Below are 59,688 nucleotides of genomic sequence, written 5' to 3'. Positions count from 1 at the left end.
GAAAATCTTTACTCATCTGCAGCTAAATTGAGCTCAGTATACATATTTGCTTAAATGAGTCATTGCACACATTACCTGGATTATCACAACCTCTTTCCCAGTCCATCACTGAGCATCATAAATTTGTAATCAAACTCCTACTTTTTTGCCTGAACGTTGAAGGTCACCAAATTTCTATTCTCTATCCCTCCTTCTCACCAAATTTGCTGGGAAGCAACATTATTCACCTCGGCAGACTCAAAATCTTACCTGTTCCTTCTAACCCTCTAAAGGACACTTCCACTTCCTTTGCTCAGGGTTGCTGTTTGATTTTCCAGTCCTACCCCAATGTTGATTCTCTTTTCTACCAGTCCTATAAATTCACTCCTATTTTCCACATTACCCCAATTTGGGGTTCTGAAAATATGGTCCGTCCTTCCTTCTATTCCCATTCCAAAAGAAGCCAGAGAAATTTTCCCATCTCCCACATAGGAAAAAAGGGGGAATGTCTGGGGATGGATTTCCAGAACCTCATCACAGACCTCTAGTGTTCCCCAGGACGGATGTTGAAAAGCCCACTTTGTGAACCCAGCTGGTCAGAAAATCAAACCAAGAAACTAGAGTATTTAATGTACTGAACTGTAAACTGGAGCAGAATGAGTGACTTGGTCCTTTTCAGTGACCCACGGACAGAGCTGGACTCAGCAGACAAGGCGTCATCCCTCGCTGGTGGCTCCTCTGTAAGCAGTAGAATCTGGCACCACCTCACTTTTCTTCTCTATCAAATGGAGCCAACAAGGGTGTTATGAGACATAATTGCTGTTTATAGAGAACCTCAGCATCTTAGATGAAAGGTCCTGGAGCTGGGGAAAGCTTGGCCAAGACAAGCTAACACTTTCATTAGCGGAGCCCAAGGAAGAAAAATACACCTGACATCATGTGAGAATTACCCTGCCTGCCCGGGAAGCAAGGTTTCGCTTTTCAGAGCACTTGTGTGGACTTTTTGTCCTCATTTGAATAGTGTTTACAATCATAGAATGTCTCTCCAGGTCTGAGGTTAGAGGAAGTCCTCAAACACAAAGGGAAATTCAGCTCATTAGAACCATAAGGCATTCAAATCATCCCTTCCACACAGCCGAGCCCAGAGTAAGTGCTCAGTAAATATTTACTACGTGGCCCACTAAATTACTTTATTTACTCAAATCTGTCCTAACATCCATGAAACAGGCCCCGAGAACTAGGCTGATCTAACAATTTCAAATCCCATGAAATTCTGAGTTATAGAAACTGTTCATGCTCCATGAAAAAAAAGAGTCATATATGTAATCCTTCATGTTGAAGACTCAACATGCAAACAGTAGGTACACAGTTCAGATTATTTGAGTCTAGAGAGAGAGAAAAAGACTTGAAATAATGTGACAGCTGTTTAAACAAGTGCATCAAAAGAAGACATCCTCATGAGTGCACACTTGAGGAGTCTACCCTCTTATTCCAGTGATGACACCCATGCTCAAAGCATTTAAAAATTCCTGTTTATAAACCAGAAATAGACTCACAGATACAGAAAACGAACTGTGGTTACCAGAGGGCCAGGAGGGTAGGGATAGATTAGGAGTTTGGGATTAATAGATATACATTACTATATATATAAAATAGATAAACAACAGGGACCTACTGTAGAGCACAGGGAACTATACTCAGTTTCTTGTAAAGAGCCGTAATGAAAAAGAACCTGAATATATATATATATATATATATATATATACAGTTATGTACTTAGTAATGAAAATATATCAATAGTCCTCAATTTCAAGTCTCTCTAGTAGTTAAGTGAGTCTCTCCAAATCCACAAGGGCCTCAAGGTAAAGAATGTGATTTAGAGGTAAAGGTACCAAGTCAGTATCAGGAGCAGGGATGTGATCTTTCAACTTGGTGACATTGGCATGAATGAAACGTTCTCATACTACAGAAAGGCTAAGCCAGCAGAGCAGAAGGGGAGAACAGGAAGTTAAAAGACCACAAGAAATGAAAAATCCTGCTTCCAAATTAAGTATCTTTGTTATTATTCTTAGAGTCATCATCTCTTAACATCCTTAACTCCAGTCCCTTTCACCCAGACATAATTCTTGCATCAGAATATCTACAACCTACAAGCAACCAGGAGAAGCCAATTTTGGAAACTATGAGAGCTGAGGATTTAAATGGTGTTTTCTGGTGGTATCAGGTGAAGTGGTGCACGTAGGAAAGTCTATGATGCTGGGTTAGTATTGCCTTGTAGAGATAGGCCATTCCCCAGTGGTTGTCAAAATACATACCAAAGCTCTCTTTTTGTCTATAGCTGTTTGCACATGGAATTTAAATGGTGCCCATTCTTCTTCCACAAGTGATAGGACCTAAATATCTCCCAGTGTGACTACCTATCCCAGTTTGCCTGGAACTGCCCTGGTTTTAGCCCTGGAAGTCTCACATCCCAGGAAATCCCTCAATTCCAGGCAACCTAGAGCAAGTCTTGATCATAGAATTAGGTACTCATCTGAGGCCAAAGATATATTACAGCTGCCCATGGGGAGTGGAAGACGGCTCTCCTGATATCATCCGTTAGGTCATATTGTCTGTTTGGCTGGTGCTCACCTCCAAGAACTAATCCTCCCAAGCTTTTGACTAAGAAGGTTAAGAGAAAGAAATGAAGGCAAACTCTGACCCCCAACTTCAATGTGATGCCTGGGCCATACCACACGGCCTCCCTGGGCCTCAGAGCTGTCATGTATAACTAAGGAGCTCAGTGTTCTCAAACTCCAGACGATAGTTTGATTTTCACGGGTCATGAATTCATTTGCCAGATTACAAACAGCGTTTTAATTATACAATAGAAGGAAACAAGTAGAAAATATTAGAGGGCATTGCACATGGTAAGGAAGTGCTGTTTGTAAATCATGTTACAATTACTTCTATAGGTCCATGTGTTCCAGGGGCTCGATGTCAAATTTCTTGCTTGGTGTGGGTTGCAGCAAACATTTAAAGCCAACAGATTAGGTAATCTCCAAGTTTCCTGCTGGCTCTAAAATTTTGCAGTCCTGCACAAGTCATTTTTGTAAATGGTTTTTCTCTCTTATTATTATAAGAGATCCTAGAATAAAAGTTACTGCTGCCCTATTTACAGCACGCAGCACAGGGCCTTACAGTTATTTTACCCTCAATAAATGTTTCTTAAATTCCAATACACCCACAAGAATACACTCCAACATGTTCGTTGGTGCCACCTTTTGGCTTCAAAAAAGCAGAAGTCCCAGGGCTAGGTGATTGTCCCAGCCAGCGGGAAAACAGCCTCTTGCCTCTTGACTATCGCTGCCTTTCATCTTGAGAGAATTCAGAGAGCTCAGTGGTTGCCACAACCATGTGGGCAGCAGCCTCTGCAAATGCAAACTTTGACACTGAGATCCAGTCCTGGTTTGAGGAATAATTTGGTTCAGTTTCTGGAGAAATGAGCACTCTAGCAAGAGAAAAGAGGAGGAGGGAAAAAAGAGAACAGAGACATTTAGAATTAAAAGCAGGTACACACGAACTACACATCAGCAATGACTTCTAGGAGCATGAAACATGGTGGGTACTGCCAGCAAACTGCTAAGGAAGAGAACGGGTGTAATTTTACGGATTGTCGCTTTGCAATAGCAGGACATAGAAAGCATGAAAGTTAGCAATTTTTACGTCAGACATCACAATTAGGGAACCCTTTCGTTTTCTATACCCCCATCCCCAAAAAAGCTGTGCTGGAATTTTTATTTAATCGGGGCTTCAAGCAAAAACTTCAGCATCCTGAAAGAAACATGTCATTTCCTTTAAAATCACATTTCCTTCCTCAGATAATTCTGATGTTAGTTTAAAAGATGAAAGGGGAGAAAGGCCCAGTCTTTAAAAAGTTAGGAGGTGATATTTCTTTCCCAAATTATAAGAATGGATCATTAATTAAAATTTAACATTTTACACTGAAGTCTAAACATAGGCTACGTCAGAAGCACGACTGCTCCTGCAATAGGTTCATCCCCACGTGAGGCGCCTGAGACCGGGGCGCCACATCCCACACAGATGAGGGCAGTCTGTCCAGTAAGAGCAGTAAAGTAATATGGAGTGTGCTGACCAGGGTTAGGGGCTGTCCAGGCAGGTGGGGAGGGATGAGGAGTGTAGACACAGATGAGATGCACGGGCTTGGGGAGGAGGCAGATGGGCTGCGCTAGTCAGGACTCGTGGTCCTGCCCACCGCGAGGTGTGCAGAAAGGTGTGCGCACGCCCAGAATCCCAGGACAGGCCAGGCAGCTAGATCTCAGCCGCAGCTGAGAGCTGGCCACTCCTGTTTCCTACTATCTATCCTTTTTACTGAGTTCCTCAAATCTAGGGATAAATTAAACAACTTCAAAATTAATCCAACACATCTACAAAACTGGCACCTGAGTTCCTCATGGTCTGTGATGAACACATTCCCAAGAAAAGAGCCAGCTCGGCTCTCCCAGCAACACACACCTACCTCCAGCCAGACCAGCATGGTTGTCACTGAGTCATTTATCCAATCGGCTGTGTCTGCCGAGGGGACGGAGCCCTTTGGGACTGGCGTGGCTCCTTGGCCAGCAGGAGCTCAGGGCAGGCAAGTTCCCCAAAACTGAGTGAGCCCTACAGCTTCAGGAGTTCCATCCCAGAGGAACAAAGAGACAAATACCAGCACGGATTCTGGCGCCAGGGGCAATACAGGTAGCCAGTGAACAAAACTGGGGCACGAGAGGGAGGCTTAATTACAGGAAAAAGGTAGCAGTGTGGGGCGCACAGTGAGGGGAGGGCTGGAGACGTGGGAGAACAGTCACCTCTTGCAGAGACCCAACCCCAGAGCAAGGGGTAAGAAATCAATAAAGATCGTCTGGCTGTTTAATTAACTCAGCAGTGTGTTTAACTAAACCAGGTCTGCCGTGCCTTCAAGGAAACCGTAGATCAGCCTATAAGTCAGGGTGGCAGCCCTCCCACATCCGGTTGTATAGACAGGGTGTTTAAAATGCTTCAAAAGAGCCAGAAGGAGTCCTGAACTCTGGGGTTGGGCCCCTGACTCTGTACCACCCTGTGGGCTGCACTGCTGTCGACATGGGCCATCTTGAGCTACACAAGAAACTGTTGCACCCTCGATTCTGATCACCAGGAACTTCAGGTTAAAGTGAATTCTTCTCCCGTTGAATAACATGAAGGCACTGACGGTCTTCATACAGAGGTATCTGGTGCAACTGGTCCACCATTCAGTGAGATATGGTCCTTGGGTGGAGGTTATCTTGCTCCCTTGCCTGCACCCTGGACCAGTTTTCCCAGACTCAGTCTCACACAGCTGCCCCAGCTGCAGGGCCGGCAGTCCCAGTTTCTGCCGTAATCCCAATGGCAGGAGCTCAGCCCCACCCTCCACCCTCTGTGGCTGATAATTAGGTCATCCTTTCCAGACCTGACATCCGGGGCCCAACCAGCCCTGCTCCAGATCCCTGAAGGTGCCCCGAGCAAGTGCCTGAAGTGAGCCCTGTGAGTCCACAGATCTCTAAGTCCCAGCATCCTACCTGCCCTCACCGTGTGGACCCAGACCACAGGAACGGCCTCATTTCCCTTCCAGTCTCTTTTCCTCATTCAGATGCAAATATGTATTAGGCACCCACTGTATACCAGGCACTGAGTAACCAAAATGAGAGTCCTTGGAATCTCAGGGGTCTTCAGTTCTCCAAAAGAGTATTGTTTGTGGTTGTTTTTTTCAGTTTTCTGTTTTCATTTTGATGACCATCTTTTTCTAAAGAATATTCTGCCAAATAATTTAGAGTTTGTATTTATATGTGTATATATTCTCATCAAGTGAAAACTAAACGATACCATGTTATGATGAACAGTGAAGGAGCTAAAATAATTTGAATAATCTAAGAGGTTAGAATGCCAAGTGCTTTGGTATCCAAACCAAAAGAAACCTTGCAGTAGTCAGAACCATGTTCTCATTCCGTTCATAGATTCTATTTTGCACCTACCAGCTTGTAGAAGTTCATTTAACATGAATGTAGAAGTAAATGACAATGAAGAACTTGGCTGTTTCTCATCGCAGCAATAATGCAATTAGACACTCACCTGATGCAGATTTCCAGGATATGGCAGTGCTAACCTTACTTATGAACAGACAAGATAGTTTCACAGAGTTATGAAGTGGCAGTTCGTTAGAACTGGCATTTCAGGAACACTCAAGGGTAGAATTTTAATTAACTATGAGGTCTAATTATTCTGCACTAGCAAATAAGGTCAGGCTAACAGGCATTTTTTTGCCTTAGCGTTGGACCCAAGGGCCAAAGTAAATACAGAACTGGGCCTGAGACCACATCTTCTACTGTTAAACCCAACACAACCGATGAGTTTCAGAACAGCAGCATCATCTGTTACGTTAAATGACTGTGGCTTACTTGAGCACTGTTGGTTTTGCAGATGGGTTTGTGCTACATTCATGCATGGGCTCTCTTTTTATGATAACATAATGACGAGGACTTAAGGAGAGCTTCCTGCAGGCCAAGCATTGTGCTGAGGACTTTACATGGATTAGTGCATTTCATCCTCACAACAACTCTGAGATACGTACTGTTACCTGCAATTTAATAGTAAGTTAACTGAGGCACAGAGAGATTAACTTGTCTAAGTTGACACACCAAGTCAGTGACGGCTCTAGCATTTCAGCTCAAGTGAGTCTGTCTCCAGAAGCCTGTGTTCTTAACCATAGCAGTGTACTACTCTATAATTATATCATTTTCTGCGTGTGTGTGTGTGTGTGTGTGTGTGTGTGTGTGAGTGGGACTGGCGTGGCATAGAATATACAGTTGGCCCTTGAACAATGCAGGAGTTAAAGGCGCCAACCCCCTGCAGAGTCAAAAATCTACTTGTAATTTTACAGTCAGCCCTCTGCAGAGTCAACCCACCTCTGATCATGTACTGAACAGTAATAAATACTGAAGTAGGTATTTCTTGAAAAAATCCACTTAGTGGACCCATGTAGTTCAAACCTATGTTGTTCAAGGATCACCCATATATATTCCATATGTAAACAGAAATGTGGAATTACGTAAACACTGTGTGCAATAGCTCTATGTTTTTACATACTTAAGTAGTTACAATAAAACTACTATGAGTTAATCCAATACTCAATTTGTGAGAATTTCTCTTTTTTAACTGAGGTATAGTTGACATATAATGTATTTTTTAATTGAAGTTTAGTTGATTTACAATGTGTTAGTTTCTGGTGTACAGCATAGTGATTCAGTTATACATATATATATTCTTTTTCATTATAGGTTATTATAAGATATTGAATGTAGTTCCCTGTTATATAGTAGGACCTTGTTGTTTATCTGTTTTCTATATAGTAGTCTGTATCTGCTAATCATACAATGGAATACAACTCAGCCATAGAAAAAGAATAAAATAATGCCATTTGCAGCAACATGGATGGACCCAGAGAGTATCATACTAAGTGAAGTGAGTCAGACAGAGAAAGACAAATATCATATGACATATAACATGATGTTGCTTTCAGGTATACAACAGAATGATTCATTATTTGTATATATTGCAAAATGATCAACGCAATGTCTAGTTAACACAGAATTTCTTTCCTGATTTAAAACAAAAAAAAGGTCTGTAGTCTATTCAAGTGAAATTTCAGTTTAGTGGTTTCTGCTCGTGGTAACCAGCACCCAGCCTAAATCCCAGTGGTGACTTTACAAGAGGAATGGGCTCTGTGGCCCTGCTCAGCTCTGCAAGCCCTCCCGTTCTTCATTCTCCCTCTCCTCACACTGCAGCCCACACTCCTCCTGGGGAGGTTCTGCTGTGCGCAGGGCCCTGAACTCATCTCCTTCGCCCAGCTCCCAGATATTCCCAGTGCCTGTCCTCCTGGGAAGGATTCTGCCATTAGGTCTGTTTTCTGCCAGAGGTTGATTATGTGACTTAGAGTTGGTTGCAAAAGTATGTCCTTGAATATCACATTTTCTCAAAGCTCTGCCCTTTTCCCAGTTCAAAGTTCATGCCTGTACTTTGTCCTACAATATAAGGAATATCCCAGCTGCAAATTCATAAATCCTCAGTGGTGGACACTTTTTTTTCCCGATCTGGCCATTCACTGCACTGGCCAAAGCAGGAAAGTCTCATGTATCATTTTATGCAGATCACCTTTCCCAGTGATCCAGACCAAAGGACACAGGTGGGAAGGGGAAGAGGACTGATCCCAGCTGAGTCTCCTGCAGAAGTCAACAAAGCATGAGCCGAAAGGATGCCAGAGCTTTATCTACTTGTGTAGATAAAATCATACCCAAGAAAGAAGCAGAAATATGTGAACCAGGGGGGAGGGTATAGATCAAGCAGTAGAGCACGTGCTTAGCTTGAACAAGGTCCTGGGCTCAACCCCCAGTTCCTCCTCCAAATATAAATAAATAAACCCAATTATCTCCCCTTCATAAAAAAAGGAAAAAAAATTTAAAACATACCAAAAAGTAAAGAAATATATGAACCTTTGGGCGTTTCCTCCTTTTAGAATGTGGAGAAAGGATTTCAGGAAGGTTGGGTCTTGCCTGATACACCTAGTAATTAATGAGCAGAAATCAGTGCTGTTTACCATATTAACTGAGAGAGCAAATGTGTAGGGTAATGAAAGGAGGCAAATACGGTCTCTGACAGTGGTGACCAATTAGATTTCGAAGAGTCAAAGCTCTCTGGACATTCAGGGGGAATTTTCTAAAGCTTTCCCTAAGTTTCTAAACAATTATCGCCCCACAGCAAATAATTTTCCATCTGCCAAGAGAACAGAATGGAGGTGGGAATTCTGTTTGCAGAATATTTACAGTAAAAGCTCTACATGACTCCTCAAGATGTAAGAGTGAGGCCTACTGAGCCAGAATAAGCACCTACCATGGAGGGCTTAGGGGTCTGAGGAAAATTCAAGAAGCTGGAGCCCCATCATAGAACTGGGACTAGAGTGAGAGGGGAGAGGTGCCCACCTCACACGAAAAACACAAAACAAAACAAAAAAACACAAAAGTGAAAACATCTACCTGACGAATGTGACCCACAATGAGTTATGTTTCATATTATCTTTCACCTCTTAGTGACTAGCATTTAAATCTTTAACAGGAACAAAAATTTTTTTCTTTTAAAATAACTTTAATCATTACTTTTTGTTACTTTTTTTTATTGAAAAAGGAGTAAATGCATTTTTTTAAATTCTTTTGCATTTTTTTAATTAAAACACAAAGCAGATTATCTCCAGACATATATTGTCAAGAAGCAGACATTTCTAATAGTTCCTTCCATGTCCTTCCAGAATTTTCCTTTGTATATACATGCATATTTATATGTGCATGTCCCTTTTTCTTGTTTACAAAAGTGAGGACACACACTATATTGTGCTTGCTGTTTTTACTTGACTTCAGATCACAGATTTATCCATCTTGGCATATATAATCCACTTCATTATTTTTTAAAGAGCTGAATCGTCTTGCACTATATGAAAGTGTTATCATTTATTTAACCATTTCCTTATTGAGAGACATTTTCATAGTTTCTAGATTTTTGGTTTTGTTTTGGATTATGAGTCATGTTGTCAACCGTAACAGTTTTTGATAGATTCAGGGCACTCAGAAGTCTTCGATTTCCTGAGCAATCTGAATTTAATATAAAATTTATTTTTAATAAAATAATTTATACAGATTCCAGAAAGGCATTTGATAAAAACCTAACATTTCATTTCTGATTTTTTTTAATTCTCAGTAAAGCAAAAAAGTTTTTCAGTTTTCCTATTTAATAAGGAAATATTGGAATCATTCCCATTAGAGTCGGGAAGAAGACGAAGATGTCGACTCTCCCCACTATGGTTTAGCACTGGGCTAGAATTACCAGTCACTGCAAAGCAAGGAAGTAGGGACGTTAAAACTGGAAATAAGGAGGTAGAATTATCCTTATCTGTGATGATGTATTATACAACTGGAAAAACACAGAAGCAAAAAATCAACAGAAAAGCTATTAGAGACAAGAGCATTCAGTAAGATGACTCTCATATGCTCTCGGTGACTGGTAAACTGGCACAACCCCTTGGGACCATTTCTAATAGATACATTTATTTTCATGAAATCTTTGATCAAATAGATGGATGGCCTTTGTACAGTAAAGAAAACCTGTTGAATAGTTTTTGTTGTCATTGTTGTTGTTGCTCTTGTTGTGTTTTAATTATTTGTTTAATTGAGATATAATTGAGTATTTTCGTCTCCAGAGTTTTGAACCCATCTGACCGTGTCTCTACTCACCAGTGACTATACAGGTCAGTATCCTTCAAGTCCTGTGTCCAGGTACCAATTCACGTCACTGAACATGGTGACTCCCCCTGGCACAAAAGCCAGGACCTACCTAGCTTTCCCGAGGGTCTTCAGAGATCCAGTCAAATGGAGAGATGCTGACCAGAAAGAGCTTAGTCCAGCAGGAGGGAGGGAGAGAGCCCATCAGGTTCTGCTTGTTCAGGCTGCCTGCTCCACCCACAGTACTACCGCCAGCAACAGCACGGTTCCACTCTAAACCTCCTTCACCTCTGAGGTTCACTTCTAATATAGCGAGGGGTGCTTGGGTTATTCTAGTGGGTGGATCAATGCAAAGAAATTAGGACCTGTGGTGTTACCAACAGAAAATTCTACATTAATGTCAGTAACATTTTAACCTTAAAACGACCCAGGAATAAACTATATTGCTCAGTTCCCAAATCCTAATCCATCAAGAGGGGCTGCTGCACCTGAATCACTGGGGAGCATTTTTAAATGAAAGACTGCCCTAGCCACACCCCTAGAGATTCTGCTCCACTGGTTCTGGGGTGAGACCTGGGATTCTGTATTTTTAAGATATCCCCCAAGGTAATTCTGATGAGCAGCCTTGGCAAACACAGGCATAAATTATTCAGTTACCCAAATTATTGTGAACCATATAACAGTCTAATAAATTTGGATGTGACTCTTTGGAGGAAAAAAAAGTCCCAGGAAAAATTGCTATCATAAAAGAATTAAATTAATCCTCAGGAGTGAGTTAATTAATCCCAGTAAACACATCATAGTCACTGCATTAAGTAAAAGTTTTGTCTGCCTAATCAATAATGAAATAAGCAAAGAGAGGACATGTTAAAGCCTGCAAGAGACACTATAATTCAAACACTAGCCTAGAGCTGATAAATATTTTATAGACTCTATTTTATTTCATCCTGCTTGAGAAGTGAGTAAGGGCCTATGTTCCTATTTGGCAACACCAGGTTTTTTTAATTGAATTGGAAGCATGCAGGGTTGGTTAAACTAATGTGAGCTTCCTCCTCAATGTGTGTATTAGCAGCCTCTTAACTACAAACACCAGGTCACTTTTCTCCCCAGGGAAGGCCCTATCACGTGATCTTCTGGCTCTGGCTCTGGAGTCAGTTCTTTGAGTCTCGTTTGCAGAGTAAGGGTCCTGTGAAACGTCCCTGCCCTCCAGGAAAGGCCCCGTCTGTGGATCTCGGGTGCAGGTAGGACGCGGTCCTGGTCCTTCTCAATTTCCTCCTGCAGAGAACCTTGCAAAACCTAGGGTTCTTCTCATTCATCAGCTTAACAAGAGCACAACAAAAACTGTGTACCGAAGTAGGTGACTTTAAGAGGACACATCCAATGCAGAGTGGCTGTTTTTCATGGGGTTTTTTTCCCCATCCTAAATTGAATAAGGTGTTTAGTAAAGGATAAAATCAAGCCAGCTTAGAAAGCCTGGGTTTAACAAACTTCTGGAGAGATTCTCTCATACAAACAAGGAATCTAGACTGAAAATTGGGTGTTTTTAGATCTCAAAAAGTTTCAGGACAGGTCAGTTCAACCTTACGTGAAAATGTACCGAAGAATCTGGAGTTGTCTAGAGAAACTGGAGAGTAAAGCCGAGATTTGTCTTCTAAGAGAAACGGCATCTTTAGAGCGTTTCCCCCGTTTCCCTGACCCACTTCACTGGGGGCTGCTTACACTGGGTATCTCATTTCGTGTCAAGATGTAGTGAGAAGGTCCGCAGGATTTAGCGGGCAGGCCACAGCCGGCCTCTAGAGGTCGCACTGCAGGAAAGACCTTGGGCTTCCTGGGAGGAAACGGGAAGGGAGTTGGGGTTCGAAGATCAAGCCCCAGGACCTCGAGGTTAAGCCGCTGAAAGCCGCTCGTTTGGAGCGACTGTCCCCAGAAAGGAGAAGACTAAAGTACAGGATATTTAAAAGCTGTGTGCTTTGAAATCTGTGTGCTTTATTTCAAGACAAAAGAGAAAGATAAGGCACTCGTGCGGGGTATGTCCTGCCACTGCCCCCAGCCCCGCCCCTCGGAAAAGGTGATCACGCTCGGTGCAGACCGTCCACTAATGGCTGAGAGCCCTGCTGCTTAAAAAGAATGTCCTTCCATTTTGGAGTGGGAAGACAAAGGGCTCTAAGCAGCCTCTGTCTCGGAGTGGAGCCACAGGGGGGCAGTGGCACCGATAGCCACAAGCAGCCCGGGGATCCACCCATCCACAGCCAACCAGGAAGTGGTTGGAACTGAGGGTTGCAACTCCTAGTCAGCACGTTTGCACATAAGAGGAGAGAGGAAACCAGCCACCAGTGGGAACTACTGAGATGAGAGTTTCTCTACCAATCTTTATTCCTATAATCTTGGCCCCAAATTGCCCCTCCTTCCGAGTGTGTGTGTGTGTGTTGAGAAAGGGATAGATATAGGTTGAATTTCTCATATTTCTGTGTTTATAATACACAGGAATACATGATTGAATAAATTGGACATAATATATGATTCTCTGAGAATTACAAGAGAACTCACATGTGAGAATTATATTAAAATTGTGTGAAAGTTCACGGTCTTGGCTCTTTATTACGCAAGAAAAATTACTTCAAGTTGGTCAAGGCAAACTTTTAACTTCCTTTCATATATGTAGGTTTTCCTGCAGTTGTTGGAAGCAAAATATTTACCCTGACCTCCAAGAGTTTAATTTTAGATGAGATGACAAAACACACCCGTGTAATAATGAAAGAGTAATGCTGTGTAAGGCAGAACGTAATCAGAGCATCGGTGATGCAGACGTGGGTGAAAGTCACAACGGTAGTCTGGAGAAAGAAAACTCCAGCGGGAGCTGAAGTTCTGCTACAGTGAAAGGTCTCGTGGAAGAAGCGGGACTTCAGTTGAGCTCTGAAAATAATGTGGTTAATGTATGTGGGAGTGGAGCCCTGGAAGTTTATCTGAGAAATCACTGCAAAAGTACAGAGGGCAGAACGAAAGGAGCTAAGTGCAGGTCAACAAAATAAATGTCTGCCTGTCACTCTGCACAGCTGGTGACAATGCATAAGAATAGCTCTCAAGTTACCAGCTCTCTACTTCACCGTTTAACTTCACCGCACTCACTAATCTTAATCCTCCAAATTGCCAGCCCCTGTATGAGTCACTTTCTTGTACTACCCTTTTAGATCCTCCCAAAAGCCCGAGGAGTCAAGGGCAGTTTTACAAACAGAAGAGAAGAGTTTGGAGAGGTTCCATCCACGGTTACGTGTTAGTAAGTGGCAGAGCTGGGACTCCAACTGAGTCCGGTGGCCAGCCTACAGGACCAAGCTGTATAAAGCCCTCAGATATGTGTTCTTGGCCTGCACAATGTTTAGAAAAACAGAGTGACTAGAAAGACAAGCTGGCTGCCCAACCAGCAGAATTCCTTTTCTCCTACCCTCCCTGTCTCACACATTCATGCCACCTGACCTGCCCAGGGAATTGTGCTTGGGACCCGCAGCTGACACTGAGAAGGGGAAGCGGGTGGCAAAGAAAGAGCAGTTCCTGAGACTCTTGTAAAAGAAGAATTTGCAAACAAAGACAAAGAAAGGGAAGAATTAAAGATGTTAAATATACAAGATTTTTTAAAGGGTGTCTTCCAGTGTCAGAGTCTTCTCCAGAGCTTGTTAAAAATATAGAGCCGTGGGTGCAGGGAACATCTACTGAGTCTTGGGGATGGCCAGGGAGTCTAAATTTTTTTTTTTTTTTACAGCCTGAGAAGTTTATTAGAAGTGTTTTTTATTCCATTATTTAGTGTTTATAGATTGTGTCACAGATAGAGCTACCACCTGCTGATTCTATTCCCTCTTTTTTTAAATTGAAGTATAGTTGATTTACAATATTGGGGTAGTTTCAGGTGGACAGCATAGCGATTCAGGTTTTTTTCTGATTATATTCCATTATAGGTTATTACAGGTAATTGAATATGGTTTCCTGTGCTATACAGTAAACTTTATTGCTTACCTATTTTATGTATAGTAGTTTGTATCTGGTAACCCCTTACCAGATTTGTCCCTCCCACCGACCCCATTGGTGACCATAAATTTGTTTTTTATGTCTGAGTCTGTTTCTGTTTTGTATATAGATTGATTCATTTGTATTATTTTTTTAGATTTCACATATAAGTGATATCATATAGTATTTGTCTTTCTCTGTCTGACTTACTTGCATAATAATATAATATAATATTACTAAGCATAATATTCTCTAGGCCCATCCATATTACTGCAAGTGGCCATATTTCATTCTTTTTTATAGCTGAGCAATATTCCATTGTATGTGTATATATATATATATATATATATATATATATCTTTTATTGAAGTATAGTTGATTTACAATATTAGGGTAGTTCCAGGTATACAGCAAAGTGATTTATATGTATTTTTTCAGATTATTTTCCATTATAGGTTATTATAAGATATTGGGTATAGTTCCATGTGTTACATAGTAAATCCTTTACGTATAACAGTGTGTATCTGTTAATCCCATACTCCTAATTATTCCTTCCCCCAGCCTTTCCCCTCTGGTGACCATAAGTTTATTTTCTATGTCTGTAAGTCTGTTTTTGTTTTGTATATAGATTCAATTGTATTATTTTTTTAGATTCCACATATAAGTGATAACAGATAATGTCTGTCTTTCTCTGACTCACTTCACTTAGTATAATATTCTCTAGGTCCATCCATGTTGTTGCAAATGCCAATATTTCATTCTTTTTTATGACTGAGTGATATTCCATTATATATATATATATATATATATATATATATATATATATATATGCCATATTCTTCTTAAGCCAATTGTCTGTTGATGGGCATTTGGGTCATTTCTCTGTCTTGGCTATTGTAAACAGTGCTGCTATGACCATTGGGGTGCATGTATGGTCTTTTCAAATTAGAGTTTTCATCTTCTTTGGTTATACACCCTGGAGTGAGATTGCTGGTTCATATGATAGCTCAACTTTTAGTTTTTCAAGAAACCTCCAAACTGTTTTCCATAGTGGCTGTACCAATTTACATTCCCACCAACAGCATAGGAGGGTTTTCTTTTGTCTACACTCTCTCTAACATTTACTGTTTGCAGACTTTTTGATGGTAGCCATTCTGACTGGTGGGAGGTGATACCACGTGTGGTAGCAGAGGAATTGCTGAAGTGATATGAGAAAAAAGCAATGAAGGAAATAACCAGTTCTGCTGTAATTTCCCCTTACAGCACTCATCAAAGTCTGTGATGATATACTTGTGTGAATATTTTATAAGCATCTGTATGTGCCACTTGACCAAAAGCTACATGAAGGCAAAGACCATTTGCTTTGCTCACACTTGTATTTATAGCCTCTTACCATGTCTGGCACACAGTAGGCACTCAATTAATATTACTGGATGAATGAAATAATAGGTTTACATTCTTTGAGTACTTTTGCTGGGTCAGGCTAAGGCTCCTGAGTCATGGTTTGTTTTAATCTTCCCGCCAACCTTCTGAGGTAGGTGTTCTTGTTAGCCCTGTTAAATAGATAGGGAAGTTGAGGCTCAACTGTGTCTTGAGAATTTATCAGGGTCACACAGCTAGTAAGTGGGGACACTGGGATTCAAATTTAAGTTTGTCCACCTCTAGACCTCAACTCTCAACCATGATACCATACACTCACTTGTGAAATCGTCAACCCCCTGTTACCCTCTTGGACACCTTCATAGTAGAATCAGTCGTTTCCTTCATTGCTTTTTTCTCATATCACTTCAGCTATTCCTCTGTGACCACATGTGTCACATTGCATCATCAGGATTTAAATATGTGTCTGTGAGCTCCATGAGTGCATGGTCTTTATTCAACCAGCCAGCCAATTCTAACCCAAGTGCAGTTATAATACTGGACAATAAATGCCCAGTTAACACAGCCTCAGTCTCTCTCAATGCGTCATTGCCACCTCCTGGTAAAGAAAACAGATACTATTAACGTAGGTGGACAAATTAACCAAGTAAACAAATAGAGCTCAGAAGCAGACCGACCATATGTGGAAACTTGACATATGAGATAGTGGGAGAAGGATGGAGCCAGGACACCTGATTATCCACGTGAAAATGAAGGAAATTAGATCCCTATCATACACCATACACAAAAATTCATTCTTTTTTATTGAAGTATAGTTAACTTACAATGTTGTGTTAATTGCTGGTGTACAGCATAGTGATTCACTTATATATATATATATTATATATGTAATATATATATATAACTTTTCCATTATAGGCCATTACAAGATAATGAATATAGTTCCCTGTGCTACACAGTAGGACTTTATTGTTTTATCTATTTTATATATAGTAGTTAGTATCTGAAAATCCCAAACTGTCAATTTATCCCTCCCCACCCTCTCTTCCCCCGGTAACCATAAGTTTGTTTTCTATGTCTGTAAGTCTGTCTCTGTTTTATAAACAAGTTCATTTGTATCTTTTTTTTAGATTCCACATATAAGTGATACCATATGGTATTTTTCTTTCTCTTTCTGGCTGGCTTCACTTAGTATGACAATCTCTAGTCCCATCCATGTGGCTGCAAATGGCATTATTTTATTCCTTTTCATGAGTGAGTAGTATTCTGTTGTATAAATACACCACAGCTTCTTTTCCACTCATCTATCGATGAACATTTAGGTTGCTTTCATGTCTTGGCTTTTGTAAATAGTGCTGCTGTGAACATTGGGGTGCATGTATCTTTTCGAATTAGAGCTTCCTCTGGATATATGCCCAGGAGAGGGATTGCTGGATCATAGGGTAAGTCTATTTTCAGTTCAAAAACTAATTCTTAATGGAACGTTCTGAGAGTAGGCCTGGTGGTGAGAGGCCACAGGGAAACTATATACGTTTAGATCTGGGCAAACACCCACAACGTAGGCTGCCTGTGAGGTCCTGGCTAGGTTCAACCATCTAGATTGTCCCAGATTCCAGGAATGGAGGCTGGGGAAGCTAGAGAAAATGACAGCTAAGGTCCTGTCCCACTCTGTGACGATAATTGAAACGCACCCAAATGGTAGACACCCCACCTGCCAGTAACAGCACTCAGTTCTAGAACCACTCAGTCCACATTCATTTTGAGTTGGGTTTTCTCTCTAATTATTCCATAACCCATTCTGATCTTACAATGAACCACATTAGTCTTTTGAACGTAAGCTGTGTTCCCTGGAGAATTAAAACTGCTGCCAAGGCTTAGGTTTTACTATTTATAAAGTAAGCCATGCATTCCACTAATAAAAAGCCGCTTAAGGTGGGTCCATATATTTTTTTTCTATGTTCCAGAAAGGTCACAGTTTGCTACCTCTCCTATAAAGGAGTCTGTGATCTTTTCAAGATTTTCTCCCATACACGTTTTAAAGCACTTCTATATTCTGCAAACAAAAGTTCTTCAATCACTGTTTCTGGAAGCCCACAAGACACTGAACTTAAAGATTTATAGAAACAGTTGCAGTCAGATCTCTTTTGATTCTGTCCAAGGCGCAGTCATGAAGAAGGGACCACAAATAAGCCAGCTAATTACACGCCACTTAAAAACCACTGGATGTAGACTAAAGGCCACTGAAAGATTTTGATCAATGCTGACTCCAACGTGAACACCAGGAGAAATGTGAGGCATGACACTGATGTCTTTTCCGTCTGGCAACTTCTTTTCTAAGTGGTAATTAAATATGTGAAAACTGAATATAGTCTTGCGAGGTGCTCACATTTTTTTGTCAGCAGTAATTGTGAAACCAAGAGGCCTTGATATACTATAAAAATCTACAATTGGCATATTTTTAAATGTCAGGCCCATGCTAATTTATTTTGCAAGCTAGTCGAGGGCAGCCAGGCATCAGCCCAAGTCTTCCCTGCGGGCAGGAGGACGGCTTCTCCTCCACAGCTGCAGGCAGAGCCCACTCAGCTCTGTGTCCCTCCTCTGGCATCATCTGGGTGGTGTCACTGTGAAATTTTCTGCTTCTGCTGCCAGCACTGGCATCACATTAAATCCTGGTTCAACACTTCAAGTGTGTGCTGAGTCAGAACAGGTGTGGGGATTGAGTAACTGGTTTGTACTTATTTAAATATTTCAGCTCGTGAGCAGGTTGGCTCAGGTGTGCTTCCTCCTTTCTTTGGCCACTGGCTTCCCCAGCCCGGGCGGGTCAGCTGCCTGGCCACAACTTGAAGGGTTGCTTCATCTCTGTCATTTGATGAGTTACTGACAGTGTGTTTGAAGCTGCCCCTTTCGTTCTTGTAACACAACTTTCTGTTGTGGAATCACTTCTCCCTTAGAACATGCCAACGGTTTGGGGCACCACCTACACATGCCCCCGAGCCCACGTCTGGAGACCCTCAGGAAAAGGGGGCAGTCGTGAGTCTGGCTTTAGGAGCATCTCACTGCCTTTCCCCTCACCCAGAGAGTGAAGCCTGGAGAAGAAGCACAGGCCACCTTGAAAGACAGAGCCGGGAAAACCAGACGCTGACTAAGACTCACAAAGAACTTAGCAGTGAATAGTGAGGACCTTAGCATCCCACGCTCTCTGAGTGGGCAGTACCAAATACGGAACTGCTTTTTAAGGTTAATAGTGATTCTGAGTTAGGGGCCAGCTTGCGATCTGACACAAGGACTGAGGCTGCCGCCTGTGAGGGAACATCAAAGCTGTGTGTCAGAAACAATCAAGGCTTATCTGGATGCCAGTGAGGTTTGCCTTTAACACACGAAGATGCTGTGTGACCTCACAACAGAAAGGACCGCAAGGGCTGGGGTCCGCTGAACTGGTCTGGAGGTGGCACTGAGGGAAGACAGAGGGATGCAATCGGAGGTGAGAGGCAGGAAGAACTAGACGCCCAATACCCAGGATGCTTTCATACGCAAGCACAGGGCTGAGGACACCGCCTAGAGAGGACGTGGCACAGGTGAGAAACAAGAGGCCAGACGGCACTGGCAGGGTTAGAGAGGAAGGCGGTTGCATTGACATTCTCAAAAAACAATTTTTTAGCAAAGACCAAATATGTATTTCTGGAGCCCAATGTGGAAAGGACTAGATTCTTCCAAAACAAAAATGGGAGTGGCTACCCATCAGGAGGCAAAAGGGCTGTTAAAAGCAGTGGCTTGGTCTAGTTTTGGCTTATCATATACTGAGATGAAGTGGATCCCAAGTCGCCACGGGGGTGGAGCTGGGGCACCCCGCCAGGCTGGCACATGAGGGGCCCATTCTGAAGAGCCGGCTTCCTCCCAGGGAAGCTGGGCCAGTGAACACGCAGAGCCCCCGGTGCTGGCGCCGACAGGCCAGGCAGTGGGGGACACGGAAGCCTCTGGACACTGTGATGTGCAGACACTCAGCTCTACTCACCTGGCAGTTTCCGGGCACTCCCTCCGCCCTACCTTCCCCAGGCTACTCTATTATCAAGAGGAAGGAAAGCTGGGATTAATGATTCTAGGAAAGGTTTTCCCTTTTCTCATGCAGAAAATAAAGAGGAAAAACAAGCTGAGTCATCAGGGAAAACATTATAACCCGATACCAAGTTTAGCTGAAACTTTTGTGACTGTTCTAAAGAGAACAGGATGAGAGACACATGGGAACCCTTGGAGGAGGGGGCCTCAAAGGGAACGCAGGTAACCTAGGAACACGGATGCCATGACCCCCTTTTCCCAGGGGGACAGGTGCAGACTGTGATCTGGGTCTATTGGCATGGAAGTGGGGCCTGCAACCCCCCAGTTCCGAAATGATGGGGTGTCTGGTGAGTTCAAGATCCAGCTCTCCCCTCACCATCTGGCGCACATGCAAAGTCCCTGCCCAGTCATGAAGCCCCTTCCCCCACCATCCCTGCAGCTCTCAGAGGCCCCCAGCCTGGTATCACTGATCTGTCCTCACAGCCCACAATGTAATCAAAACAGGTAGCTCTCAGCACTATACTGTATACCAGGCTCTTGTTCTAAGTGCTTCTGCATAGCTTAGCTCCTTTGATCCTCACAACAACCCTGTGAGGTAGGTGTGACTTTTAGTCCCTCCGTGGGGAGACTGGGGCACAGGGAGGTGGAGTGATTTGCCCAAATTCACACCTACTGAGCAGCAGAGCTAGGATTTGAACCCTGGAATTCTAGCACCGACATCCATGCTGTCAACCACTCCGTTATCCTGTCTCTCAACGCCAGGCTGTCCTAGGATGCTGGGTATTAGGTTGTGTAAGTTCATTTTTAGGCCCTACTGGTTTAGCCAATAAGGGCTCTCATAAGCATACTTGGCCCTGCCTAACTCCTGAGCCCATCAGAACCAAGGCAGATGACAGCCGGGGTCCTGGCACCCTGACCAGCTCTGGCCAGGCCCCTTCCCTGGTTTCCCCAGCTACTGGCTGGGGCCCTGCTTAAAGCAAACGTCTGACCTGGAACCACTGCTATACCCTGACTAACCTTGATCACCACCTCTACCTGGAAACCCCAGATATAGCACACCCATCCCAGGGCAGGGCCCTCTTCACAGTGAGACGGCCCAGGGTCTCCACTCTTCCCTGCACTGGATTGCTCACTACCCTTCCTTCCACCAGCTTCCTCCCACCCCCACAAGCCCTGCTTCCATGCTGAGCCCACCTAAATGATGGGGACAGGCACCATCTTCTGCTTCTGCCCTCACAGGTGCAGATCACACCTTGGTCAGAGCTCTGCACAGCTGGTTGACTGGTAAAAACTTTTTAAAAGCAAACTAGTAAGTGAAATGCATTAAAGTGGACACGTCTTCCCAAAGGCCACGTGAAAGGAGCACTGTCAAATCCCTGACCTCAGAAGGTCAGTCCAGGAATCCACTAGACGCTCTCTACACGTGCCCTCCATGCTCAGCATCATCCAACTACTCTGACGCGTGGCTGGTGAGACAGGGCCCGCCGCAGTGTGACCCAGGGAGGCATAAAGGGGGACCTAGACGTGTTCTGGGGGCTGTGTGGAGCAGAGGGATGAAGAGCAGAGAGGGGAACTATAAGCAGCGCTGGCTTACATATCAATACAGTGTTTCTCTAAGATTAATCACAGGCGCCCCTCAAACACCCTTAAGATGGAATGGGTGAAACTGACATTTGCTCCTTTGGCTCAAGTGTTCACTCCCAGGGATCTAATCTCAATTCTGAGTTTCCAGGTGAAGCTTTGCCAGAAATATTGCCAATTCTGCTGTCTAGGGATTTTTGCAAGAATATGGTCAACTTACAGCTACTAAGTTATAACATGAGCTTCGGGAGACTGTCAGGTTGGTTCTGAACGGCTAAGAAACACATACATATACTAAATTGATTAATCATATTTTAAGTAACATAGACACTAGAAGAATATTCTCCAAAGCGTGTTCCAATGGATAGTAAGAACAATTATAAAGAAAAGAAAATGTTTGCAGTCAAATCAACTTGGGAAATACTGAGTTAAACAAGGCTAAACAGGCTTTTTTACTTCAGAATGTCCCAGGAGCCTCAGTGTGTGACTGGGCACTGAAATCTGCAGCAAGGCACCCATCATATGCAGCTTCTCCCACACTTTTTGGTCATTAGCCTGCCCCCTAATCTTTTCTTTCCCTCAGAAAAATGCACCAACTGGGTTGCCCAGAAGAGTGCGACTTTAACTGTAAGTAAAATGGTCAGCCACCTCGACTTCTATGGAAAGTGTGCTGTTGGAACCCACTGGACTAGGCAGTGGTGGTCAGTCACGGCTAAAATCAATAGATGAAAGGCTCACAGGGAACGTTATCACATATGGATCAGACTGAGGCCGACTAAACTCACCAGTGAGTCCCAACACCACAAAAAGACAAGCACTCAGGTATAAACCGGAAAGAATTAAAAACAGATTTTCCGGCAAAACCTTTTCATGAATGTTCATAGCATCACCATTCCCAAAAGTCAATAGATGGAAATTATCCAAATGTCTCTCAGCTGATAAGTAAAATGTGGCCTATCCACACAATGGGATATTATTCGGCCATCAAAAGGAAGGAAATACTGACACATGCTACAACATGGATGAACCTTGAAAACATTGTACTAAGTGAAAGAAGCGAGACACAAAAGGCCAGATATTCTATGATTCCCTTTGTATGAAAAATCCAGACAGACAACAAGATTCGTGGTTGCCAGGGGCTGGGGGAAGGGAGATGGGGAGTGACTACTTAATGGGTACAGAGTTTCTTTTTGACGTGACAGAAAACTTCTGGAATTAGTGGTGATGGTTAGTTGCACAACATTATGACTATGAAATACCACTGAACTGTACACTTCAGTATGGCTAAAATGGTACAGCTGATGTGATGCATATTTTACCAAATAAGAGAGAAAGAGACAGCAAGATAGGATGTACCCCCTGACGGTATGCAGCGGGAGGTTCACAGCTCCTCCTATGAGGTAGCCTTGCCAAAAACCCCAACCAGGTTCTGCCTCTAGAGTGAACTACCAGTTTATAGGAAAAACGAGGGGAAAGATGAACACAGTCACAACTCCATGGGAGGCAGTCAGCAAAATCCAAAATGCGGGACATCTAAAGAACGGATGGGCAGGTTTCTTCAACCAATAAATGACAGGGGAAAAAAAAGAGGGAGAGTGAATAGTCAGATTTTAAAAGACTTGCAAGACCTAACACCTAAATGCAACGTGTCAACTATGTTTGGATCCCTATTTAAATCAATCAACTATTTTTTTAAAAGCATTAATGAGACAACCTGGAAAATTTGATTACTGATTGGATTTTTTTATGATCTTAAGGAATTAATGTTAGATTTGTAGGTGTGAATGGTATTCTGGTAAAGGGAAAAAAGAAAGATTTTTCGAGGTATATACTGAAGATAAAAAGATATGTCTGGAATTTGCTGTAAAGTAATTCAGTATGAGCAGGGGGAGGAAAATGGATGGTAATATGGAAGAAATAAGATTCGCCATGAATTGATAATTGCTTGAAGCTGGGTGAAATTCTATCTAATTTTGTGTTAAGTTTGCAAATGTCCATAATAAGAAGTTTAAAAAAAAAATTAACTGCCAAGCAGCAAATGAAAAGAACCTAGTCTTGGACATGGGGTAATTTTCTATCATGAATCCTCTTTGTAGGTGTAGGATGTTAACATTGGCCCTAAGGCTTGTAAGATCAGGATTTTTTCTAATATTAATTAATTTTTTTCTAGTTTTATTAAGAGAAAATTGACAGCCCTTATACAGATAAGTTTAAGATACATAGCATAATGATCTACATACATCGTGAAGTGACTATCACAACAGGTTTGGTAAACTTCTGTCATCTCACATAGGTACAAAATTAAAGAAATAGAAAAAATATTTTTCTTGTGATAAGAACTCCTAAAATTTACTCTCTTAACTTTCATACATAACACACAGCAGTGTTCATTATAGCTCGCATGTTGTACATCACATCTCTAGTATTTATTCATCTTGTAACTGGAAGTTTGTACCTTTTGACCACCTTCTCCAATCCCCTCTCATGTTCACGGCCATTTGCTGGCTTCCTATCCCACTCAGAGTAAAACAGAAAATCCTCACCATGGTGCGATGTCCAGTGTGACCTGGTGCCTGATACAGTTTTCCTTTCTTACTGCATGGCCTCCCCGCTATTCCTTGACACAGTTGGTACTCTCCTGCCTCAGGGCCTTTGAATTTGCTATTCTCACTACCTGGAATCCTCTTTCTCCCAGCGAACTGCGTGGTGCTGTCTCTTACCTCCTGCAGGGCAGACTTTGCCCATCTACCTCCTTAGGTAACACAGGTGTGTGCACCTGTACACACACCATCACACTCCTCCCCTTCCAGCCTTTCCCCCTGTTTTATTAATTTTTCTAGCATTTTTCACCCCCTGACAAATTATTTTATTGTCTGTCTGCCCCAAGTGGATTACAAACTCCATTAGACTCGGGGCTTTGTTTTATTCACAGAAACATATTCTCAGAACAAGGCCTGACACACATGCTAGATGTTCGTTAAGTATTTATCGAAGGAATGCATGAATTTAGTTCATATAAAAACTGTTCGAGGAATGTATCCATGTATCTTCGGGGGCCAAAACATGTGTTTCCATAGTGGCCCAGACCCTCCTGGATTAGCTGGATCTAGTTAACCTGGGCCCTGATGCCCAACATGCCCAAGCTGCAGAGCAGTGTGGGAAGGTCTGCCCTCCTGGTCCGCTCCGGCCCACAGCAGGGACGACTAGAGGAGGTGGCCTACAGCCTGCCTGAGACTGCGGGTGACTGCTCGTTTCTTAAGAAGAGCGAGTAGGTGAAAGTCCAGCTGAGGGGTGGCAGCATCTGCTGGAAGTAAACTTAAGGGAAATGACGTATCTGGATGGAGTGTTTGGGATCATAAGAATCTTGTGGACTTAGACTCTGCAGATGGTTCCAGCTTCCCAAGTGAACATGTTCTCAGGGGAGAGCTGGACACCACGCGGATGGACTGAAGTTCTGAGTGGCACACATCCCACCGAGCAACGCTCTGGAGGAGGAGGGCTGGGCCCTCATCATTGTTGAATGTATTTTGAGGAATTTCGCTCCCACTCAGGATGACCCCTCTAGTGACTCTTCGGGTTGCTCGTCAAAGGAATCCGGGTTTTCTCCAAAGGAAGCCAGGTAGCTAAGACTTTCCTTTGGAACCCAAGTCACCATATTTCCAAAGCTGGGCTCTGTGTCTCACGCCTCTTCCTAAAACTGCAACAAAACTGACTCTATATGTCACAGGAGAAAGGAAGGCGTTTATTTGCTCAAGAAACAGCGTGGTCGAAATAATGGAACTATGAGAAGGGAACTGAGTCTCATCTTACCAGCTGCTCACTTCCTAAAAAGCTGTACCAGAACATAAAACATTCACCATCTGAATGTTTAAATCAGCTAGGGGATCCTTTCAATTAAAAGACCCCTATGGGAAATATTTGGGTAACATGAACAATCCTTAGCTTATAGTTTCAAAATCGAAACAGATTTCTATACTTCCAGTTTTCACTTCACAAAATCCCTCATTATATCAGCCAATTTCAGCTCTGTGAGCCACCTTGCTGAATTTCCGCGTCAGTTATGCCAAGTAGCCATCTCTTGGCTGTGAAATGATTTTCCTACAGGCTCTCGAAGACAAGGACAGATGGCATTCCACTGGGGGTACTCCCAGCTCTTTGTTTTAGCAAATATTGACACTTTTATGGGAAACAGATCCAGATACTGTTTCTTCCTGATTCATCTTGGCAGTCCTGAAGATTTGGAGAGATACAGTTCAACAGACTTGGGAAAGTGCAGTTGTCACTGAACTTAAAAAGACATACATCAAGGAGAGTAATGTTCATGACTAACTGATGCTTGTAAAAGTCACAAAGTGGTAAATAAGACACTGTGATCTCAACACACCTTCAAACAGAAATAAGACAGAGAAAGAGGAGATGACTGGAAGAAAATGCTCTCCAAAAAAATTCACGTTACTGTATGAAACTTTTTAAAAGATCCTTTCTAATCAAGATGTTAGTGACAGCAAGGTTATAACAGTTTCACTCAGAAAATCAGGGAAGATTTACTGGAACTCAAAATTAGGATGTACTGATAAAAAGCACCAAAAGTCATCATACACAGTCCTTTGTGGAGAGCAACTGGCAGACTAACTCCTCCAAAGTTTATATTCTTTCACTCAGAAACCGGGGAGAATTTATGCTATGTAAATAATCAGAATATTTACTGTAATTCAAAATTAGGAAGATGCAAGCAATATTAGTGGTTTTTACCAAAAACCAACTTGTTACAAAAACACATTATTTTTATAAAAATTGTTATATACCTTACATTTGGTATTACGTAAGTTACAAAAATTATTTTAATAAAAAATATATAAACAAATGAGCATATTACGTTAAAAAAGTAGTAGTTACCTTGAGTGGAGAAACTCTAGGTGTTTTAAGTTCCCGTTTCATTTCTGTGGTGTCTGTTGGTGTTTTACAAGGAGCACGTATTACTTGTGTCATCAGGAGAACTAAAAATTGCATCAAGTTTGTAGAAACTTGGTAACATTTCACAGATAACTTTTCATCAACTTCTCTTACAAAAGCCAGGCAGTGTTTTGCCAGGGCCTCGCTGTGGGTGAGAGGAGGGTCCGTGCAGATGGAGCCTTGAAGGTAAGACACAGGGACGAGGCGAAGGGTTCGGGTGGCTTCCAGGATTGGATGGAGGGCCCAGCCTAAGCCAGTGTGATCTCATCTCATCCTTACCTTACCTTAGTTGCATCTGCAAGAGACTCTACTTCCAAAACAGGTCAGTCTGAGGTTTGGTGTGGTGACATGAATTTTGAGGGTCTATTCCACCCACTACAATAGCATAGACAACAATTGTTCAACAAGCGAAGACTATGACTAGTATTTACCTTTTCTAAAAGATGGGTGCAGGCAGGGGTTGGCTGGGGGCTCGGAAGCTGATCTAGAGGGCACAGGAGGCCCTGTCTTCTGTGCTTGTAGTTTGCCAGTCAGAGAGCTGCTGCTGAGTTAAGATCAGAGATTCTAGAATTCAGGATGCTAAAACTAGGAGCTGGAGAAAACCAGCAGGGACAAAGAAACAGGCAGGAATTGATTAATGATGTGAATTAGTGAGGAATGTGATAGCCGCTATCAGAAATACAAATAGCTGGAGGGAGATGACTAACCAAATGAGAGAATCCAGGTGCTAAACTAAACCTCAGTGAGATCATCTTTAAAAAAAAACCCGTCAGCCTTATTAAATACCGATCAGGGTCATTGGCCTCAGAAAGAATTTCTTATGGCAAAGGAGCAATAACCTGGCCCTCTGCAAACTGCACTTGTGTTAGTTCTCAAATGCAGGGCTGGGTTTTCTACTTTGTGGACTATCAGTGACTTTCCCCACAACCAGCACATGTGCTGCTTCCCTATCGTCAAAGAGTGTAGTAAAGTTGGAGAGTGGAGATCAATGAGAGTGTCAGACTTGCAAAATGTCATCTGGCAGGTGCACGTACTAACTACAAAGGTGAGGAAGAGGCATCACAAAGATGCAACGTTGTCAGAGAGAGAGGCCTTTCACGTTCTTCTTCCCGTTGGAGACGATTAAGAGTAGAGTGTACTATCTTTCGCTTTCTTTTCTAAGGCTGTGTGGTGGTACTTTCAGGACTGAAAGCCTCATGGTTAAGTGAGGACACGAGTTTGGGATTCCTAATACAGCTCCTCATTGGTCACCAGGACTTTCAGAGACACTCAGGGTGAGAAGGGAACTTAGAACCTGTCCAGTTCAAGTTCTGACCGTGCAGGTGAGAGGCCTGAGGCCCAGAGATGTAAGTACCCTTTCCAAAATGACTTGCTTGGGCCAAGTTAGGACCCGACCCAGGAACCCAAGCTCTCTCCGTGGATACACCACTGGCTCTGACCACTCTCACCAGGCAGCATTTCTTAAAATACCTAGACTGTCAGGGTGAAGTGCTGCTCTACCTCAAACAAGCTGCTCTATGTGTGCATTTGTGTGTTAAGTTACTGCAAGTGGTTAAAAGGACATTTTTAGGCAAAAAAGAGCTAAGGCAAAATTTTAGGCAAAATAAGACCAAGGGACAGTGGCTTATCAGATGTGCCAAAGACAGATGTCTACCCTCTCTCCTTAGTCTCGGGAACATCTTCCAGCCTTCCTTGAACTTAGGTGTGGCCATGTGGCTGACTTCTGGCCAATGGCATGTGACCGGAAGTCATGGGGGCCACTTTCCAGCTTGGCCTGCAAAATCCTCCTGTGCTGGATCGTCCCTTGCTTTCTCCATATACCAAAGTGGAGAGGATGCTAAGGACCGAAAGGAGGACAGAGCCACCATAAGAAAAGGACCTATGTCCTTGAATGACCCCAAAGAGCACAGACTCCCCTTATCCCATACCCTTTTCTGGACTGTGAAATAAGAAAGTAAACTCTCATTGGGTTAAGCTACTGAGATCTGGGAGCTGTTTATTATAGTGGTTAGCCACCATTATAGGTGTGTGTGGGTGGTTAAACAGAACAGGCCCAGAATCGTTTAGGGGTCCAGCACTCTGGATATACTAGAACGAAGGTTGGCAATGGTGGTTCCCCAAATGTCTGTACTGCAAACTTGTAGGTTTCTCATTCACTGGTCTCACTCCAATGTCCCTTAGACCTCTCTTCCTAATTCCCTTTCTGTCCCTGCAGTCCCCCTACACACACACACACACACACATACACACACACACACACACACGCAGCAATTGCAAACTCTGGAACCTTGACCTGAACGTAAGAATTTCAATTCACACTACAGAGACTAGGTGGCAGGGGGCGGGCACCAAAGCTACTTAGCTTGTGAGTTCCCTGGCACAGGCCTGGCCTTAAACATACTTCTCACATGAGAAGTCTGAGGCCCCCAGATCCATGGCATGCATTTCACCCCATGCACATCCTGCTAATAAGACTGTAAGTTCTTGTCTTGCACGACTTTGTATCCCAGTGAATGTCACAGGATGGGCTGCCTACTATTTCATTGATGGTAATTGAATCTGACATGGATCAACAGGTGTCAGATCTGTGCAGGAATCACCAAAGAGCCAAACAACACAGGGTACTCAAAATGCAGGGCTGGTTATTTTTGTGTAAAAGGTCAGGAAGGAGGAGCATTGTACGGAGGGACAAAACCAATACTTCATTTCCCCTGAAACTTTGCAAAGAAGATAAGATGTGAGCAGATCTTACACTTTCAAAAGCCATGGGAAGAATGCACTGATTTTAGAAGGGCATTCCCTCCTGCAGGAGGAGGAGGATTAACGAACAAACAAGCAAAACAGTGCAGAAGAGGTGTGATCTGCCAAGGAGAGTGGGGAGATTGTGGGTTTGAATTCTGACTCTATTTGCCAAGAGCATGTCTGTGGATACAGGGTATCATGACCCTGAACCTCAGTGTCCTTATCTAGACAATATAAAATGGAGGTAATGCCTACTTCATAGAGTTGTTGTGAGAAGTAAGATCATGCAGAACAGGGTTTAGTACATGACAGCTTCTGTAATGATTGCTACACAGATGGTGATCATCAGCACCACAATGTTCAAAGCAACTTTCAGAAGATTATAGACTAACGAGAGAAATGGAGAAACTCTTCCTCTTCATGAAGTAGCAGTTGATTCATCATCATCAAGACCGGTAGGTACTAGACGGTTAAGTCAGGCCAGTCATAAATGTATTTTGCAGAAGTCTTTGGCAAAATGTCTCAACAATTACGCGGTCATTTAAATTCTAGTGACTATGCCTGTTTTGAAACTAGCTGTGCTTAATTCTTCCTCCTAGATAATATGACTTATATCTTAATTTACATCTTGGATTTTTAACAGGCAATTAATCCTGGATTTTTTTTTTCTTTTTGCTTAACCCTGGAACTTCTCACTGAAATTTAAATTTCCTGTGGCTAACATTAACAGAAACTTTCTAAAGGAAGGATGCCAAGGTTCTGACCTGTTTTCTTTCTTGCTAATTTTGTATAGATACAAGAAATTGCCATGGGAGAAAATACTTGGCGCTCACCTCGCACCAGCTGACAGTGGCTATGTTTTAGTGAAAGCTTTCATGCCAATTATAATCTTATATGTGTTTAGTGGAGGTATCAGGGATTGAACCCAGCACCTCGTGCATTCTAAGCTGGCACTCTATCACTGAACTATACCCTATACAATCTTATTTATAAGGGTAAGACAGATGACTATATGTAGGGACCAGAATGTACTACTGTAATGTTACTCCACAGTTATAAATTATTCATCAAAAATATCACTAACCACACTGCACAACTGCAATTGCATTTTTACTTTTTCCTTCCACTTGTCCTTTGTCCACTTCTGACACAGGGTTTGTTAGTTAACAAGGCTGCATAATAAATTAACCTAAAACTTAGTGGCTTGAAACAACATTTATTACCTTAGAGTCATTTCTGGGTCAGGAATCCATGCCCAGCATAGATACATCCTGTGGCTTGGGAGTCCTTCACAAGGCTGTGATCAAGGAGTTGGCTAGGGCTACTGTCATCTCAAACCTCAACCAAGGAAGGATCTGCTTTACGCTCACTCAAGTGGCTTTCGCAGGCCTCAGGTTCTCACCTGGCTATTGTCCGAAGATACCAGTGCCTCACCACATGAACTTCTAGGTAGGAATATTCACAGCGTGGCAGCTCTCTCCAGAGGCAGAGAGCAAGAGGTGGTGAGAGAAGGTAAGTGCTATGGTCTGAATGCCTGTGTCCCCCAAAATTCATGTGTTGACACTTAACCCCCAAGGTGATGGTATTAGAAGGTGGGGCTTTTGGAAGGTGATTAGGTGATAAGTGCAGAGCCACCATGAATGGGATAAGGGCCCTTAAGGAGGCCACTGGGAGAGCTCCCTTGCCTCTTCCACTATGTGAGGATACAAGAAGTCAGCAGTCTGCAACCTGGAAGAGGGCTCTCACCAGAACCTGACCGTGCTGGCACCCTGACCTTGGACTTCCAGTCTCCAGAACTGTAAGCAATACATTTCTGCTGTTCTATGGCATTTTGTTGTAGCAGCCCGAACAGACCAAGATAGTAAGCAAGACAGAAGACAGTCAGATGCTTCTCAGTGCTTCTCAAACTAACCCTGGTGAAAGACCAGCTGGTTTTTTTTTTCAATCTATTCTAGATCATTACTTTTGTACAATAAAAACAAATTCACTTCTAGAAAAATTAAGTATCAAAAAGTATACAAAAGCAAACCCACTGATCCCAGGTTGGATGTTGTAACAATGCCAAGTTACTATAAAAATTTCTAAACACTTTCCATCCTATTACTAACCTCATCTGGACCAGAAACAGTTTGTGGACTGACACCAGTTTTGGACCATCTTTGAGTAGCACTGGATTTAAGGATTTTAATAAACGCAAGTGACTTCTCAAGGTTTTTACAAGACAATGGTTTGCACTCTTCACTTGACTATTCCTGGGTGAAGGGATTCTAGAAAAAAGCAAAAAAAAAAAAAAAAAAACCCCAAAACCTGATTCTTTCTACTCTCACTCAACTCTCTCTGCATTCCTGAAAATGGGACCTTTTGTTATGATGAAGGTCAAAGGTATATAGTACTGATTATGGGTCTCCTGTTTAATATTTGACCTCAGGGTCCTTTATGTGCCCTCCTTCTCACCAGTCTGTAAGCCGCACATTTGAACTGAGCAGTCTGACAGATACTACCATTATCAGTTCACATTTAAAAAATTCATTTACTTATTTGGGTAATCATTGTCTTAAAAAAATTTTTTTTAAACAGTTTTATTGTGGTATAATTTCTGTACAGGAAACTCCATTTATTTCAGATGTCAAAAAAAATTTGATGAATTCTGACAGATGTATACACCTAGGAAACCACCACCACAATCGAGATACCTAACGTTTTTGAATCACTCCCCAAGGGGTGCAAATTTCGAACTCCCAGTTTCTCCCTTCCCACCTCCTTTCCCCTCTGGTAACCATAAGTTTGTTCTCTCTGTCTGTGAGTCTGTTTCTGTTTTGTAAATAAGTTCATTTGTGTCTTTTTTTTTTCAGATTCCACATATAGGCGATATCATATGGCAAGTTCACATTTTAAAAGGTGAGAACTCAGCCACCTCTCCAACTATGTTAGAAAGGAAGCCTGAAGGTCCTTCCTGCTCCTAGTCTGTTCAGATCCCTTAAAATGCATCTCAAGTATAAATGCCTCAATTCAACTGAAAAAAATACGTTTTGAGCAGCAGATGTATGCAAGATTCTGGAAGACACCACCTTGAAGAAGGTAACAGCTCTGTTCTCACCTGGTTTACAGTACTTTCTTTATAGTCATTTACATCTTTATAATATTTTGGCATCTGAAAGCATTCTTTCCCTCCCTAATGAAACCGTGAACTTACTGAACAGTAGTGTTTCATTTCATAGCCTTCACAGCCTCCAGCATAGCATCAGGCAGTTTACTAGGTCCTCAGTAAAAACAGAGGTAAATGCCTGAATTCAGCAGACATTAATCGAGCCCAGACAGCAAATCCCTGACCAGCGGCTAACTGCTGTGAACAGGGCTACTGTCCCCAATCTCACTAACCTAGTGAGCATCACTCTTCCAGCCACTTCAACTCCCATAACCCACCCTCCAAGACTTCTTAGAAGTCTGCTTCTACTCCCCAGGCTCTCACTAGGGAAACTGACATCTAGTGTGAAGTTCTTATTACACCAGCCTCAAAAGAAAGGAGAAAACCAAGTTAAAGAAGGGGGTCTTCAACTTCTTACACAGTTGGGCATCCCCTTCCTCCCTTTCACTGCTCCCCCTCAAGGAAGGGAGTGAGAGTTAGCAAAACCTACAATGGCACGGCCCTGCTGGGTACCACACTGGCACAAAGGTGAACCAAACAGGTTTTTTTGGCCCTCAAGAATTTATAATGGACGGATCTGATCAATCTCAACTACAATGCAAAGTGAAATGCGCCAAGTTTTGCAATACTAGCATATGGAGAAATCACTGTGGAAGAACAGATGGGGAAGAGAATTCCAAATGGTGAAAATTCAGATGATATGTCTTTGGGTTAAGCCTTGGAGGATGGGTAATACAAATAATGGATAACACTCAGCACTTCCTACCTACCAAGCACAGTGGTTGGTGGTATACATGTATCTCATTTGTGGCTCACAAGAGGTCTGCTGAAGTGCTCTTGTTAGTCCCATTTTACAGAGAGGAAACTGAGGCACGGAGAGTGACCAGTTTGTCCAAGCTCTAGGCTAGTAAGCAGTGGAGGGAGGATTTGAACTTATACAGGGCAAGTCTAGAGCTGGTGATCCTAACCCTCACTTAAGGAGCAAAGGAGACCATGTGGGAAGGTCTAGTCACATGGCACGCTGAGGACACAGGGGGAGTTTGTGAGGCTGGAGGGAACTGGGAGGAGTGCTGTTTGATCCTTATAGCAGCTGTGGAATCTACACGTCAAACCCTGGGCTTTACATGTATTTCCCCCATCACCACATCCCTATCTAATGGACAAGTACTGTTATCTCCATTTTACAGAGAAGAGAACTGAGGCACAGAGAAATAACTTATCCAGGGTCACACAACTGGTAGTGGCGCTGGGATCTGTACCCAGATAGAATGACTTCTGAATCCACTGTGCCAGCCTTGTGTTCCCACGTGGGTGGTAGCCCTTTGCCTGCTGCGCAGTGCCTCGACTTTTCCCCCAGTCTACACATCCTGTCCCTTCCCATCCATTTTCACCGCTGACCCCGTACTCCTACCCCGCGCATTCAGCCACGACCGTCCAGCCCACGGACACAGGGTTGGGGGCCACTCCGAGCCCAGAACAACTTGTGCTCCCAGAAAGCTCTGCGTTCCCCTGAATAAAGAGCCTTTGAGCCGGAGAGCCCCGCCCCGCGCGCGCCCCTCCCACGGGCGCGGGCCCGGGGCGGCCGTGGGCGTGTCCCCGGCGGCGGCGCCCGCGGCCCGGGGCGGGGCCTGGCTGCGGCTTGCGGGTCCGCCAGGCTTCTGGGCGGGCGGGCTCTGCAGGCAGGTGGCTGGCTCCTCTTCCGCCTCTGCCAAGCTACAGGCACCGGGCCGGCTGCGGTGGGAGCGCCTTTGTGCACAGCTCCGGGGGTTCGCGACGGCTGTTCCACGCCCGGGCCCATTGTTTTGCTGCTCTTCCTCTTCCGCGCAGGTGCCGGCGGCGCGCGGGTCCCGCACGTGCCAAAGCGGCAGCCGGAGCGAAGGGACCCACGGGCGCCGGCAGGGGCGACCCGGGGCGCTCGGCGGGGGATGAAGTACCTGAAGCCATGGTGGTCGGACGGAGGCGGCCTCCTGCACCTCACCATCCTGCTGAGCTTGGCGGAGCTCCGCCTGGACCTGGACCTGGACCTCTACCTACTGCTCCCGCCGCGCACCCTGCCGGGAGATGAGCTGCTGCTCCCAGGCGGCCCGACGAGCCCCGCCTACGCGCTCAGCCCCTTCCCGGCCTCGGGAGGGTGGGGTAGAGCCGACCAGCTGCACCCCAAGGGTCGGGAACTGGACCCCGCTGCACCGCCCGAGGGCCAGCTGCTCCGAGAGGTGCGCGCGCTGGGGGTCCCCTTCATCCCCTGCACCCGAGTGGATGCGTGGCTGGTGCACAGCGTGGCGGCCGGGGACGCTGACGGGGCCCACGCGCTGCTCGGCACCGCCGCCGCCTCGTCGGCGGGAGGGGTCGGCGCCGGCGTGGACGGGGGTAGCCAGGCTGCGTCGGGGGGCGGCGGGGACCCCCGAGCAGATCCGAGTAGCCCCTTGGCCGCCGGGGAGGAGGAGAAGGCACCAGCGGAACCGACGGCTCAAGTGTCGGACGCCGGCAGACACGCGACCGAGGTAACAGGAGAGCGGGACGCGAGCCGGGTGCTGAGCGAGCTGGCCGGGAGCCCTGGAGGGTGGTGAGGGGCCGGGGGAGGGGCACACCCTTAGCCCCCGAGGCGGGTTGTGGGTTCGAGGACAACTCTGCGCCTCTCCGTTTTATGAATCCAAACGAGGCTATTAGTGCTATCACTGTGGCTTTTAGGCTTTTGAGAACTAAGTGGGTGAAATCATCCGTTTGGTTGTAGAGAACATCTTTTCCGCGTTTGACGGGGATCACGGGTGGGGAAGGGAGACAGGATGCTGGAAATTTTCTTGCTCACTGTTTTCGTTCGGTTCTTAGCGTGCACTGAGATGTCTTTTTCTGGAACTGGAAGAGGCTTTGGTCTCCGGGAGGATGCACGTTTCTCTTCAGAATCGTGCTCCCGGCCTCAGGTGGAGCCCCCGTCCGGATTTTAACCCATTACAGTTCGTTTTTGATGCGTCCCTGGATTAAGGGGCCGTGGTCAGTGCCTACTCTGAGGCCAGCAGACAGACGGTGCCGCTGTTAGCTAACAGGCCCCACCCCCCACCCCAGAACTTGTGTGACCCCTTATTAGCGTAAAGAAAACTGGTACCTTGACAGTCACCTAGTGACTGACAAGTTCCCTTTGGTATGTAGGTTCAGACCCTTCAGCTTAACTTCCTTTTAAAACAAAGTTCATCAAGATCTGTTGACTTAAGTACCTGGTGCTTCCAGTAGTGGGTTGGAGTCTGAAGAGATGGCAGAGCAGTTTCCACAAAATCACCTTATCCAAAGTTCCTTCAAAGGGACTTTTAAAATTCTCTCTTGGCCCAAACTCTAGTGTTCACAACTGGTATCGATCAACACGAGTTCCTTGGACGTTTTTTGTGGAGTGCAATCTTATGCAAAATGGAAACTGGGGCCAGGCAGGTTTGTTTGCTGCTCTTCAGAATCGCCCTGTTTGTGTAGGCAGTTGCCAGACGAGCTTCTCCACCCTCTCCTGGAGGGGTCATTGTGCCGAGGTGCTGGGTGATTCAGTGTTATGCAGATCTGATCCCTTCCTCTTCCTGGGGCTGAAACTAATGGGGTGGGGGTTGATGAGAGTCTTGGTGGGCTCTTGGCTGTTCAGACCGTGAAACGTTCTTCCCAGTCACTTGATGGGTCTCCACCTATGGGGTGGTCTCACCTGAATCCCCTGCCCCAGCAGGATTGGTGCGTGCTGCCCTGCCTTTCCTGATCTGTGACATAGGTGCGTGAAACCCAATGCTGGATGCTTTCCCAGACGGCACCCTGCCCCCCTCACAGCTGAACGCCAGCCGGCTTGCAAAGTATTCGGGGGCCTGGAGGGAGGGGGACCTGGAGGGAGGCGAGGCTGCTCGCTTTTCAAGGACTTCCCTCCCCACTCCTAGCATCACCTGATTGATACCTATTTAGACAGGCAAGCCTACCTTGAGGGAAACTCTTGAGGACCTAGGCCCAGCCAGATCTTGGATGCCCTGTACCCAGATTTCCTAGGGGAGAGGGTGAAGTTCACCCAGGCCATTCTTCTGGCATTGCCTTCCCCGGCTGGCATGTGTGGACCTGCCTTACCGTGGTGGCTGTTAGGATCACCTGGTTTTGTTCGCTCTGGTGGTGATCAGTTGTTGAGCACTTTTAACAGTTTTCACAGCCAGTTCACTGTTACTGGTAACATCTTTTACATCAACCGTTGGAGGTGCACAGGCCAGGCATCCTTATACCCCATTTGTACTTAAGGATACTAGAGCGAGGTTAGGGGGCTTGGCTAAAGCAACACAGTTAATTAGTTCCAGGAGTGGGACTAGAACACGAGCTTCATGACTCCCAGGCTGGCATGTTAAGCACCTACACTGTCCTCAGGTTTTCTCTGCAGGCGGGCAGCTGGAATGGGGCAATGCCTTCCCCCCGACTTCTGACCCCAGGACAACTGCTGTGCAATGCTGGATTGATTTTTAAAAGTGGATTGTACCATCAATAATGCCAAAGTTACAATGTGAAACGTGACTCTGGAGAAAATGGGCTGAAAGAAAGAACACTGATTTTTGCAATGAGCAAACCTGGGTTTGTGCCCTTGTATAGACAACTTTAATCACTCCAAGTCTCGGTGTCTCTCACCTGTCAAGTGGGAGAGGAATGCTTACCTCAGGAGTGTTGTGCCATTTAAGTGGGAAGAAGCAAGAGTGAACTACTAGCCCAGTGCCTGGGATGTAATTGTTGTTGTCCTCTTCTGCCTCCATCCTCAGCCCAGCCTCCTTAACCTGTCTGCACACACTGTATTCTCTTTTGTCTTGTTTGTCTATGTCTGGCTTGGTTGGTTGGTTGTTACAGGGTGGGGGATGCTGGAGCCAGACTGCCTGTTTTGGGACCCTGGCTCTACCCTCATAGTAGCTCTGTGACCTTGGGCCATTTCTTAAACTATCTGGGCTTCATTCTCACCTGCACAAAAGGGGATAATAAAGGTGCCTACCACGGGGGGGGGTTGTTATGAGAATTAAACAGTTCATTCCCCGGAATAGGCGCAGCACTGTGCCTGTACTGTCTGAAATGCTTGACAACAGTTAACTATTGTTAACTTCGAGGAGAGGGCTGTGCCCCGTAGGAGCATCATAGGTTTGTTTTGTTTTGTTTTGAAATAGATAATTCTGGTGGCTTACAATTGAGTTGCAGGAGATTCTGGCTTTATAGTATAACTTTCCACAACTTGTGTACATGTGCCAAAATATTTTGGAGTAGGGGATTTTCCAAGTATCAAAAGTACTGCTTTGGTTTCACTTCTTAGTGGAGCTAATCATTAGCTGAAAACGGTATGTGGAATTCCCCAGGGCAGACGCACTTCCCTTCATAACCACCGCCATTCACTCACAACCCGTGAAGCACATGGTCTTCAGTCACTCATGGGTTAAACAAAGAGATGGACGGTTTTTTGCAGAATTGAATGTGTGAGCATATTTGAAGATGGGGCGTCTGCTTACAGCCAGCATCAGTATTTCAGAGAGCTGTTGCCACTTAAAAACTGAGAAGGCTGGTGGTCATCTTGATGTGGTTTTATGCCCTGGGATGGGTGAGGGGTCCAGCAGGACCTCTGATTTACTGCCCATTGGGTTGGGTTTCTCTAAGCCACAAGAGGAATCCGATACATTTGCTTCTAAGAGTAAAGGGAAGAGAAAAAAGGTCCTTGATTGTTAAAGTGAAAGTTGGTTTTTGTTTCAAAAGCAGAGATGGCCCCTGGTGTCTGGGCAGGTGGGGAGACGTGAAACTTCAAACACTTGCCTGTTTTCAGCTCATAGCTCTGACGCAGCAGTAGCCTTACACGTCATTACGTAGGTTGCAGCACAACAGGGTTTAACAGTAGGCTCTTCCTTTTGCTCACTAAGGATGCAGTGAAGATGCGCCTACGGTCTTCTTAGGGGAAAGGATGGCACAGGTCACCGTGTTAGTGTCCTAGCGCTGCCACAGCAAAATATCACAAAGTGGGTGACTAAAATCACAGAAATTTCTGGTTTCACACTTCTGGAGGCAAAAAGTTGGAGACAAGGTCTCAGCAGCGTTCCTTCTGAGGGCTATGAGGGAGAATTTGATCCAGGCCTTGCTCTTAGCTTCTGACAGTTGGCTGGCAATCTTTACGGCACCAGCCCAACCTCTGCCCCCTTCTTCACGTGGCTTTGTCCCCATGCGCATGTCTGTATCCAAATTCCCCTCTTTGTAAGGACATCAGGGATTAGGGACCCACCCTACTCAACTAATTATCTCCACAATGACCCAATTTCCAAATAAGGTCTCATTCTGGGGTACTGGGGTTATGACTTCAACATGCGAATTTCGACGGGCTGGGTTCAATCCGTCGTACAGTCACTATCTCTCTTTACCTGGCAACTCTCAGGGTGTCCAGCCTGCTTACCAGTAGGTGCCGATTATTGAAAACGAAGTCAGCGGTTCCTAGCAGCAGTGGGTCTGTGGGGAGGGTCACCTGCAGCAGGACTGGGTGTAAGTTCATAAGCACATCTGGGGTTTTTGCTGGCTTGGTGTGCCATAGCCCCAAGGAACCTTATTGTAAACTCCTTCCAGTCGGCCCTTCTCACGTGGTAAGTTAGAGGTACCACCTCTGCGGTGTACGAGTCTCCTCTTTGCTCCCCCTACTTCTCAGCTCAACTCAGGCCCATACTGACAGGGAGACTCAGGCAGGCTGGTCTAGCGGTCGGGACGCAGCCCTGGAGTCCGACAGCTGGGGTAGCTGGAGGCCTTGGCTCAGCGCTGACGGGGTTGTGTGACCTCTCTGTGCCTTGGCTCCCTTAGCTGTAAAATGGGATGGTAAGAGCACCTTAGGGGGAGTTGTTGGGATTGAAAGAGACCATGCAAGTTCGGCAGCTTGTACTTGGTGAGCCCTCAGTAATGTCAGCTGCTGCTGTGCGTTCCGCTGGGGCTCTAATGCCCCTTCCCAGGTACACCTGTGCATTCTGTTGCTGGGTGCAGGTTTCCAGAGCACACCTTGGTTCTTTCCACTTTCATTTGGGGAGCCTCCAGGAGCTCCTCATTACCCACCAATTGGATATTTTATTATTCAAGGCTCCCCATTTGGCCAAGTGACCCAGCTCCCCAACTGCCCAAGCTGAGCTCATCTCACTCCTCCACCTGTAGCCTACTTTCCTGCTCTCTCTCCCTTTCTTTCCCTGGATGGCCCCATGCTTTCCTGCCTTTCCCTTTGTTACCTTTGCCCAGAATGCCTCCTTTCATTCCTCCTGAGTCTTTTGCTGTTAAATTCTCAGACTCATCTTACCTGTCACTGCATCTACAAGCATTTCCTGTTCTTTCCTTAGAGTCCAGTTGCACTTTGTAACATTTCTTCTGTGGGACCTGGCATCCTGTACCTCGAACCACAGTGTCTTGAGTGTGAAAACTGGGTCTTTGCTTTAACCTGCAAGTGGCACTCCGGAACGGGATCAGGAGCAGAGGCCAGTTCAGCCAGCAACTATTGAGTGCTCTGCGTCCATCCTCCACATTGGCTCTGCAGAACTTCCAGGATGCTGTGAGCTTGAATGTGTCTTGGGTCTTTCAAGGCCAGAGTCCCAGTTAGAAAGTAGGTCAGGTCTGAAATCCTGTTGGGTCAGCTGACCACTTAATGCCAATTTGAGTGGATCGGGGCAGTGGAAAGCAGACTTTCAGGTTGGCATTATAATTAATCATGTGGTGAAACGTAGGATTGCCTAAAGTTATATAGCAAGTTAGCGACCTTGCCCGGAATAGAATGGGTCACTGTTCTTAAGTGCCAAGTAAACCATACCTACTCCCCACTGCAAAACTTCAGACATCAAAACAAGCTTCTCCCATTTGCGGAAGCCTTTCTTTACGGATAGTTTATTCTCAAAATCTAGTTGTTAAGGATCCACGTCAACGTTCAGACACACTTCTGGGTAGTGGATGCAGGGTGAGGCTCAGGTACACACCCGGGTTGTTTTGGTTAAGTTGCAGGTGGTGGCTGGCGGAATACGGGCAGTGACATAGAGGCATGGCCTTGTGAGATTGCGTGGCCCTGGGTTCCCCAGAGAGCAGAGCCAGGGTGACATACATATACGTAAGAGATTTACTTCACGGAATTGGCTGGCATGATCACGGAGGCTGACACGTCCGAACTCTAGGGTAGCTGGAAACCACCAGCAGGAGCCTGTGCTGCAGGCTTCGGCAGAGCTTCTTCCTCAGGGAGATCTGTTTTACTCTTAAAGGTTTTCAACTGGTTGGATTAAGGCCCACCCAGATCATCAACATCATATGCTGTTAGCCATATCTACAAAATGCCTTCACAGCAACACCTAGGCGAGTGTCTGATTGGACTCTGGGTGCTGCAGAATAAAACAGCACCACACCGTCCCTGCTTTCACTCCATCTCTTCCTAGGCAACCTCACTGAGCCGCAGGACCCAAATTGTACAAGGAGGATATTAACCTGGGGGACGCATCTCCCGGAAACCCCTGTGCTCTCCAGGAAGTAACCAAAGACTGCTAGGTCATGAAGAGCTGTTAGGTGAAGGAGGCCGAACCCTGAAGGCTCATCTGAAGGAAGGGCTTCTTCACCTTTCTAGGGAGCTGAGTTTCTCCAAAGGTGATCCAGTGACTGCGTCCGTTACCCCGTTAAGTGCAGATTTCAGGGCCCGCCCCAGCCTGGCTGGGTCAGAGTCTCTCAGGTGGGGCCTGGGGATCTGCAGGTTCCTGGGCCTCCTCCCTCAGGGCCTCTGGGTACCCAGCAGATGCCCAGCAGCATCTGAGTGGAGTGGGTCTGGCTGAAAGCCTGCCCTTCCATGAATGTGAGGCCCAGACTAGCTCCTGCACTGGGCCCCAGTTACCTGCTGGAGCAGCAGGGCCTGGGCTCGTGCCCTTGCCCCGGTTTCCCAGATGTTTTAAGGTTAAAGTCAGATCTCTCTAGCTCCTTGCTGGGGCTATGGGGAACTAGCTTGCCAAGAAAACTAATAATGAATGCAGAACTAACTTGCAAATAAGTGCAGTTTAAAACTTCTGCTTAAGTTCTAGAGCAGGCAAAGCTAAGGTAAAAATATGAGAACAGGAGAGAACTTTCTGGGAAGGCAGAAATGCTTGGTATCACAGTTGAGGCGCGAGTTAAACGGGTGCCTGCCTCTGTCAGAACTGTCCAGGTGAGGTTTGTGCGTCTCTGGCCAGTGTAAATCCTACCTAAAAACCGAAAGAACTGAGTAGTGGGGGCAGTGGTGTTAGTGATAGAAGAATGTTGTTAACTGTTCAAACTGGGGGATGGGTACATGGAGGATTTACTATATTCTGTTTTCTGTTTATTTTATGTGTTTGAAATTTTCCATTATAAAGAAAATACAAAAACACCATGCATTTTTAGGGCCAGAGGGCCTATCCTGCCTGCTGGATAATCTAGCATTAAGTACATGAATCATAAATGAATCTCCACTGCCCCCACCCCTCCCTAGTCCTTAGCCTGCAGCAAGGAGTGACTTGCCTGAGAAATAGCTCGTTTTCAAATCAGAGGTTGCGGGTTGGAGTTCATGCCCTTGTGTCCTAGGTGTTGAGGCTCCTGTTGGGTAACCCTGGTTGTTTCTATCCCCTACTTCTCCTGGTGGGCAGTCACATGAAACAGTAACTTAGTTTCAGCCACACGGAGAATGCCTGACAGCATTTTTAGCTGCCTCTCTGCCTCCTCCAGGAGCCTTCAGAAGTGAGTTTAGTCTGTATCGCATGTTATTGTGGAAGATTTCCAGCACACATTACAGGTGGAGAGAATGGAGACTGGGTGGCGGAGCCCCGTCCCTGTCACCAGTGCGGGGCCAGTCTTGCCTCACCTGCCCCTGCCCTTCCCCCTCCCCCTGTTGTTTGGAAACACATCTCAGACATCATTTCTTGCGATTCTTGTGCCAGCTCTTTGCAGGGGCTCATAGCAAAGAGAGAAGCCTGGCTTTGTTCGTCTCTTACTCTTTCCCACTCTCTCATCGACTCAAAACCTCCTGTAAATATTTTGGTGTATATCCTTAAAATATAAGGACTCTTCTAAACATTACCACCACCATTAGCACACCTACAAAAAACCAACAAAAATTCTAAAAATTCCCCCAACCATCCCATGACTAGTTTCTCTGCGGTTGGTTTGTCAGACTCAGAATCCAAATAAGATCCATGCCGTGGGTTGTAGCTAGCTGTTCTGTGTGACGATGCGGTGATGTTCAGACAGTCAGGAACCTGCTTTACTCCTCTGGGGTGAGCACGTTCCGCCCGTGCACTTCTCACCTGGGTGAAGCAAGCGGGAGCTAGCGTGGGTGGTGGTGGCGCACTCGCCTGCCTGCAGGAAGCAGGACAAGTGGCTTCACTGAATGATGTCTCACAGGACCAGACAGAGGTGTTGGGGCACCCAGCGACTACCAGAACTGGTTGGAAGGTGGAGCCCAGGGTAGGAGGAGAAATGCATTGGTCTCTTCTTTACCCACCCCCAGGCCCAACTCCAGTCTCCTGCTCCAGCCTTCCCACTGGTGAACCTCACTGGGCCCCAGAGTGTGCAGACATCAGCTTCTGGGGAGCACACAGGGGCCTGGAGGGGCAGACAAGAACCAGTACAATGTCCAAGAGCTGCCTCTGAAGTAAAAACGCCTACAGCCAAATCCTGGTTCTGTCACTTACTAGCTATGTGACTTAAAGCAAGTTGCTTGACCTCTCTGTGCCTCAGTTTCCTCCTCCACAAGAAGCAATAACAAGAGTACCTACCTTACAGGAATGCTGAGCAACTTAAGAGAGATTGTGTATATGCCTGGCCCACAGCAAGTGCTCAATAAAGGTGAGCTATAATTACTATAAACTGCTGCTAAAAACCACCCAGGCCAAACAGGACACAGTCTCTCTTTATCTGGCTCCTTGTTTCTCTCTAGCCCTGATGACTCCAGTTTGCCTCCAGCCTAGAGACAGGCCTCAGAATTCTTTGGCCTTCACTCCTCTCCCTCTGATGTCATCCTTCTCGTAGGTTGTTCTTTGTCTTTGAAGGTTCATCCAACGCGAAAGGTCAAAGCAGATCTCAGTCCTTCCTCCCTCAGGTGACTAAATGAAAGGCCCAGCTAAGCCCGCTGGGACGGTTCACAAAGGGTTTCTTCAGGGTCAGAGTCTCCATCGTACTTTTCAGGTCCTAATACAGGATAGGAAGTACAGACTCAGAGATCATGTTGCCAGTTACCAGGAACTTCAGAGACTTAGCAAGGAGAAGAGAAAAGCCTAGTTTGCCTCTTTCTTCCCCTTCCCTTCACTGTCTCAGAAAACCTTCCTGCAAGGCAAGGCCTGTTCCTCACATTGGTAGCAGAGGTGAGTTAACAGCTGGAGGACAGGTGTCAGAAGTTTACAGCCCCCAGTAGGAATGAAAAGACCCAAATAATTGTAATTTGACATAGAATAGAATAAATACCATAGAAGAAAACCTAGAAGCCTTGGAATTTCAGAGACAGAAGAACCAAGTTTTAGCCAAGGGGCCCAAACTGAGAAGGTTCTGGATCTATGCAGAGGATGAGGGGGGTCGGCTCCCAGCAGACAGGGCTGTGGTGGGAAGGGCCTGCTTTTCTAGTAGGTGCCGGCTCCGTACAAGTCACAGGGTGTGAAGATGTGATTAAATGCCCCTGCTCACAAGTTTACGATGGCTTCCTATGGTGAATGTGGAAACTTTCTTCTTCTTCTTTTTTTTTTTTGAGTCCTAGACCTATTAGAATAAAAATCACCTACCTACACACAAATAAAAAGTAACTTAATGATAGGTTTAACTTACCCATTCTTTAAGAGCATGGACCATAAATCAACAGTGCATGCACAACAGTACTTGTAAAACACGTGTACTGTTTCAGCTCCATGTCACTGGGCTGAGGAAAACAGGAAAGAAGAGAGCAAAGAGATCATAATTACTGGTTACTGGGGCTGGGGTCGCCGTCTCTTGACATTCTGATTAATGGGTTGTCAGCAGTTTGTCATTCATTGCGACTCTTCAGAACCAAAAGCAGTAGAAAGGAGTAGTGATTAATGTCCGCATAACATCTTAAAATGTATAAAGTACTTTTTCTCAACTAATTCCTTAAAATGCGAATTAAAAGTATTATCCTTTCATTTCACAGATGAGGAAACTGAGGGTCATAGTGGTCCAGGGTCACATAGCACATAGGAGTAGAATGGGCCTTCCTTACTCAGCTGTTTGGACCTGAGCCCCCTCCAGACGGAAGCCTTTTTGTAGGGCCCTGCAGACTGTGCAAATGTGGTACAAGTGCAATAGGCCTTTTTCACTTTCTAAGTAGAAATAAGATAAGACCCTCCACCCCACCCTGCCTTGAGATCCTGGTGTCTCCCCGGCTCCGCCAAGACAGAACCGCTGACTGTTACAGGTTGGGTTCTCTGGGAAGGGGACTCTGAGCCTGAGTTCGGCAGGCAGGATGTTTATAAGGGAGTACCTTTGGGATCTACAACTGTGGAAGGGAGGACAAGAAAGCAGGGCCGGACAAGCAGAGGTGAGGCTGAGAAGCAGGCTGACGAAACCAGGAGCTCTGGGGCTGCAGCGGTGCGTCACTGCTGACCCACAGTGGGCCGCGGGGGCCAAGCCTTGATGCCCGCCCTGCTCAGTCCTGGAATGTGGGTGCCCTGGAGAGGGTGTGACCCTAGTCAAGGCAGCTCTCAGTAGAGGAGGCCTTCTGAAAAAGCCCGGCGGGAGGCTGTCTGCCGGCAGGTCCCTAGCAGCCACTACAGCCCCTCCTCGAGGGGCGTCTGGATTGCACAGCTCCGTGTGCCTTACACTCACCTGGGGAGTTCTCGTTCATCACTTACTATAACGTGCTTCTGCTAGCTTTATAGTGAGCTGTCAATAAATTTTGTTAGAATGAATTTTTTAAAAAGCCCTAATTAAAAAAAACCTCACTGAATACCTAAGGCTGGATGAATTCAAGTCTCTGTCTTCCCAGGGCAGTGGCACTTGGTCAGCACTTTTCATCCTGCCACCAAGAGTCTAGAGAGTCACGTGGTCTCCTTCCCCTGTGGCCTCGTGGATAGGGTGACCATTTGGGACAGTCTTAGTTTATGCCTGTTGTCCAGTTTAATTGTTCATCACACTCTCTTACTGTCTCAGAAATGGACTGGTTTGGGTAGTAAATTAGACAGTCACTTATTCACAGACCCTTGGAGTGTCGGGACTGGAAAGGGCCCTCTCCAGGAACCAGGCATTCAACACTGAGGTGACTTGCCCCAGGTCTCATGTCTGCCTCCTCTGCCCCCCATTTATCTCTTTCTTTCTCTCTCTTGCAGAAGACAAAGAAGTACCTGTAGGCAGCAAAGAGAGCTCAAATTCCTATTCTGACCATGACTTTCCATCTTTGGGGGTACTCAGGCATTCTCTCACTGTCTAGATCCTGTCCCCCTCCCCAGTCTAAAGCTCTGCCACTACTATCTTCATTGTCACCACGAGTTTCACAGGTACATTGGATTTCAGCTGCTAATAAACTGCATCTTTATTTAGCCTTTTAGTTAGAAAAATATTTTTTAAAAAAACAGAATAGGTGGGATGTGAGGAAATGGATATGCTGAAATACCACTGATGACAATGTAAATTTAGATCAGCCTTTTTGGAGGGCTGTTTGGCATACCTCATGAAAGAAGTTGAAAACATTGTCAGAATGATTTCTTTATAAAAAAAAGTCGAACTCCTGGTTACAGGCAGAATTCAAGGGGAATTCTTTCCAACTTTCCAATAAGTAATTCTGATGTTATCTAAAGCTTCTCAATTCTTTTTTTCAAAACCAGCATGACAATTATACTAAGACCTAAAAAAAAAAAATCAAACCCAGGAATCACTAAATGTTAGTGAGGCATACAAAAATACAAAAATATAGATGTCTGAAGCATTTTTTAAATGGTTGTATTAGTTATCCATTGCTGCATAATAAATTGCCCCAAAATTCAGTGATTTAATACCACATTTATCATCCCACAGTATCTGTGGGTCAGAAATTCTGGAGTGGCTTAGCTAGGTGGTTCTTGTTCTCAATTTCAAGAGGTTGTTACCAAGTTGGCGGTTGGGTTGCATTCATCCAAAGGCTTGGCTGGGGCTGGAGGATTCACTTCCTATGTGGATCACTCACGTGGCCGTTGGCAGGAGGCCTCAGTTCTTTGCCAAAGTAGGCCTCCTCACGGAAAGCTTGAATGTTCTTGCAACATGAGTGCTGCTTTCACCAAAACAAGTGATGAGAGAGAGAGAGAAAGAGAGAGCAAGGAGGAAGCCACAGTGCTGAACCATGGCTTCCACCTTATTCCTTTTGTTAAAAGCAATTCACTAAGTCCAGCCCCGACTCAAGGGGAGAGGAATTAAGCTTTACTTCTTGAAGAAAAGAGTGTGAAATAGTTTGTGGATATTTTTTAATCATCTTAATGCTCAGTATCCATTTCTACTTTTAAAGATAGCCTTCAAAAAATAAGGATGGATCTTCCCACTACCAAATACTCAGATACATTCTTGCATCCACTTTCTACTCCTTATCTCTAAATAAAGGCTTTATTTTTCCTTCTTTCAAACTCAGAGGCAGGAGGGTATAGCTCAAGTGGTAAAGCACATGCTTCACATCACAAGGCCCTGGGTTCAATCCCCCAGTGCCACTGTTTTAAAAATAAATAAATCTAATTACTTCCAACTCCCTTTCCTCCCCAAACCCACTAAAAACTAAAAATAGAAACAAAAAAACCCAAAAAATCTTAGAAACTCAGTCCTGGCACCTATACTTTGGAGTCTATCTGTAGCCTCTGAATGTTATCCTTTCTCCTTACCTTACAATCATTCCTTACTATACAAATCATTACCTTACAAACATATTCTAGTGTCCCATCTTCAAGACAAAATACTGCTCTGACCCATTTCTCCACTCATTTCAAAGCCACAGTTCTTGAAAGGATTGTCTGTACACTGTTTCCAATTTGTCATCTCCCATTTACTCTTCAACACAGTATCATTTGGATTTTACCCTAAGTTGATTTTTCCAAGGCCACCAACAGCTTTCTTTCTGCCAAATCCAGTGGATACTTTTCTGTCCTTATCTTGTGCAACCTCCAAGCAGCATTCAACACAGTCAACCACTCCATTCTTGAAATAGTGTTGGGTTCCAAGACATTCATTGCTAACCACACCTGATTGATGTTAATGAGGTGATTTTTGGAAAGCCCTCTAAGGATAGGGACTGGTTGCCAGGGGAACCAACCACTTGAGAGAGGGTTGAAGTTTAAACCACCTCCAAGACCTCTGGGGAAGCTAGAGCAACTGGAGATTGAGCTCAGTCACTAATGGCCATGATTTAATCAGTCATGCCTGTGTAGTGAAGCTTCCATGCAAAACCAGGACAGGCTTGGAGATCTTCCAGGTTGAGGAACACGTGGAGGTGCTGGAAGAGTGGTGCACCCACCCAGAGAGGGTGTGGAGTCTTCATGCCCCTTCCCAGGTACCTTGCTCTTAGGTGTCCGGTTGTTTCTGAGTTGTACTCTTTTGTAATAAAATGATAAATCTAGTAAGTAAAATGTTTTCCTGAGATCTGTGAGCCACTCTTGCAAATTAATCAAACCCAGGGAGGAGGGGTCACGGGGACCTCCAATTTATAGGCACTTGGGAAGCACAGTGACAGCCTGGACTTGCACTTGGCCTCTGAAGGGTCGGGGCAGTCTTTGAGACTGGGCCTTGAACCTGTGGGAGCTGCCGCTGTCTCCGGTAGACAGTGTCAGAATTGAGTTAGACTGTAGGACACCCAGCTGGTGTCATGGAATTGCTTGGTGCGTGGAAAACCCACACGTCTTGTGTCAGAAGTGAAGTAGTGTTGTAGTAGGCTATTGAGAATAGAGGAGACACAGAGCTTTTTCCTTTACATCAGGTATCACCATTATTAGTGAATAGTATTCTGGAAGCGTGATCAAAGCAATTAGACAGGACAGTGAAATAAGAAATGTAAATGTTGGGAAGGAAGAGGTGAAAATAATTAGCAAAGCAATTGATATGTCTGTACACTTTAAGGAGGAAATACAGATTAACAGAAAATGTAATGGAAGAATCATTTTCCTGGGTTAACCTTTTGCTGTTGCCTTGGTCAAAGTAACTTTGCTATGTAGGGATTTTTAGGGTAACTTGTTAGTTAGATATAATTTCAAACTTAAAAAAAATTGCAAGAATAGTATATACGCTTTACTCAGATGTACCTGTTCTTCACATGTTGCCCGTTTGAGTCAACCTATTTATATCTCTATATACATATAATTTTTGTTCTGAAACATTTAAGAATGAATTGAAGTCATTGTGTCCCTTGATACCCAAATACTTTAGTGTATGGTATTTCCTAAGAATCTTTTTTTTTCTATAACCAAAATCAAAATCAGGAAATTTAACATAAGTCTGACTATGACTGTCCATATTCAGATTTTTATCTATTGCCCAAGTAATGTCCTATATAACTACCTTTCCTCCTGGGTCCACATCTAACCCAGGATCACACATTGTATTTAGTTGTCAAATCTCTTTAGTCACCTTTAATTTGGCAAAGTTAAAGCAGTTCTTGACCTTTAGATTTTGGAAGAGTATGCATCAGTTATTTTGTAAAGTGGCCCCCGATTTTAATTTGTCTATTTCCTCACTACACTGAGATTATGAATTTTTGACATGAATACCACTGAAGTGATATATCCCTTTCCATATTGTATCAGGAGGCACATGATGTTGGTTTATCTCCATATTGTGCTGATAGATTTGACCAGTTGGTTTTGATGATGTTTACCAGGTTTCTCCTGAAGTGTTATTTTTCTCTTGTAATTGTAATCTGTGCTGTGACACTTTGAGACTATTTAAATATCTTATTTTTCATCAAATGGTTACCGCCTAGTTTTAGTATCCGTTTATGATTTTCTAACTCCATCATTCTCCTTCCATATTTGTTAGTTGCATGCTACTCTAAGGAAGAGTCCCCTTTTCCCTCATTTTCTTGTTTATATTCAGATGGAGTCATTGATTCTTTTGTTTAACTCATGTAATGAGTTGTGATCCATTATTATATGATAAACATTTTAACCTAATTTCTGCTTCTTGCAGTGTGGTTTGTGGTCATATAGAACTTCTCTGCCTTCAGTCTTCTCCTCCTGAGATTTTAGGCAAGCCACCTTACAGATTTTTGTTACCAAACTCTCATACACTCTAAAAGTTTGATCAGTTTCCTTATGGGCTTGATCTAGTACCATACTGGCCACCTGTTTCCTCTGTTACCATTTATGTGATAACATTCTTCTGTTTCCAAGTTCCTGTATGTCTCCATATCTGTAGTATTAACTCACATATTACAGATTAAGGGGACCTTGTTTCATGGTTCTAAAATAGCTCATGTGGTTTAGAGATCAGAAGCTCCTATGCCCACCAACAGCAAATGTTTTTGTAAACAAAGTTAGCTACCTCAAGAGTCTAGAATTTTTAATTTGATTATCTCCAGGCTGAAGAAAATAAATCTTCCCTTGGCAAAAGATAGAGGCTAAAAGAGTGATGACCAGTCTACCTTTTCCTTTCTTTCCTGAATTTAGATAGGAATCAGAGCTGTAATTGCAAGAAAGAGCAAGACTGTGGCATCTCACTCATCAGAAGTTGGATCCCTACCACTCAGGATGTTGTGTCTAGGAGCTCATCCATTCAACAATTATCTATTAAGAATCTACTGTGTGTCAGGCTCTGGGGTAGGCAGTGAGCATACAGCAAGGACCAAGCAGACAGAGTTCCTGCCCTCAGGAAACTAGCATTACAGTGAAAATATAGTAATACACCAGCTGGTGCTAAGTGCTGTGGGGGAAAAATAAAGCAAGGTAAGGGAGAAAGATATTAATGGGAGAGGTGCTTTTTTATAGAGTGCTTAAGAAGAAAAGTGAGATGGTAATATTTGAATAAAGACCTGAAGGAAGCACGGAGGGGTTTGGCAGGGGAGGTGAGCAGAGGGAAAGCCTTACCAGCAGAAGGACAACAAATAGGGGGAGCAAGGTGAGAGAGTGCTTGGCATGCCTGAGGCTGAGTGTTGGGGCATTGCCATGTTTTTCTATAGTGAAGATGAAGAATCAGCAAAGAATAAAGAGAAAAGGCACTTAGATGCCAGGTGAAAAACCTGTTTCCAGGAGGAGGGAGTAACAAAGTAAATGTCGCTGATGGGTCAAGAAATTTGAGGATGGAGAACGGTAGTCTTGGGAGACTGTGATGAGCTGTTTCAGTTGAGTGGTGGAGACATGTCCTCACTGGAATAGGTTCAAGAGAGAATGCACTGAGTCCGAATGACTAGAGGATTTTGCTCTAAAAGGAAGCAGAAAAATAGTATGGGATCTAAAGAGTAATGTGGGACAAAGGGAAGGATTTTTAAAGATGGAGTTGTTACTATATGTTAGTAGGCTGATTGTAGTCAACCAACAGACAGGAAGCAATTGTTGATGCAGAAAAGAGGGAAGGGTAGCAGGAGCAATGTCCTTGAGCACACAAATGGAGAAGTTGAGGGAAGACCACCGACATCCATAGTGTCAAGAGGGAGGCTGAGTTTGTCATTGTTTGGTACAGCGAACAGAGAAACAGGTAAAACCAAGTGGGCCACCAGCACATTAGCTTCCTTTTTCTGCTCTTGCTTTGCCTCCTTCTGGCATCTGTGGATTTCCATTTCTTTCACCTTCACTTTAAAAAGGTTAACATTTCTGTGGTTTAGAGTGGGGGACAGTGGTGCTGTCCTTGAGTTAGTCCAGTGTGTTTTGTTGTTAGATGGGAGAATTTAAAAATAAATCCTTTGAAAGAATGAGAGGCCTTGATGTTGTGTTAGAGGGAAAAAAAATTATACAGAGGGCTTTTAATATTATAATTCAAAGTATCAGAATATATAGTATATGCTAAATAGTAACTATTTGAATGTTTAGAATTCTCTAGCCTTTTAATTATTTAAGTCGCCTCAAAGTAAAGGTGGAAGGAGGACTCATCTGGGTAAATAAGCATAGTTGAGAATATCAATGGAGATGTTATTTTAAGCCTTATTGTTAACTTAATTTTTTCAAAATAAAAATGTATTTACCTTTTTCCTGATTGTAAAAGAAATGCGTATTTGTTGTAAAATATTCAAAGAGTACAGAAATGTATAAGTGACGTCAACACTTTTTACCCTCTCTGCCCCAACCCATCCCACCTTTCAGGGAGAACCACAATTAATACTTTGTAATAATACTTCCCAGATTTTTCTATGTATGTTTGATCAGCGTTTACTCCTAACGTAGCTATTTGATCTATTTTCCAACAGAAAACTAAATAAAAACTGCCTGCTGGCAACATTGATTTTCAAATCTAACCAAATTTGCAAATATTTTAAATTTAGGGGCTTTAAATGCTATATAAATATAAATTATCCAGATTAGAACAGCTTGTCTATTAGGACACAAAAATGACCTTTGCTTCAGAATTAAATATTTGATACTGAAATAATGAACTGGCAGTCTTAGCTTTTGAGTAGTGGGTTTTAATGATCACTGAACAGTAAGTACAAAGCAGTTTTAAAGATTTGACTTACTTGATGAAATATGGATTTCTACTTAGCACATTTTGGTACTTTTATAGGAGAATGAGGTCCTAAGGGCTGTGGATCACAGTTTCCAGCATGAGGAAAATGAGCAAAGAGCATCAACCCAGAAGGAGAAACAACTACAGCAGATGAATCAAGATGAAAATAAAATAGCAGATAAACCTGCCTGGGAGTTAGAAAAGACCACTGAATCTAGCCATGAGGTAAGCATGTTGGAGTATTCTAGCAGTACCATTTTGGCTGTAAAGTAGATTTTTTATGGCTTTTGACAATCTGTGTTGAGAATGAATTTTGTATTTAAATGTGTCTGGCTGTAAGTAAATCTGACATATGAAAATACATGTATTTTTTAAATTGTGGATGCGATTGTTTGATTTAAAAAGGAATCAGCTCATAGTTAGTTCTGGTTAACTCACACCCATCCAGGAACTTGCTAGCAGGTTTTGTTGGTTGCAAGGGATAGAGATGGATGGCTGGCATCCTGAACCCAGGAATCCTCAACCAGTCACTTGCTGAAGCAGCCAAGTTGGATAGGCCTGGGAAAGTAAGCCATAGGACCCTGCGGGCAAATCACCCTCAGTACCAGCGGGGGCTCGGGCTCCAGTTGGCCATGCTGAGTGAGCATCCAGGAGCCCACTTTGTACCTCTGGCCAAGCCCAGTGGGACGGACAGCCTCATTGGCTCCTCTGTCTAATCACACTCATCAGCAGTCAAAGGCATATAGAAAGACGAACTCCAGGAACCAGGCTGAAGGGAGGGATTCTCCTTGCAGCTGTGCTTCCTCCCTTTCAGCTGGGATACAATCTGCAGCTCTGCTGAAGTTGTAGCCCACAACCCTGGCAAACAAATGCTCTAGATGTTCCACAGACTGTTAACCAGTTGGCCCTTCCCCTGGAAGGTGTCACTTGCAAGTCTTGCCCCAGTGGTTCTCTCAGCCTTGACTTGCCCCAAGTAGTGTTTGGGGGCTGTGCCTTGAACACCTGTGGATGGAGAGTACCATGCCTCGGTCCTTCTCAGCCCATCATCACTGTAGCCTTGACTATGTAGCATCACACTGAATATTAATTGATTGACAGAGTGAAGTCAGAACAACTTTGCTCCTTTTGCCCACCCACCACTCTCCCGCCCCCTCCAGCTTGTTCTGACCTTCCTATCAGTTTGACTTGGCACAAACATCAGTTTGGACAAAACCTTCCAGAGACATATTAATCACTCAAAGCATGGTGTTGGTACCTTGGTTCGTAATTATTGAGTTCAGCTCATTTTGTAGCTCCATTTTTACAGCTTGTCTTTATCAGTCTTTAGTTAGCATTTACACTACATCTTTATATATTGCAAATTACTCATTCCTTATAGGAACTTCTAACAATACATGTAACATGAGATGTTACTTAGTAGGTGCTCTTATAGCTTGATGAAATAAAGCACAGGTGACCACAGTGAACCACTGGCATATTTCTATTCTTTTGGGTGACAACTTGAATACCTAGGATGACTGAAATAATTTGATTAACAGTGACTTCTTTCTAGCCCTACTGCAAGCCTGGACTTAGACTGCAGGCTGTTAATGATTAAATACACAGTATGGTTATCTTTAAGGCCTGAAGATATTTCCTTCTCACTCAAGAAAGTTGAGTTTATACATTGTTTCATCTTCTTAAAAGGTGTGATAAAATTAAATGTACCCACCATATTCTTTGAATACTCCTGGTGATCTCTGTTCAAAATGCAATGAATTCTTGACCCAAAATAGAACTGTATTTGTATTTTATGTGAAGATTTAGGAAGGAGGATGACTGTCCACAGAAAAGGCACAGGGCCATGAGATTCTGAAAGAGAAGTGAATGAGTGGATTTTCTTTGTAACACAGGTGAAGGCAAGTTTAAGGGATAGGGAGGGCCTCCAGGGACTAGCAGCTACATAAAGCCAACATCACCATCAGGGCAGAGGAACCTGTGGAGAAATACTGTTCAGTGAAAGCTGGAATAGATGAGAGGTCTCTAAGGAACTCTGTCACATCTTCCACTCTCCCATCTCTTGCCTCTGTCTCCTGTGGAACCAGCCAGAGGGCAACATTGGTAGAGGTTGGCCTCTCAGCCCTCCATTTCCAGGGGAACTGAATAAGAGGGAGCAGGTAAGATGGTTTAATGAAACATCTTTGACTACTGAAGGATCAGTCCATAATTCATTTTCAGTAGAATGATCCTCATACCCATACTTCTATGTTCTAAATATTAAGGCTTTCTTTTCTGCAAATGTTATCTACCTACCATTAAGGATTGTTTTTGCAGGAATGCAGATTTATGCTGTTATCCATTCTCGGATGCTTGTGACCATCAGGCAACTTTTTTGGTCAGTGGTTGGCCAGGACTAATGAATCAAGTTTCTGAAATTTCTTAACAAACTAGGAATCATCTAAAATAATCCAAATGGTAAAGAAGTTCGCTACCACTAAAAATGCATCATATACCACTTAAAGAAAAACAAACCAATTCACCCATCAGGTAAAGAAAAATAAGAAATCTTATACACCAGTTTACCTTAAATAAGTCCTATAGTATCCATAAAAATAGACACAGAAAGCCTTGTGTACTATGGGCCTTGAAAACACAGTTTCATAGAACCCAAGGCATTTTGCAGAAAAAGAAACCAAGTATTTGTACCCACATACACAAAAATCAGTCCAACTTGTCTGGATTTTCTTCAAAAGAGGAAACCCTAAAGTAAAGTAAAAGTTGGGATGGGAGTTTTATACACAGCAGATGAGTCAGTAATGTGAACTTGCTAACATACAAAAACACCCCTTTGCCACATCAGGTATAGACATCCTGGATAAGATGTAATGGGTATTATCTTCAAATGCATAACAGAACTCAAAAGCAAGAAACAGAACTCCTACAGATACAAAAAACAAAGAGGGAACTCAAATCCAGAATTTAAGATGACCAGGCATCAAAGCTAAAGAGCCTCCAAGAAGAACTGTATCCAGATGTCATGACAGAGATTGGGGTTGAGTAGATGAGAAATGAGGTTTCAAGCCATGCCCACAGATACCTAAATTCCCTGTGTAAAGCTCAGAATGTTTAAGGGCTCTTTTAACTAATAACTAATAGGAGACAGAGCAAGGAAGCTGTCATCCACCTTTTAGAAATCGGAATGCCAGATTGTGTGAATTCAGACTACTGTCACCATCAGGAATCCTGAGTCAAGAAAGGAAGTTCTAGAAAATGATATAAAAACTGGTCCTTGGCACTATGGGAAACAGTACAGAGGAGGTTCCTTAAAAAACTAAAAATAGAGTTACCATATGATCCAGCAGTCCCACTCCTGGGTGATTTATCCAGAGAAAACTAATTCAAAAAGATACATGTACCCCAGTGTTCATAGCAGCACTATTTACAATAGTCTATACATGGAAGCAACCTAAATGTCCATTGACTGATGAATGGATAAAGTTGTGGTATACACACACAATAGAATACTACTCAGCCATTAAAAATAATGAAATGCCATTTGTAGCAACATGGATGGGCCTGGAGATTTGAAGTAAGCCAGAGAAAGAAAAATACCATAGGATATCATATATGAAATCTTAAAAAATGGTACAAATGAACTTACAAACAACAAGGTCCTACTGTATAGCATAGGGAGCTGTATTCATTATCTTATAATAACCTATAATGGAAAAGAATCTGAAAAAATACATATATAAAAAACTGAATCACTTTGCTGTACATCAGAAACTAAAGCATTGGAAATCAACCATACTTCAATATAAAAAATATATATTAAAAAAAAAAACTGGTCCTTGAAGAGAAAAATATGTTAACGGTCTTAGTTGGTAACCCTTGGTATAAGTCCTTGGCATTACTACAGAAACAAATCCCGATAGAGATAAGGTCACCTTTAAATATGAAAAGAAAGAAGTAATAGGATAAGAAAATTAAGTGATTTCTAATAGGAGTTCCAGGAGAGACTGGGAAATATAAAGAAGCAGTATTCAAAGAGTTTATGGCAAGTATTTCCAAAATTAAAATCATCTTATGGTTCAGATTAAAGGAATACAGAGAGTCTCAAACAGTAAATAAAAAATTAAGTCCCAGACATATCAAAGTGAAATGGCAGGGCAACAAAAACTAAGAAAAAATTGAGGAAACAACAGGTTTATACTGTATGGCACAGGGAGGGAACTAAGGTCAGTATCTTGTAAGTTGTGAAAGAATATGAAAATGAATATATGTTCCTATGACTGAAGTATTGTGCTGTACACCAGAAACTGACATTGTAAACTGACTATACTTCAATTAAAAAAAAAAAAAACTACCTGAGGAAAAAGATTAGCTATAAAGTGACAGAGCAGTAGCAAGCAGCAATAGTTAATAAATGCCATAAGCCAAAGTGCTGAGGGAAAACATTAACCCTGACAATCACGAGAAAAACTATCACTTAAGCATGAAGGCAAAATTAATTCCAGGCTACAAAAACAAGAGCTATCAAAGGAAATATTTCAACAAGAAACTAAATCCTGAAGGCAGGAGATGAAGTAATGAGTAAATAAATGGGTAAAACTTTGGTAATTATAAATATGTATTGGACTGTAGAATTACAACATCCTGTTAATAATTTGGAAGGTCGGGTGGGGAGGGGAGAAATAAGGTGGACTAGGAATACTAGTGAAACAATATATGGAAGATGGTTAGGGCAGGAATGGAGGAGCCTGGAGTTAAAGGTTCTAAAAAAAGGTATATTAAAATACTAAAAAAAAGGAATAGAATGTAAAAATTCCAAAATAGAGATAAAAATCCGGCATGGAAATAAGACCTAGTTATCCTCTCAAAATTAAGCCTAAAAGTCCCAGGCAACTACTTCAGTCTTTTAAATGAATGGTGTACTTTGTGTTTTTCTACAGAGACATCAAAATGGAACAGACACATCTTTATTTCTGGAAGACTTATTTCAGTTGCTCTCATCACAGCCTGAAAATCCACTGGAGGTAACTGGAACCTTGGCTTTTATCCTTCCAGGAAAATATCTGCACTGGCTCCTTTGTGAACAAATATAACCCATTTACCTGGAATACATAGCAGCATAAATACTTAGGTGATAGTATCTAGTGCATTATTTAAGCAGACTTAGGATTACTTTTTATAAAACTCTTCAACTTTGGAGAAATAGCCAAATATGTACACTGTTCCTCCTTCTGAATAATCACAAAGGTAGAATCAAATTCATAAAATCCATGTTGAATCCAAATGGCAGTAAATATTTGACAAAGTAAGGCACACCTTCTTCTGGCAGCACTTGGGTCTTGATTGTATATTATGCTGGTCCAATTTGCTGTAAAAAGCTCCTCTCCCCACCCCTCAAGACTGTTTCACTATAGCTGTTGTTGTATCTGATAATCCACCAGGTGGATTTAGATTGCCAATAGCTAGGATTAAGAGTTGCCTCTTATAAGTTACAGTAAGATTATATGAGAATTATTTAATGAGACCAGCTTTTATACTAACCTCATCAATTTTTCTAATTTTCCATTATGTTCAAAAAACAAATCTTCCCCCCAATACAACATATTTCTCATTTGGGTTCACATCATGTATTTACCCACATTATTTAACCAGGGAATGTTACTCATAGCCAACAGCATACCCTTATTTGTATAGAGGAATTGACAAAAGAGAGGAACAAAAAGTATTGTATTAGGTACTAGAACTGCTATTGAAATAGTTATATATATTTACAGTGCTTTTTCCTTTCCTTTTTCAGGGCATCTCACTAGGAGATACTCCTCCTCTTGCAGCAAGTATCAGTGATGGCATGTATTCTTCCACACATTACAATGTAAATTTTAGCCAGGCTCTAAGTCAGGATGTGAATCTCCATGAGGCCATGTTGCTGGGTCCTGACAATACATTTAGAAGAGACCCAATAGCAAGGACTTCACAGCCACAAGAACCATTTCTGCAGTTAAATTCTATTACCAATCCTGAACAGACCCTTCCTGGAACAAATCTAACAGGATTTCTTCCACTTTTTGACAACCAGATGAGGAATCTAACAAGCCAAGACCTTCTATATGACCTTGATATAAACATATTTGATGAGATAAACTTAACGTCTTTGGCCACAGAAGAAGGTTTTGATCCAATGTTAGTTTCTCAGCTTTTTGAAGAACCAGATTCTGATTCTGGGCTTTCCTTAAACTCAAGCTACAATAGCACCTCTGTCGCCAAGTCTAATTCGTCTCTCTCTCTCTGTGATGGTGCAATAGGTTATAGCACTGACCCTGAAGACCTGGAATCTCTTTCCCGCCACGACTTGGAAGGAGCTGTAGGCGGCTACTACCCAGAGTCCAGTAAGCTTTGTCACGTGGGTCATAGGAGCGATACTAATTTTGACGCGGACCTTGCATTTCAACACGTACTGCATAACCACACTTATCACTCAAGTGCACTAGAATCCACTTCTGAACCCCTTTCGTGGCCTGGGGAGTCACAGAAAATAAGGAGTAGTTACCTCAATGACACAGGCAGAAACTTAAGCCGTGATGAACGGTGTGCTAAAGCTCTGCGTATCCCTTTTACTGTAGATGAAATTGTCCGCATGCCTGTAGATTCTTTCAACAGCATGCTAAGCAGGCACTATCTGACAGATACGCAAGTGTCTCTCATCCGTGATATTAGACGAAGAGGGAAAAATAAAGTTGCTGCTCAAAACTGCCGTAAGCGCAAACTGGACGAAATTTTGAATCTGGAAGATGATGTATGTAACTTGCAAGCAAAGAAGGAAACCCTTAATAGAGAGCGGGTCCAGTGTCACAAAGCTATAAACACGATGAAACAGAAACTGCATGAACTTTATCATGATGTTTTTAGCAGGTTAAGAGATGATCAAGGTAGGCCAGTCAATCCAAATCAGTATGCTCTTCAGTGCAGCCATGATGGAAGTGTTTTGATTCTACCCAAAGAATTGGTGACCTCAGGCCACAAAAAGGAAAACCAAAAGGGAAAAAGAAAAAGTGAGCGAAGAAATTGAAGACGGATCCTCTGATATGCAGCAGCGACGTTCAGAAACTGATAATGGATCACAAACCACTTAAATCTGCTTCAAAGTTTAGCTCAAGTGTTCCAAGTATCCTTCAAATACTGCTACTTGAACCATGGTTTCAATCAAGGCTATTATTTTGAAACTTACATGGACAAGTTTAGGACTTAAATATCAAACATGGGGGAAGCCATAACTTTTCATGAAGTCCTCTTAATACTATGTACAAAAAGGGTACATGAGAACTTGTCACTTTGGTATCCATTGTTTTAGTAAGATAGTCATTGCAAAGAGCAAATACTGGGTTTAATTATTTCAAAACATGTTTCAGTTCTTATGACTTAAAACGCAAAGTAGCCCCTAACATTTTCATTTAGCACTGAAGTACAGTGACTTTTGAAAAGCTTATTTTAATTTTTATGAATACTTAACTTATATGACTTTGTGGAAATAAATTTTGTATTTCAATTTATAAAGCACTAACTTTTTCCTTTCATACACAAATCCTAAGCAAATTTACTTTGGATATTTATCCTTCAAAATAACCACATTCAGGAATACAGGTGAATACCTAGCAAATAGAGCAGTATAGGGTTTAATTTTTTTAATTACACAGATTGATCAGCCAAACAAGTCAATATAGTAATACCAACACAGAATAACATGAAAACCCAAAGTTAAGTGGTGAAACCCTACACCAAGGTGCCAAAAACAGCTTTAAACTATTCGTGCATTAGACATTAATGCCTGGGGACAAAAGGCCTCCCTCCTGTAACTAGAGCTACCTGCACATAGGGAAACCGAGTTCCCTGGCAGTAAAACCAGCCTGGAGGAATGGCCCCACATCTGGTGACAGCTCACACACACAAAACCCAAACTTGCTCAAATGTGGAAACACACAAAAGCCCAAGCTAACATTA

General features: G+C 43.6%; 1 protein-coding gene across 1 annotated transcript; it reads left to right on the top strand.

The window, feature by feature from the left end:
• The first annotated feature begins 33,652 nt into the window (after positions 1 to 33,652).
• NFE2L3 (NFE2 like bZIP transcription factor 3) lies at positions 33,653 to 59,236 on the top strand. Its single transcript, XM_072964806.1, has 4 exons — positions 33,653 to 34,649; positions 51,760 to 51,927; positions 56,634 to 56,717; positions 57,491 to 59,236. The coding sequence occupies exons 1-4, from the start codon at positions 34,074 to 34,076 to the stop codon at positions 58,757 to 58,759; spliced, it is 2,097 nt and encodes a 698-aa protein (XP_072820907.1). The 5' UTR covers positions 33,653 to 34,073; the 3' UTR covers positions 58,760 to 59,236.
• The last annotated feature ends 452 nt before the right edge of the window (positions 59,237 to 59,688 follow it).

This window comes from Vicugna pacos, chromosome 7 (assembly GCF_048564905.1).
Source record: "Vicugna pacos chromosome 7, VicPac4, whole genome shotgun sequence".
In the NCBI taxonomy this organism is placed as follows: domain Eukaryota; kingdom Metazoa; phylum Chordata; class Mammalia; order Artiodactyla; family Camelidae; genus Vicugna; species Vicugna pacos.
This window is presented reverse-complemented; position numbering and strand designations above follow the sequence as displayed.

What these genes read in the sequence shown, in the direction of transcription:
- NFE2L3 (XM_072964806.1), top strand. Translation starts at nt 34,074, where the DNA reads ATGAAGTACCTGAAGCCATGGTGGTCGGACGGAGGCGGCCTCCTGCAC. An exon ending in CCGGCAGACACGCGACCGAG is followed by an intron (nt 34,650 to 51,759) that starts GTAACAGGAGAG and finishes GTACTTTTATAG; the next exon opens with GAGAATGAGGTCCTAAGGGC. An exon ending in CCACTGAATCTAGCCATGAG is followed by an intron (nt 51,928 to 56,633) that starts GTAAGCATGTTG and finishes GTTTTTCTACAG; the next exon opens with AGACATCAAAATGGAACAGA.